The sequence below is a fragment of the Pyrus communis genome, chromosome 7, assembly GCF_963583255.1.
Source record: "Pyrus communis chromosome 7, drPyrComm1.1, whole genome shotgun sequence".
NCBI lineage: Eukaryota > Viridiplantae > Streptophyta > Magnoliopsida > Rosales > Rosaceae > Pyrus > Pyrus communis.
Window position 1 is genome coordinate 3387350 of NC_084809.1, and position 60948 is coordinate 3448297.

At 37.6% G+C, this 60948-nt stretch overlaps 11 protein-coding genes across 19 annotated transcripts; 4 read left to right on the top strand and 7 right to left on the bottom strand.

Annotated features, from left to right (window-relative positions):
- Positions 1-259: 259 nt before the first annotated feature.
- Positions 260-5305, bottom strand: LOC137739809 (ribosome biogenesis protein WDR12 homolog). Its single transcript, XM_068479523.1, has 14 exons — positions 5042-5305; positions 4800-4900; positions 3959-4065; positions 3501-3536; positions 3298-3383; positions 2903-2961; positions 2714-2824; positions 2482-2607; positions 1813-1956; positions 1552-1660; positions 1302-1438; positions 1159-1194; positions 963-1058; positions 260-642 (listed from the first exon to the last, which is right to left on the bottom strand). The coding sequence occupies exons 1-13, from the start codon at positions 5202-5204 to the stop codon at positions 966-968; spliced, it is 1308 nt and encodes a 435-aa protein (XP_068335624.1). The 5' UTR covers positions 5205-5305; the 3' UTR covers positions 260-642; positions 963-965.
- Positions 5306-5877: 572 nt separating this feature from the next.
- On the bottom strand, positions 5878-9404 carry LOC137738631 (alpha/beta hydrolase domain-containing protein VTE7-like). Its single transcript, XM_068478110.1, has 10 exons — positions 9126-9404; positions 8015-8109; positions 7832-7929; positions 7662-7711; positions 7443-7538; positions 7255-7344; positions 7075-7167; positions 6851-6946; positions 6636-6701; positions 5878-6268 (listed from the first exon to the last, which is right to left on the bottom strand). The coding sequence occupies exons 1-10, from the start codon at positions 9342-9344 to the stop codon at positions 6140-6142; spliced, it is 1032 nt and encodes a 343-aa protein (XP_068334211.1). The 5' UTR covers positions 9345-9404; the 3' UTR covers positions 5878-6139.
- A 327-nt stretch (positions 9405-9731) lies between these two features.
- Positions 9732-16592, top strand: LOC137739160 (protein RIK). Of its 4 annotated transcripts, none has more exons than XM_068478671.1 (12): positions 9732-9872; positions 10521-10761; positions 11032-11133; positions 11245-11279; positions 11375-11450; positions 11773-11877; positions 11958-12035; positions 12498-12591; positions 12696-12813; positions 13188-13716; positions 15668-15866; positions 16036-16592. In XM_068478671.1, exons 1-12 carry the CDS (start codon positions 9805-9807, stop codon positions 16158-16160), a joined length of 1770 nt encoding a protein of 589 aa, XP_068334772.1. In that variant the 5' UTR covers positions 9732-9804; the 3' UTR covers positions 16161-16592. The 4 variants fall into 4 exon arrangements, with proteins under 4 accessions (XP_068334772.1, XP_068334773.1, XP_068334774.1 ...); XM_068478672.1 differs by having other exon boundaries at positions 10521-10710; XM_068478673.1 differs by lacking the exon at positions 16036-16592 and having other exon boundaries at positions 14737-15695.
- A 1272-nt stretch (positions 16593-17864) lies between these two features.
- LOC137739745 (exocyst complex component EXO70E2-like) lies at positions 17865-20862 on the bottom strand. 2 transcript variants are annotated; one of them, XM_068479435.1, is made up of 2 exons: positions 20561-20862; positions 17865-20120 (listed from the first exon to the last, which is right to left on the bottom strand). In XM_068479435.1, exon 2 carries the CDS (start codon positions 20009-20011, stop codon positions 18044-18046), a length of 1968 nt encoding a protein of 655 aa, XP_068335536.1. In that variant the 5' UTR covers positions 20012-20120; positions 20561-20862; the 3' UTR covers positions 17865-18043. The 2 variants fall into 2 exon arrangements, with proteins under 2 accessions (XP_068335536.1, XP_068335535.1); XM_068479434.1 differs by having other exon boundaries at positions 17865-20353.
- Positions 20863-25315: 4453 nt separating this feature from the next.
- Positions 25316-30269, bottom strand: LOC137740918 (serine carboxypeptidase-like 25). Its single transcript, XM_068480723.1, has 8 exons — positions 29920-30269; positions 28393-28596; positions 27207-27382; positions 26637-26921; positions 26407-26537; positions 26190-26285; positions 25960-26065; positions 25316-25863 (listed from the first exon to the last, which is right to left on the bottom strand). Exons 1-8 carry the CDS (start codon positions 30200-30202, stop codon positions 25717-25719), a joined length of 1428 nt encoding a protein of 475 aa, XP_068336824.1. The 5' UTR covers positions 30203-30269; the 3' UTR covers positions 25316-25716.
- Positions 30270-37500: 7231 nt separating this feature from the next.
- Positions 37501-38384, top strand: LOC137738667 (uncharacterized). 2 transcript variants are annotated; one of them, XM_068478140.1, is made up of 3 exons: positions 37501-37758; positions 37918-38033; positions 38145-38384. In XM_068478140.1, exons 1-3 carry the CDS (start codon positions 37571-37573, stop codon positions 38210-38212), a joined length of 372 nt encoding a protein of 123 aa, XP_068334241.1. In that variant the 5' UTR covers positions 37501-37570; the 3' UTR covers positions 38213-38384. The 2 variants fall into 2 exon arrangements, with proteins under 2 accessions (XP_068334241.1, XP_068334243.1); XM_068478142.1 differs by having other exon boundaries at positions 38148-38384.
- A 280-nt stretch (positions 38385-38664) lies between these two features.
- LOC137741074 (protein CHLORORESPIRATORY REDUCTION 7, chloroplastic) lies at positions 38665-39920 on the bottom strand. The gene is made up of 3 exons (XM_068480879.1): positions 39819-39920; positions 39427-39569; positions 38665-39189 (listed from the first exon to the last, which is right to left on the bottom strand). The coding sequence occupies exons 1-3, from the start codon at positions 39880-39882 to the stop codon at positions 38917-38919; spliced, it is 480 nt and encodes a 159-aa protein (XP_068336980.1). The 5' UTR covers positions 39883-39920; the 3' UTR covers positions 38665-38916.
- A 1059-nt stretch (positions 39921-40979) lies between these two features.
- LOC137738831 (uncharacterized) lies at positions 40980-42686 on the top strand. The gene is made up of 2 exons (XM_068478304.1): positions 40980-41907; positions 42217-42686. Exons 1-2 carry the CDS (start codon positions 41030-41032, stop codon positions 42404-42406), a joined length of 1068 nt encoding a protein of 355 aa, XP_068334405.1. The 5' UTR covers positions 40980-41029; the 3' UTR covers positions 42407-42686.
- Positions 42687-45162: 2476 nt separating this feature from the next.
- Positions 45163-50467, top strand: LOC137739499 (LRR receptor-like serine/threonine-protein kinase RPK2). 4 transcript variants are annotated; one of them, XM_068479089.1, is made up of 3 exons: positions 45163-45498; positions 45619-45759; positions 45862-50467. In XM_068479089.1, exon 3 carries the CDS (start codon positions 45893-45895, stop codon positions 49322-49324), a length of 3432 nt encoding a protein of 1143 aa, XP_068335190.1. In that variant the 5' UTR covers positions 45163-45498; positions 45619-45759; positions 45862-45892; the 3' UTR covers positions 49325-50467. The 4 variants fall into 4 exon arrangements, with proteins under 4 accessions (XP_068335190.1, XP_068335187.1, XP_068335189.1 ...); XM_068479086.1 differs by having other exon boundaries at positions 45619-45750; XM_068479088.1 differs by having other exon boundaries at positions 45661-45759.
- A 570-nt stretch (positions 50468-51037) lies between these two features.
- LOC137739641 (ninja-family protein AFP3-like) lies at positions 51038-54113 on the bottom strand. Its single transcript, XM_068479285.1, has 2 exons — positions 52933-54113; positions 51038-51687 (listed from the first exon to the last, which is right to left on the bottom strand). Exons 1-2 carry the CDS (start codon positions 53597-53599, stop codon positions 51275-51277), a joined length of 1080 nt encoding a protein of 359 aa, XP_068335386.1. The 5' UTR covers positions 53600-54113; the 3' UTR covers positions 51038-51274.
- Positions 54114-56147: 2034 nt separating this feature from the next.
- On the bottom strand, positions 56148-60281 carry LOC137740213 (nuclear transport factor 2-like). The gene is made up of 9 exons (XM_068480050.1): positions 60072-60281; positions 59019-59205; positions 58345-58639; positions 58019-58251; positions 57759-57939; positions 57471-57592; positions 57306-57371; positions 56795-56858; positions 56148-56690 (listed from the first exon to the last, which is right to left on the bottom strand). The coding sequence occupies exons 2-9, from the start codon at positions 59202-59204 to the stop codon at positions 56449-56451; spliced, it is 1389 nt and encodes a 462-aa protein (XP_068336151.1). The 5' UTR covers position 59205; positions 60072-60281; the 3' UTR covers positions 56148-56448.
- Positions 60282-60948: the final 667 nt, after the last annotated feature.

Consider the following 60948-nt stretch of genomic DNA (forward strand, 5'->3'; position numbering starts at 1 on the left):
AAATAGTATCGGAAGCTTTTCGTTAAAGTTCTTAAAAATTTATTCTCCTCTCCCGTCCACTTGGATTCTCAGCTTACACAGTTGCAATCCTCAAGTCCTCCAACGCACAGAAACCTTTCAACATTTTAATGTGCTCGGAACACAGAGCAAATTGCTATACAAGTAGAGTGGAAGGATTTTTTTTCTTTCAAACATCCCTCCACTTGTATAATGAAATATAGCGTACATGTTCGGGCAAACGCACGCCAAAGAACAACGCTAAATTTTAAGACTGATAAAATTAATGATAGGACGGACCAACGATTGCAGAATTCAAGCAAACCTCCAAAAGTACAAAGTTACCAAAAAAATTATAAGATATAATCAAGCAATCGTACAACGAGAGCGCGTCTAAAGAAGTCAGTCTATTGCTACTGCTTAAGCCAGAGTCTGCCTTGGACCAAAAAATAGCTCCGAGACTATATATTCTCCGGCCATGTGAGGCACCAAAAGCCACGGTCAAACATCCCCCGTAGACACAATACTCAGATTACCTCCATTCTCGCAACCAATTTCCAGACGATCATGAAACACGTAGAGATTCAAGCATGCGGTAAGCCATGCAAAAGTCCTTCCATCTTCAAATCACTCTTCTGCTTATGGCTGAAAGCAATGGCAGAAATACTGAAATTATCATCACGCAACAGAACAAACTAAAGCAAAACGTTTCGAGACAGAATCTTTGAGCTTTTAATGCCACATATGAAGTACAGCAGAAAGCAGGAATATCAAATCAACACGAACTTTCAAGGCAAAACTCATCCATGTAGATATGCACCCAGACGAACAAACAAAGGTTTAAAACTGATAGATACGTTGTCTTGTTCCTCTAATGTGTGTAGGTATACAACAAGTTTCTGTGCTTTGATAGTTGGGAGGGACATTAAATTTTCCAAATAACCTATAAAAGTTGGAACTTTTACCTCTCATAGCACAGAAACCCCGGAAGTCATGCAAAGCTTGAAATCTGCACCACCACTAAGCACAGTATCACCTTTCCACCAGTCAGCACATAGCGCCTGAGTTACAGCAAAGTTCACAGTTAAGAAATAGATTGAATTTTAGAACACTAACGAAAAAAGGACATTAAAATGATAGAAAGAGAGAATAATGTTGTACCTTGTCCTTGTGTGAATCAAAGACAAACAAGGGCCACTGCAAGAGAAAACACTATTATTGAGTAACAAATTCATCTAAAGGTCACGCTGGGCAGAAGTCGTGAACCATTGTAAGAAAACAAAAACAAGGAGGAGGAGGCATACAGCAGTTCTCGTATCCCACAGCATAACTTTTCCATCATAAGATGCAGAGACTAAATGAAATGGAGACTTCTGATGCCACTTGCATGCCGTAACCCAAGAAGTGTGGGATGAGAAAGTTTTGATAGAAGCAGAAGTTCCTAGGAAATAAATAAAACCTCCATGTCAGATGTTTGTGTTCTTTAGTTTGTTTGTGTGTGTCTGCGCTGAGAGAGAGAGAGAGAGAGCAGAACACTTGAAACGTCTAACGGACCTGGTTTACGAGGATCCCATACCCTAACAATGGGGTCAGAACCACCAGCAGCAATCAAAGCAGAACCTTCACCTCCAATATCAATGCAGTTGAGTACTTTATCATGGTACTGTCACGAGGAGAATGTTACCACATACACATTTAATAACTCTGAGAGAGCAAATGCCAGGATGTTGTGTGATTTGATGCCACAGAAAGTACATAAGCATGGTTGTGAAAAAAGACTTCAGACAACAGAATGCTAAGGCTATTTGCACTTACTATTGTTGACGTGGCTGTGCCTCTCTCGACATTCCACTCTTTAATGGAATGGTCCCACGATGCGGAATAAATTGTTTTAGGTTCCGGCCACTTTACAGTAGATACGCATTGTGTATGGCCTACTAGAGAAGAAACAGCCTCCCCCTGTGACGTATAATTTATCATAACTATCAATTACCAGGGAAAACAATCTGGCTCATTACTACAACCATAACTATCAATTACCACGATCATTGATGCAATAATCTTTTAAATCTAAAAAAAGTAAACACGTCATTGATTTCTAGCTGAACAACTCTTTAATAAATCAAAAACCAGTTAGGCATCCCCTTCAAAGAAATAATTGATCTATTTTTCTTACATAGACATTTCCTTTAAATGAATTAATCTTTCCATTACTTCTACATTAGATCGAAAAATATTGTTTTGCATAACATTATGAAATTTAATTCATAGGCAGAACCAAAGAAACCATCAAGAATTCTCTAGTGCAAAAATTTCAACCGATAACAAAGTGATGAGCCATTTGTTAGGGCTAGGAAGTTGTACATACCGTGTGCACCCTGAGTTCAATATTTATAAGCCTGTCCCCACTTAGTCAATTGAATGTCACCCCAAAAATTATTAAACCCCTCTATATAAAATTTAATATATAAGCATATCACATACCTCCCACTGCGATTCCTTTTCTTGACCAGTCTTTTTTCTCTTCTTCGTTGACACAGTATCACCTTCTGAATCAGGCTCATTTGTCTGCCATAAATTGATAGTAGAATCCCAAGAGCCTGAACAGACCTAATCATATGTAAGAAGACAAAAGAAAAGGTAAGTTATAGACAAAGCCCAATCTCATATACACTACTTATCAAATTACATATTGGAAATCAGAAGTGGACAAGACCATGTTTCCAGAGGTCTGAGCAGCAACACTTTGAACAGCTGCTGTATGTCCACGTAAAATTTTGAAAGCTCTTATCTTCAAAGGATTTTTTCGGGTCTCTTCTGCATTGAACTTCCCCAAAAAACAAATAATAAATATTAGTATACACATCATACTACCCTTGTGATATCAGTATGGTCATCCAATTACCTTCCACAGCCTCAGTGTCCGATCTTTTGAAGCAGTAGCCACGGTAACACTTTCTCCACCTGCATAAGAAAATGAATAACAGCTTAAGCACTTCTGACAAGATAATATAGATATTGGGAACTGCACTACCTAATCCGCTACCAGGTAAAAAACCACCTCCTAACACACAAAAATTCATGCACAGAAGTATCCCATTAGACATTAAAAAAATTTCGAATCCAAAAGCAAAAACAATGAGGATGCCATAATAAATTGGTCCTCGAAAACCCAGAACTGAAAAAATGCAAGTAGTTGGCAGCACCAATTGACGTTTGCTAAAGAACTGATTAAAACAGTATTGTGGCCACATTCAACAAGGAATAAGCCAATTATCAACAGTTAGATCTTATAGCTACCTTTTGGATTGATTATACTAACTGAAGTAACAGGTTCACTGTGTCCTTCCAGAATATGTGTACATGCTCCAGCAGCTTTCCATACCCTAAAAGAAGACCAAATTCAACAAAAGTAAATATCAAGCTTCCTTATTTTGGGTGTATCCACATGAGAAATCATAAGGTACACAAGAAAAGAAATCAAAACTTTTTAGAGCAATTACCTTCCCAAACCATCGTAGCAGCCTGTCAAAAAGAACCTGCCATAGAATATAAATTACAGGAGTTTCAAACTACTTTAGGGCCAAAACAAGAATATCAAATTTAGGATAATGTTTCAGAAATAACTTCATATTGCACCACAATGCAAGCTAACATATTCCGAGAAATGACAATTGAAGGTTTCCTCTGAAGAGACCTGGAGTAGAACTGAAAATAATACTTTTCAAACTAGCTATTCCATGCCACCTTACTTAATAAGAGGACCTAACTACAACTCCTCAGCTCAAAAAATTTACTCTAACTTCACACTTTATTAGCGATAGATATATCCTTATTGTTTACATACTGCACCCAAGCTATGCAGGATAAGAGTTTATCGCTACACACTTTAGGAGCAACCAAGTATTTACAGACTTCCGTGAAGATATGTAGTACACATTACAAATTGTGGTGGGTATACCTGGGACTAGAACCATCAACTGCACTGACCCAGTCATTATGTAAAGAAGGTTCTTCTTCTTTGCGTGGGACCACAGCCCGTATATATTCGATTTCCAATATCCTCTCCTGTAATAATCAAAAACCTATCGTTAGATATCAAATAAAAAAGGTGGAAAAAATGACAACGATGATATAAACTTACCTAAAATCAACTCGTTAAAGCAACATATTCAACACTAGACCCATTCCACTCTAATTTAGAATGGACCAAAAATAAATCTGATTCCTAACTCAACGAGTATATTAAAGCGCAATTAAATAATCGATAAACTATATTTTTTCCTAGTTGTGAAACCAGAAACATAATTGCAAAACTCATATTATGGGGCTAACTGAAGTAATTTACCCAATTAGATTAACTCTTGTTGGTTTCTTAAGTATCCAGTTTGGAGACTCTGAAACAGACTTTACAAAATTCCGAGGAACTTAACAATGGAACTTGAAGCAATTAAATCCTATGTCCAAAGCTACACCTAACGAAGTGTAACTTAGAAATCCCGTCCAATGAACCAAAAACCCAAAAACTATGTTTCGTTTTTCAACTTCAACTTCACTTTATCTCGTTTTAAGATGGAACAAGTAAATTACAAATCCCGCGGTGAAGCCTATCATTAACCAAGCTGATAACTTTCTAAATTCCGCTGTTCCAATCCCGTCACTTTTGACCATTCTCTCAGCATTCCTCTCTATTTCCATGTTGCTTGCAATTACATAAAGGTTACAGCATTTCATCAGAAAACTTATGCACACAATTCACGCAACAAATTGCAAATTGAATCCGAAAAGTCGGAGATACGCACCGCGGAAATGTTCTTGGCAAGAAGGAACTTTTCGAGCGACATTCGAACCAGCTCATTCTTGATAAGAAAATCGAAAGGCTCCGATTCCCAATCGGGGTTTCCTGATCACAATCACCAATCATAGCTTCAGAACACCAAAAAGCAAAATCCTTTTTTCTTTTTCTTTTTTTTTTTCACAGGCAGCAGCCAATCAGATAAACAATGGCGGAGGGAAAAACATGTGTGGGAATATGAAAGGTTACCTGATTTGATGAGGTTGTTGACAACGGTCGAGAGGCCGAAGCGGGTGAGATTGGCGGGGATGGAAATGGAGGATTCTGGAACTTTGTAGGGGTGGCCGAGGTCCGTTTTGAAGCGGACGAGGACCAGACGCGACGTCTCTTCGGAATTTCCGTCGGCGTCCATCTCTCTGCTTCTCTGGTGGAAGAGATTATAGAGAGAGAAAGAGGAGGGGAGAGAGAGTTGTGAGCAGGCTAGCAGCAGGGTTTAAGACGGAAGGGATGAAAGGAATCTAGGGTTTAGTAACCGAAGGAAACTAGAGCCGTGCGAAACGCACCGTTACGTTTCGTTTTAGAGACAAATTAAATTTTTTTTCGTAAGTTGCTTTATTTGAGTATCAGGTTCAAATATTTCCAGATTTATATCGTTGATTTTTTATATTTAATGATCTTCCCTGGATCTTTTTGGTGAGGATGAGAATCCGTGAATCGTGAGGTGTTCGTTCATTATATATCGTGCGGTCAATTTTTTTCAAGTACTATTTATATTTATTTTTAAATAAAAATATTTAAAATGATTTCTAACAGCATAATATATGATGAACGAACACGATTTAATTTTTTTCAAGTACTGTTTATATTTATTTTTAAATAAAAATATTTAAAATGATTTCTAACAACACAATATATGATAAACGAACACGATTCATGAATCCCCAAGATTTGGACTCATAATTTATCACATTTTTTAATTATTTAAAATCATCTTATATACATCGCAACGTCTATGCCTATAGTCCAAAATATGATGTCTACGTATAGCTAGTAAATATTTTGGGTTAGATCTTAGTTTAGTGGTATTTTTCTTTCAAATGTGGAAAAGATATCCGAATTCTCCTCCCTTATTTTTCAATACAAGGGATATTAGAGAAGCGGAATTCCAAACATTTTAATCATAACTATATCTCGTCTCTAATATTCGTAAATTTCTTTGCTAACTGTTCCGGAACTATGAATTAGAACTATTAAAAGAAGTGTTTAAAGAAAAACATTGGTATTGCCAAGAAGAACAACAGGCCTCTTAGCGGGGAATAAGTCCCATAAGTTCTGCCGCAGTCCCCTTCAGCAACGATCGTTCCGAGCAAACTCTGCAATTAGCTTTGCAACGGAGGCGGGATTCTCGACGTGAGGGAGATGACCGGTATCTGGTATTAGCCGCATGATTGCAAACGGAAGCTCACAGCGTAACCTCTGCAGATCATTTACAAGGAACAAGACTGAATTAAGTAGTGCATGAATGTTGACGTTTTAGGATGTCTTCCAGTTTCTACTTTCTACTTGCTAGAACGCGGTAAAGTCAGCGGTCACACACACACACACTACATTTAGCCTCGAGTTCTCCAAAATGCTTCAAACAGGCCTATCGATTTTGAAGTTGGGTTTGCGAAATGCTGCAAACAGGCCTATCGAGTATTTTGGAACGATTTCAACAATCTCTCGTGCGCTTTATGAGATTCAGAGAATAATTTTAAGTCCTCCGTCTTAAAATGATTGTGAAACATGCACAGTTTAAGTATGGCAGCAAAAGTTAAGTAGCAGGTAGCGGCTTAAAACTTACCAATATTTGTTTGTAGCTGATAATATTATCTTGCTCGCTGCAAATCACAAGCACTTTCTGCTTCACCTGTAAAATACGGTTTCATAATGTTATTGCACAAATGCTTATTTGCCCCTGTACATTAACAGGGTTTTAAGATTAGTATTGCCCGCCCTGACTTTCGGAATTCTGTTTACCACTCATGTACCGTATTCATTAAGATGGCGAGAGTTTACCTGTTTTATTTGAGAAATAACATTATAGCCCCCACTAGTCATAAAACTGACGGTTGCATCTTTCCACCAAGGCTGCAGACAGTGTAAGCGGCCGACCTGAATATAACACAATCTCTGTTAGCTCGTAGGACAAATATGCCAAGATAAAAGTTTCGGCAGTATACTTTCTGTTCCAATTGGAGTATGAACAAAGAAGTATTATTGATACAAACAGAAAATCTTACATTAGTCCAATCGAAGGTTGTAGCTAATGAAATGCCGTTGAAGGCCAGCATATTTGCGTAGAAGCGTAGAGGGGTGCTCTTCAATAAAGAAACCTGGTGAATAAAAAGATCAGACGATAGGCAAGCGCATTAAAAGAGAAATCATGTAGGATTGAAATACCACTGTAAGTGGACACCCACCCCAGCGTAGGCTACAGCTTTAGGTAACTTTGCCATTTCTCCGGTGCCTTCTGCATAGACGCTTGCATTGATTAAAACCAGCTTTTCGACCTGTAAATAAAAGATAAAATCAATCCATCAGATGCACACCGTATAATTTCTTAAACAACGCATCTAGAGCTATGGATCTGAATATGACAAACACTCACAGCTACTGGATAGTGGTATGCAAAGTCAATTGCAACAGAACCACCGAGGCTTGGTCCAACTAATATCATCGGTCTTCTGATGTACGACTTCCAAAACTGTAATTGAAATGTGAAATCCAGTTAACATAACAAAATGTCTACACCATTGTAGAGAGGCCGAAACAACGTTTAGTGGACCAAAGAAAGAATAAGGAAAAGGAAATCACATTGCATAGACACCTGATAGAGGTGATCACGCTTGGATGCCGCACTGCATGGTGGACGCCTTTCTAGTACAGATAACAAATGATTAAGCGGAATTAAATTAATCACTTGTGGCAAGAAAAGAGACGGGAAGTATACAACTCAATCAAGTCGAAAAACAAAGAGGAAAAGACAGGTAAATGAACCTAAATCGGAGAAGCCCCAACCAAGAACATCAACAGCCCAAGCCTCCAACCCAGCCTCTTCAAGCAGGGGATACACACACCTCCATTCTAAACAAGAACTAAAAAAGATACAAACATGACAAAACATGTTCAACACGACTTCACATTGTGTCGGTCAATCAGTAATTGGCAAGCATTACAAACCTGTCAAAGCAATGGAGTAGAACCACCGGATTGATCTCACTTTGTTTTAAAGGCCTTACACAACTACTCATAATACAACTTTCCGACGACCCTATCTGCAATCACAACCGGCTTCCGCCATTAGTCAATGAATAACTTCAAAGTGGATGAGAAAATTGTGAATCATTTCATCACAAGCCAGATACCAGATACAATTCCAGTGAATATTTCAACTCAACCACATACTAAAAATCCTGGAACTGCCATTGATCGCACCTAAAGTTAACCAAATTTACTACATTTTAAAATTTGAACTGAAAATATTAAAGTTTCATCTTAAATAAAAACTTGGAAAATTTAGTACCTTTGGCTTTGGTTATTTTGTGAGTTTTTTTTTTTTTTTTTTTTTTACTGTAACTAGAAATAATTTAGTAAATAAATATTCAGAAACCATATTTTATGACATAGAATATTCCCACCTTATTGAATTGACTATTATACCCCTAGTATCCAGTGAGTTCCACCCTCACAAAAATGGCAAAAGGACTCGTTCCTTTCGTTGAATGACATCGAATAATCCTCCAAATTTTTTAAATATTTTTTTTTTACTTTCGAGACAAAGATGGCAAAAATTAAAGAATCCCTTTAATCCGAAAGAACGTGATTTTCGTTCCTCTTCTCCTCACGACGTGCAAGAGAAAATAAAGAAAATAGTGTACGAAAATCATTTATCTCAATCTATCTCATGATAAAATATCATAATTAGTGATACTAAACATACATTTTAGACGTGGATTAGACCAGTTTCCTCTTTCCGCATCAAACTCTCTCCTCGTAAATCTTTTTTCCATTAAAAAGATGACAACCAATAGCAAGCCACAGTTATCTATTCATTATGAGGGCCAGAAGACTCGTAGAGCTATTTTAACCTTTCCGAAGTCTAGCTTCTACGCCAGCAATGGTTTCGAACTTGAGACTTCTAATTTTTAATTTTAAGAAAGCCTCGTGATCCGCTTTTTATCGCTAGACAGCCGGATCGTGATTTCTCTCCACGTAAATTAGAGTATCGTCTTTGTAAAGAAAAGAAATGAGGGACATTAACCAAAAAATGAGAAAGCGACTAGTGGGTTACCGGCACAGGGAGCCTCTCCATCCTCCGAGCCAACGTTCTGGCGTACGGGTCCTTAATTTTTTCAACCTCCTTTGGAAGAAACAATGGGAACCCATTATTTGTACCTGCACCCCGCACACTACGCACCACACCCCTGCTGATCAGACCCCGCAAGCTTCCACCCTTCTTACCCAGCGGCGGCGGCGACGGTGGCTCAGCTCCCCACATTAGTAGTACCATTCTGATTCTTCCGGTGATCTTGCAGCAGCAAAGAGAGGTGCGGATTTTGCAGCTGGTTTTTGCTTTCCACTGGAAGTGAAGAGAGAGAGAGAGAGAGAGAGAGAGAGAGCGAGCTGTTAAATAAACGAAACTGCAAGCGGTGGGATTGCTGGGATGCTCGACAGCACGGCACGGTGCGGTGGTCAGAAAATTGTCAATTTTTTTTAGCCGCACGATTCTATGAACGGCTTGGATCAGTTTGAGGATCTGGACCCTGATTGTGTGTGGGCTTCTTTATATTTATTTGGACTTATTATCTACTTTATTGGGCCATCCTCCCAAAGTGGACAAATAAAAGGGAGGAAATTAAACCAAAAAAAATAAAAATAAAAATAAAGGAAAGGGAAAAGGAAAAAGAAAGAACCAGACATTTATAGCGGATTATCTCTCCGCCGGAGGCTGTAACCGAAAATCGGCAGCAATGACGGAGGAGAGTGGCGCTAGGGTTTCCTCTGACGTGCCCAGCGATGATTCACAAACAAGGCAAAGGTGCCGTCTTTCTTGTCCCGCTAAAACCCTAATTCCTTTGTCTAATTTAAATTTCGTATTTTTATTAAACCCCAAGGATTTTTCTCTCGATTTTGTTCCTCCGCTTCAAAATTTTATTATTTTAGGGTTTTTTTCATGGATTGTAGATTTTTTTGCCCTTGTTCTGGTTGCATGGAGGGGTGTTTTAGGGTTTTTATTATCTTGGGAGCTTTCTCATGTTTGCAATTTTGGTGTTGCTGCTTGTGAAATTTGACTATCAATTTATTTATATTTGTAAAATATTGGGGAAAAATAATTTTAGAATATTTGACTTGAGCTACATTTTTGCTTAATTTTTTTTAACTGGTATTGGAATTGGAATTTTAAGGATGGAAGGATAAAATTTAAAGTTCATTACTTGAAATAGTTTGGGCATGATGTCTTGGCTTACTGATAAAGTTGCGCGGCCAGTAGCATTGTCGAAACCATGATCTCTATTGCCCAAAGTTGCTAAAGATAATTGAATTTCATTGTGTAGTTCAAGATGTCTAATTGCGGGAATTATGTTTGGGCGAGCTTGAGCTTGATCTTGTGCGTGTGTGATTGTCTATTTGTGTTTTAAATCATGTGGTTCACGAAAATATGTTAAACCTTTAGCACTTGGTACAGGAAGAAAAGAAAGTGGGATCAACCTGCAGCATCCTTGGTTTCAGCCGGTTTAGCAGTGCCTGGGGCTCTCCCAATGGGAAATGTGGGATTTCTTGGTGGGATTACAATTCCTGGCACAACTCCGGTTACTGGTGCTCTTTCGATGAATGCAATTGCGGCCAGCTATGCTACCATACCTCAGGCATATCAGGTACCTCTGATCCCGCCACAGACTGCCACGGTCATTCAGAAATTAATTCAAGTGAGTTCACTTTTGGGCATTTTCATTTTGCTTGAATTGTGCTGCATTTAGTTGGTATATGTGCATGAGGATTGGGAGAAACTTTCGCCATCCACTCATGATTTCTTAATTCTGGGGTATATGTTTTGTAAGCTGCCCCTGCCCCAGATGTTTTGGTTTTTTAATCTAATCCACTTATGATTTTATTGTTCTTTTCTTGCTCATAATTCAGTATTCCGATTGATTAGTTTCAAATTTCATTTTTGTTTTGTTCAATGACTTGCAATCTAGCCGAAGATTCAAGATGAGTTAATAATAGCACGAGAAATTGTTATTAACGATGCAGAGTCTTCAGTTCGCTACAAGTTGACAAAACGCCAAACACAGGAGGAGGTGTTTTTTGTTTTTCTTTTTCAAAATTTGTGTTTCCTAAGATATTTTATTTATTTTTGTTTGAAATGGATGGTTCTTTTCTTTGAGATTGATGGTGTATATTACTCGCAGATCCAAAAATGCACGGGAGCTGTGGTGATAACAAGGTTGGTTTGCTTTCAATGTCAGTTCAGTGCATTTATATTTGTTCGTTTTTCTTGCTCATAGTCATAGATACACATATAATGAATTGCCTTTACAGGGGAAAGTATCGTCCACCAAATTCATCAACTGATGGTGAAAAGCCACTATATCTTCATATATCTTCAGGGGCTCATGTAAGTCAATTAGCTTCATGATTTGGTTATAAAAGTGTACAATAGATTTGGCTGTTCTGAGAATTTCTTTTTGTCCATCCATGATTGGATTGTTTTTCTTAAATTATGTGGCATCATCATACACAAGTTATTTAAAATTTTTCTCATTTGTGTCAACTGTCAAGATTAGATAGTTAAACAAAGATCTCTATAATCGTAAACTTTAAGTCATATCCCCTTTTGAAAAACCTCCTATCTTAGCTATCTGTTAAAGTGTCCATCTTTAATAGAAATTTTCATGGACGAATTTTGATTTGGTTTCATCATAATCATGGCTTGCCAGTTAAAAGAGACAGCAGAACGTATTTTGGCAGTTGACCATGCTGCTGCCATGGTTGAAGAAATGCTGAAACAGGGTCAGAATCCGACTTTGAGCAATGGAGTGATGGTATTATTGCATTAAATGTCAGCTTTTATGTGGTATTTAAATTGATGGCATAAGTTCTCTAATGGAATTTGATTACTCAGGCACAAGGTACTTGTGTATATTTGGGCTTTGACGCAGATCCATCATTGAACATTGCAGCTCGTATACGTGGTCCAAATGTAAGTTACATTGTTCCTCCCTTTTTCACGTCTTATCAGTAACCTTAAAATTCTCTGGGTTCAGTGTGTTCTTCGTGGTTGATACTTTTCAACTCTCTTTCCATCTTTTCTCTTCCTTCCCATCATGCCTTCTCTTTTTCTCCATAGTGCTTGAATTTTGTTAGAACTGGATTTCAGTTTAGATTCTATAACCCTATGTTAGTTAGTGTAGCTCATTTAATTTGTGTCATTCTGGATATCATGTTGAAATTGCTTGTTTAATTGTGTGTTGTGCACATTTATTAATTATAACCTTCATGCTTGTAAGGATGGTTGATTTAATTCTTTCGAGCAATTTATTTAAAGTTTATTTTGCACATGATGGAGATACGTGATTCTAATGTTTGAAGCTTTCTCTGACATCTCCATACAATTGGGAGAAATTGTTTTTGTGTTGGTGGTGGTCCGATTTTGTATGTGCAGGACCAGTATATAAATCACATTATGAATGAAACAGGAGCAACTGTCTCACTCAGAGGGCGTGGTTCAGGAAATATTGAGAATATACATGGCGAAGGTTTCACCTTCTTTATGCATTATAATCTTATTACAAGCCTGTTGTTCCAGCACCGGGTTATTTTGTTGGTTATTGTTACGTATTTTCTCTTATTTTGCTTGCAGAAGGACAGCTACCGTTGCATTTATTCTTGTCAAGTAATAATTCAAAAAGTCTTGAAGATGCTAAGCTTTTGGCTGAAAATCTTTTAGATACAATCAGTGTAGAGTGTGGTGTCTCCAGGTAATTATTTTAATTGGTGGGCATTGCATGGTTAGAAGTGTTCAAGTGTTCTGACTTCTTACCTAATATGACAAAAGGCATGCTCTCTCCCTGTTTTCGTGATCTGTTACATTCATTTTGGGAAATGTATAGTGTGGTTTACCTGTATTCACAAACCTTTCATTATTTATCAATTAGACATATTCATCGTTTCTGCGTCTTATAAAAACATATTTGTTTCACCCAATACGTATAACTTAAATTTGTTATGGTAACAACTTTGAGTGTATGATTCTGCTCATTGCATGAATATCCGGTTTCCATTAGTTAGTTTGTTTTCTGCAGTAGCTTGTTCTTGGGTATTGTACATAACGTTTTGCCATTTTCTGTCATAGGGTTTCATCATCTAAGGTTTATAGTGCTGTTGCACCCCCACAGCAGGTATATAGTGCTGTTCCACCACCGCATCAGTTGGCCGGGGTTCAAAGTTCTGGAATTGAGGTAAAAGCAATTACAAGTTTGGTGTCTCCAACTGTGGGTGCTACACCAGCTCTGGCAGTTTCCTCTGCTGGAACTCCTGGTGTCGCTATTGTCTTTTCTCAAGGGACAGTATCTCAACCTGGAGGATTGTTGAACTGTGCGCAACCTCAGGCGAACATTGGTGGTTATCCCCAACCTCTATTATCTAGTGGAACAAGCTACAATGGATATGCAGGGATATATCCTAAAGTCACACCTTTGCAACAGGTTGCTCTGGCCCTTAGACAGTCATCTTCCCCTATCACTTCTACAGTTGCTCCCACAACATCAGCCCCAAGCACTGAACCAAAGGTGAATGTTACCTCTGGTTCTGAGAAGGAGAAACAGCCTCCACAAAGGCGGAAATTTCAGGAGTTACCAGTTGGTCCTGCAAAAGTCCATCAGGTACGAGTGCAAGCTCCTTGGTTGTTTGTCTTATTTGAGGGACACCCTTGTAGGGCTCATTCTGCATTGTATTTGATCCGAACTTTCTAGGCTTTGGGTCTTCCATCAATGACCATCATTGCAAAATCTCACTAAAATCCTCATCATGTGGCCACTCAGTTAAATGGTTATCATTTTAGTGTTTCTTGAAATATTGTGTTCGTGTATTTCTTTTGGTTAAACTATGTCATAATGGTTTTGGTTTGTCTAATTTTTTGCAAAGATGATCTTTGAGGGAATACCTAAAAAATAGACAGTTTGGATCATTGAAATAAAATTTGGAGCATGCCCCATAATGTGTCCTCTAAATAAGGTTATGTAAGGGATCCCCCAATAGAAAGGGACCTTAAAAGTAAATATGTAATTATACATGTACATGTAATTTACTAAACTTGGTCGAGTCCAAGTTTGTAGAATATAATTGCAGATAAATAAGTCAGAACAGGAAGTATTTCTTTAGGAATTTTCGTGAGTCGGGAAACAAGGGGCCTCTTTTCTTTATTTAGTTTTCTTAAGTTGGCTGCTATGAGGGGAGTCGTATTTCATGTTGATTGCATAATTTTTTGTTGAAAGCTTCTTCAGCCTTCATTAGTTAAGAAAACAAAGACCATTTGTGCTCACAGAAACACTGCTAACTCTAGGTTGAACGTGTTAATGCTAGGTCAATGTAAGGTCTCTTGCTCAGCCAGTTAACTGTACATATAATATATCTATATCTTAGCTTGGATACAGGAGAGACTAATTTGCCTAACATGACAGTGGTCATTGGGTGGCCTTCCCATCAATTTGACTAAAGATACCAAAAATGACCATGCTATTTTTTCCCCATGCATATATATACTTTTTAGTCATGTTGTGTTTTCTTCAGCAACAGCTTGATCATTTGGATAGATGGACGCTGATAAATGTTGCTTTTAGTTAATATTTTGTCATTGTAATGGAGTTGAATCTTGTACTGACTTGCAATGCTCGCTATTCCAGGTATTTTCTCTGACTTTCTATGAGGCCGATACTGAACCTCTCTATTGGGCCACTGGTCTGTATTTTTCACAGGGTTTTCATTTCGGTGGTGCCATTGGGGTTCACTTGTGGTTGGAGCTTTATTCTGCGGACTACTTAGACTTCTTGCTGTTTAGTTTAATGTCATATACTTAGGTTCAAGTTACAAGAATATATTTTGTTTTCTATTTGTCATAAGTCAATCCAGTGTTGGATTTCTTCATTACTTGACGAGCATCCTAGTGTTTCCTTCTTGTGCTGTCACCAGCAGCATGCACAGCCAAACTCCTCGAGAAGAGGTACCCCATCACAACCATTGCCAGCTTCACTTGGATTTCATGAGAACTCCATGGTTTCGATGATTCAAGAGTTTGAAATGCAAATTCTGAGCTACTGATACTTCCAGTTGCATTGGCTTAAAAGCGGCATTGGTGTTGATGGTTGAAAATTGGCTGTGGATGCTGGTGGGTGCCACTCATGGAATGTTTTTTCTGAAAGCAAAAGGTACTTGTACAGATCAAATTCCGTGGAGCCATTATTGATCTGTACTTGCTCATGGAATCTGTGGAGCAAGTATAGCTCTAGACTTGCTCATGAATATCCTTTTCCTTTGGTACTCTTCCAAGATGTAGTTCACAACTAACCTTCAATTACTACCTTTATGAACTTAGCCATTTAGAAATGTTAATATTACTGTGCCTTAAGAGAAACGTGATACGCATGTGGTTAAGCTATAGAACTGTTTGTAAACTTGTTCAATGATATGAAATCATTTTTTGGATTAATTTTCTTAGTTGCAACTATTAATCTTTAGATTATTGCACCTTTTTTTTTCACATAAACATTCACTTTTTTCTGGTTATTGAGCTGTTAGTTTTTGTTTTTGGTTTCTTTTCTCCCTAACTGACTGCAGGATTTGGGTGTGAGAAATGTATCCACGATGCCAGCTCCAAAGAAATTGGTCCAGCCGGCATCAAATGGAATGCCACCTCCCCCACCTAGAACCATGCCTCCTCCTCCACCTCCACCAAAATTTACATCATCAACACAGGCTGTTAAAGTGCTTGACAAGAACATTGCTCTGAAGAAACCAAAACCTGATAATGTTCCGGGTAAGCATGAGCTATGAGTTGATGGGATTAGAAAGGTTATTCGTGTGTGTCCATGGGCGGGGGTGGGAATTAGAAAAATGGTGGAATTGTTTGTTGTCTGCTCATTTCTTGAATTATGTTTTGATTAACTAATGATGTATGGAGATCTGAAATGTTTTGGGTTTTTCAGATACTCTGGTCAAGCTAATGGAATATGGTGACGATGAAGATGATGACGATGAGGAAACTAATGAAGAATTACCTAATAACAACTCCGTTCCAGTGACAGCTCGAAAGCCTTTCTGGGCCTTATGAGTTACCAATTAGCATAAACTGGTCAGTTCTCGGCAACAAACTAATGTCTCCTGCTCAGAATTTCTGAAAATACATGCCAATGAATAGACTATCCACCAGTGCGGTGGGCTAACATCGACATTAGAAAGTTAAAAGGCAATGGGTTTTTAATGTTTTGTGTTTTTGCAAATTCAAGATGTGCTGCTCTCGGCGTCATTAGAGTGAATGGTAATAGTTTTTATGTGTTGTAGTTTACTGGGTAGTTTTGATTAGATAGATAGCTTGTGAGTATAACATTCGCTGCCAACGGTTACATAAAGAATCATTAAGATCGAAGATGTGTGTCGATATGATATGAATTCACGATGAATTTTCCGCGGTTTTGTATTTGCCTTTCAACATAATTCATGTTCTGTTCGAAACAATGCAGTTGAAGAATAAATACCCTTTTAATTACGCATTTGCATATTTGAAACCTTGGATAGAACAAACTGAATCTGTCCAGTTGAAGTGGCTTTTTCCAGGATTTGACTATTTTCGACTAATCGAGACCATAATCCCTTTTACGAAAAGGGATTTCTGAGCTTTCTTTTATCTTTTCGTGCATACCAATGTTTATTTCTGGTCGTCTGAATGAATAAAATAAATAAGGACGTGCAAAAACAGAGAGACAAATAAAACCTAAATTGTCGGCAAGGAGAAATTTTTAGCTTCGGCTTTTGACCGAACCATGTCACTGGTCACCCATCCAATCATTGATACAACGGTCCAGTCCCTCTTGTCTGACGGGTGCAACCGATCTCATGCGGGTTCTACCACCTCGTCATGTGTTAGTACACAGCTGGCGGATACAAGAACTTCTCCATGACACGAGACAAATAAAGGTTAGATCAAGCAGTTTGTATGGGGTCTTGGGAGGCTTGACTCAGACCTTAGAGCCCCATAGGGCTTCTTCTCAGCCACAAAAATAAGAGAAATGGCAGCTCTCCATCAATGTCCCTAACCACCGCTAGGGACTACCATTACCTTGAATTGATGGCATTTCCTAACAAAAGCAAACTTTTCCGGGGACCTACATGTAATAAAAGTTAGCAGCCCGGTCCTGTCAAATGTCAGTTGGCAAATTATGTCAACCTGGACTGGACGAAAAAATGAAATACATTGCGACCAGAAGCTTGCGACTCCATTTTGACAAGTCTTGCTGAACAATCTTACCACGACTTGGACCTCGACTTCGAGAGGAAAACGGGAAATGCAGTCGGAAATATGTTCACGTAACTCTGTCTCACTCGTCATGCAACTTCCTTTACCTTGTCTATGATATCTTGTTTGTGAGTAAAACGCTTGCTCAATTGATGAGTGAGATAGAGACAAGGGTGTGTATCTTGGTTAAATGGAAAGTAGCTCCCCAACTTCAAATACATTAAACGTTCAGGCCTTTCTAGAGAAATTTTTTGTGCAACCTGTGATTTATCACTATATGTCTATCTCACGCATCATGTGATCTGACGATGAATCGCTAATTACACGAGAATTTCTTCTTTCTATCACTTTCTGAAACTTTAACCTTGGTATTGTAGTTTTGAGTTTGCAGCAGCAGCTGAAGCAGAGAGGACTAATCACAGAGTCACCACCCAAATTTGACAAACTTCAAAAAAAAAAAAGAAGAGAAACAGATTCACCAAAAGCACATAAAATTTCGAATGAAATTCTACTTCATTCATTCAATCTTATATCAGTTATGACATCCAATGCAGAGGTCACAAAAGTGAACCGGATTCATCAAATAACAACGTTACACACACGAAAACATACATGAGCAGCAGAGGGGAACGTAAAATCAAAATATGTCGTCTGCTGTAAATAATAACAAGACAATGGTGACTACACCATCTACTTTGCTGTCACCTCCTGCTGGAATTTTGTAATGATTTCGGGGATCCCTCTAAGAGATCCAAGAGGTAATTCTGCAAATCGTCCGCACTGTACTTGATGAGCTTGTCACTTATGTCATTCGAATGTCTTCCCACGAATGTCCTATAAGCTTGGATTACATTCAGGGACGCTGCGACTTGCACATCTTCTCGAAGCTGAGGATCCGGAATGAGCCACGTTGTTTGGCTCTTGTAGATCTCCTCGAACGCAAGATAAAAGCTGCGGAGCCTTTCCTTGAGGAGGGTTTTTGAGACAGAATTTGAACCGGGATTTTGAATGCCCTCCTCTTTGAGTAAATTAAGGATGGAACTCCAACTAGATCTCTGGTAGTTCATAGCGTGCTGTTGAACTTTCCCGTTGCACTTTCTAAGCCAGCTGTCTCCAAAAATGAGCCTCAGTTCATCCCCCTTAACCTTCTGAGCCATGTAACGTAGATTGTTCATCAAAAATACGTGTTGCAAGGAAGGATCCTTATATAACCTGGACTTCTCATCAAGGTTGCCTTCCAGAGTTGAAGTAAGTGATCGGAACTGGCGAACCATTAGGGAAATTCTGCCTGGAGAATCAGTGGCTTTGTTTTCCTCTTCTGAGGTAGGACTCGTGTCAGGAGACAGCAAAACGGAATCAGCATCATCGCTCTCCTCGAAGAGAAAATGAAAAGTCTCTCCATAGTCTGTGAGAGTCCTCAAGTAATTCATCACATATCTGGTGAGAGGATGTACTCCTCCTCCAGCAACAGGGTAAGTTGAGGGGTTTGATGCAATGGCGCTCTCGAATTCACTAAATGTCGACTTCACAGACTCACCCAATTTCATCAGAACCTCATGACACTCAATTCTTATAGAAGAACCAGCCTCGTCCGCATATAAAGCATCTATATCGGGAAGAACATCTGCAAGCACCTCATACATGTCAAGAATGCGGAACAACTTTTCTGGTTGGTGGGGGCCAATAGACATGGCTTCACCAAAATTTAGAAGCTGCAGCATTGAAGCCTTTGATGCCTCAACAAAACAATCCAAATAAATCGGTCCCAGCTCCCCAAAAATCTGATCGCTGAGCGATTTCTCGCTAGGTAGATAAACTCGCACGAAGATCTTCATACCCCAGACCCATCTTCTGATTTTGGAATTCAAGCAGCCCCACTCCATCTTCAGCACATCCTCAATACTCAGCTTCTGGATTTCGAGAATGGAGAGGCACTCATCCAATGCCTCCTTTCGGATGATGCTATAAGCTTGCGTACATTCCTGAACATAATTGCAATTGAACATCAAATTTGCAATGCCGCTGAGCTCAGGAACTACATCGGGATGAACCAAATCAATGATGACTTCCTCAGACGCTCTGCTAACACTATCCCTTCGAAGTGAGTCCTCAATCGAATCATCCCCAAAAGAGATTATCGAGCTTCCATCCATAATATCCTCTTCACAAGAACGAAAAGACATGTGCTCGGGTTCAAAGGGTTGCCTGTTCTGAACAAGCATGTGCTTGAACTCTTCCTCTAGCCTAGCCATTGCTGTCTGAAGAACATCATGAGCTCTATGCAACACCTCGCACTCTTCATCATTTTTATCCAAACACGACGCTTCCAATCTTTCGATCAACCTCCGAGCCTCCTCCACAGCCTTGACATACTCCAGAGACTCATTCGGACTCGAATCCCATATCATACACTGATCAGCCTCCCACCTCATGATCCTCTCCTGAATCGAATTAAGGCGATCTGCCACCTCAGTTACCTTCTCATCAGTTCTCTCACCGCGTCTGAACATGCTGGACAATTGGCTGCCAAGATTAGCCAGAACCTCCCTTTCACCATCTGTAAAGTTCTTCTTCGACCCCAATGCCCTCGCTATTTTCTTCGCCGAAGCAATCAAATCGCATTCTCCTTCCATTTCCGGGTTCACAGATTTACAATCCCCCAAAACCATACAATAAACACACCCAGAAATGAACCAACAAATCCAACTCAAATCTTTCCGGTTTTCGGATCAAGAACAAGAGTTGAACTTCAGGCCCTTCCTAGTTCAAAATCCACCACTGTATAAGAAACAACTTCAGCAATTGAACCAAAACCCTCCAATTTCTTCCAAAATTCAGAAAAGTAAAAGATACCCCTTTGGTGAAACAACTCCAAAATCAATACTTTTGAATCCACTCAAGTAGTCTATGTTGAAAACTGGCAAAAACCCAACGAACAACACTCCAAAAACCAAGTAGGAATCCAAAAGGCGGCTGAGGATGAGAAAAGCACGGCAAACAGAAGGACCAATCTTTTTGTTGTCAAATTAGAAAAAAAATAATATTTTATTATTAAATTAGGAAAAAAACCAATATTTTATTGTTAAATTAGGAAAAAGGACCCATCTTTTCAAAAAGTTGGTCATCAGTTGCAAATGGAAACCACCATAAACAATAAGGTGCAGAAAATCCCAAAGTTGAACAGAAAAAAGCAAATTAACAGCGGAAAAAATGCTTACCTATTTCTCTTCGCAGGATTCAAACTTTTTGCAGGTTGCAGATTTGCAATACGTACAAAAAGGGAGAACAAAGAGACCCCAAAATTCAGCTTTAAAAATGGTTGAAGCAAAAGATCTGGCAGCCAGTAACAGCAGTCAAGAAACTGTGCGGATATAACGGCGTAATTTTCTTTCAGGAAAATACAAAGAAGCCCAACTTTCTCGGATAATTTTGGGTTCTATACTTTTCTCCAATTGAAATCTTTGGACTTTATTGTTTTTATTTTAATACCACCACTTGGGGCTTGGATGCTTTGACCTTCTCGGTTTGAGTCTACCGTCTAACTTGTATGCAGACTACAATGCTTAACAAAGAATATTATCAACGACCTATTTGAAAACTGAATATTGAATATGTGACCTATTATTTTATGTATTATTTAGAAGATATGGATTTACTCTTAATTTCTATGTTCGTGTTTTTGAATTGAGAGATTTAAACCACTTAATCTTAATCGTAAGACTTTTATTAGTCATTACACTGATGTATTTCACAAAAATTCAAAAAATTTGAACAGTTCGGATCTTTTTCTCTTTTAAACAATCTAAATTTCTCAATCCGCGACTCCGAATGTAGAGATCTGGATTACAAGTATAATACTAGTCTTTTAATTTTTCCATAAAGATAAAAATATAGTATAAAGTTACTCAGTTGCCATGGTGGTGTCTCCACTTCCCATGTGGACAATATTTATTAAAGCCGTCCATTTCACATATTTCGATTTATTTTGATAAATCACACCTACCAACTTCTTGTGCTTGAAGAAAATTTCCACAAACCAAAAACCTCTGCTTTACTATATTTTTGAAAACTTATATAACTAGTTTTCGTTTACATAATTCATGCCAAATTAATTTTTAAAAATAATACTAGAGTCATCAAAATTAGTTATTAAATTTGTTCATTAATTGGTTTGTTAATATTAATGTGTATATTAATATTCTAATTAATGTACTCGAGATTGGTAGTTTCCACTGCATGTTTAGAATTGAGCCCTGAGATTTAACGGCGGACTTAAAAAACAAACTACAAAGGCTTTAATAATTAGATTTCTCGTAATAGATTCAAATTAATTAAATAATGACATCATTTTGCAAACAAAATTCAATGAAATTTCTTTGTTAGTTTAAATTTGCGTACATACTACATTCATATTTGCGTAGTTTTTTTTTATTTTTTTATTTTTTTATTTTTAAATGCTTATGTTTTCTGCTACATTTGAATAATTCATTAAAATACTAATTTTTAAAATCAAACATAACGCATATTAACACTTGCGAGTGTACATACTTTTCACACATGAATGTTTCACATATTTTTCAAGAAAGCTATATCATCATACTTTTAACATACTATAACTATCTCGTATTACCAAAACTAGTGGTACTCAATTTTATAGCGTAAGGTACTTGTATTTCTTTCTAAAACAAAGTGGTATTCATTTTTATTTGTAAGTGAGAGGTTTTAGGTTCGATTCTCGCCAAAAGATAAATTTGAACTATATTATTGAAATTTCATCTTGACAATTAAGTATGCAAATAGTTTCGGATTGAATTGAATCTTTGTAGAGATGATCTATAAGGTACAATTTTAAAAAATAGACAGTTCAGATTGTTGAAGTTAACTGTAGAGTAAGTCCTGCAACTAGTCCTCATTTTTTAAAAATAATGTGGTTCCCATCCCTTATATATATTTTTTCTTTTCTGTTTTGTTCGTTTTGTCAAACAAAGTATCTTCTTTCCTTCCAGAAGACAACCTTTTGAATAACTTTTGAATGAGAAAAGGAGAAGTCATTCTTGTCCTCTAAAAATGTTTTGCTTCCAACCAAACTCAAAAAGTCCCAGTCAACCTCCAAATTCATGAATTTGTAATGTCACACCAAAGACATTTCTAAGATGCAAGTGTATGAAATCCAAATGAAGTTCCAACCGAATAGTACATATTGAAAGAGAAGTGCTGTTTTTTTTTTTCACCTAGTTTTATATCTGCACTATTTTTTAATAATTTTTATTTATTACAAGTTCACTTATCTATAAAATGACCGATAATGACTTTAAAAGATATATAATACAAATAGATTGGATATGGAAAGGTAACAGGTTTTCTAGACCTACACTAAATTTTGAAAGAAATGGACAATAAGTAAGCCGAATTTGCAAAAAAGGCATAAAGCATGAGGATATAAGGAATTCTAAAATGAAAAAGTGTGTATGCCCTTTCCAATTATAGGGTAAGAAAAAAGGCATAAAGCATGAGGATATAAGGAATTCTAAAATGAAAAAGTGTGTATGCCCTTTCCAATTATAGGGTAAGAAACTAAAAATCGATGATGATTTGATATTTATGGTAGTTATTGGAGTGCATAATCACACATCAACAGAGCATTTTAAAGGTTATTCATTTACTAGTAGATTATTGTCGAAGGATATTTTGTTGTTGGGGAAATAACATTTCAATTTTTTTAGAAATAATAGTGGGGGGAGAAATAGCATATTAAATATTATTTTAGGAATAATAGTGGGTTTAAAACTAACCTTTTAATTTTTTTTTTTTTTTTACTTTTATATGGTTGGTTGGATTATAATGTGAATGGCACACTGAGTGAGTCTAGCAGCTCTATAGTTCACCACAACATCCCATGAAATATTGGTTGTGATAATGTGCTGCAGATGCAAGATATGTTACTTAATTTAATTAGCATACAGCTAATTGGACAAGGGCCAAGTTTTTAGAATCCCCTTCTCCCCAAAGAAAACCCAAAATTTTAACTAGAAAACCAACTATTTAATTAAACCTATAGATAATTACAATTAACCACAGTAAATGGTCCAGTAATAAGGGCACAGACTATGGTTCCCCAATAAACAAAAAAATGTGCGAGGTTCCAAATTCAATGCTCCGAGCTGGTGAGTCTGTTTGACTGTAGCCACGGGTACTTAGTGAAATTCCCCATAGCCTATTTGGGCCCGGAAATGATGGATAATCGTGACTTACCACCAGTTGTCCCTCTTTTTTAAAAATAAAAGAAAAAAAATAGATAATTACAATTATAACACTATCTAGGTTAATTTATATGAGAATCTTTCAGTAATTAATTTCCATCACTAATGGTTTGACTATAACTTATTCAGATTAATATAAAAGGTAATGCTAGGGAGATCGAATTTTTAACCAAATTTTGTAAACTTAATGATGTAGTTGTTGATGATTGAATTATTATTTAAGTGTTAATTAACGTACTTATTTCTTATTAGTGACACATAATTTGATTTTCAAATTTGGTTTAAAAATTTGATCTCCCTGACATTATCCTAATATAAATGTAGCAAACGAACTTTGTTTCGTTTCCACACTTAAGGATTGGATTCAATCAACACCACGACATAGTCAAGGAGTGGCGCTTTAGTTACCAGCGAATGCTTCCCCCTCGAGTTTCCGGTCCAATTTTACATGCAAATGGGAATCGGCAGTCGCTTCAATTTAAAGAATTTTCATTACTTAAGCTTTATAAGGTTACTTATAATGTAATGGAAAAAAGCATCCAAGAACAACACAACAACGGGGTTTGTCTCAATTCTCAATTTTAATGTAATGGAAAAAATTGGTTATAAACAATTTGGAAAGTTAAGAAGTGCTTTATTGGCTTAACTCATTTGTTTATGCAATATATGCCTATATATGGGTATTCATGGTTATAGAAACTATATATTGGTGCTAATCTTTGAAAAGGTTGCAGAAGATCTTGTCAAGCTTCAAGATTTACAGTGTGAAATGCACGATTCGATGGGGCCGAAGAAAAGAAAATATATTTACAAAAGCTTTTGCTCCTCCAAACCCCTTGAGTAATATTACTTCATCAATGACGAAACCCTACTTTATGTTGAACAAATAGGTTGGGCTAATTATAATTGTAGTTATGAGAAGAAGACCTATAAGAAAATTGTTAAAATATCTTCAATTGGAGGTGAAAAATGCATTAAGTTAAGGTATGTTGTATTTTTGGTTTGCTGAAAAATTCTTTAATAGACGAGATATAAAAAACTATTTTGGTCGAAAAATGTAAATAAAGATGTAACTTTACATCCTTTGAAGGTCGGTGTCGTCAGTCAAAGAGAAAAATGTAAATAGAATACATCTCTCCTATTGAAGATGATATTCATAAGCCTCACAATAGGATAACAATAATATGGTTTAAATTCGTCTTTAACGAAAATTGAACATAAGACCTCATTACAAGTGAAGAAGAATATCACTAGACCATAGTACTAAGTGACATCGACAAAGAGGTTATTTGAGGGAGATTGTTAAGAGTTGTATGATTTAATGTTCCGGAAGCGTCTACTGTTGTCAATAACGGGATTACATGTTATGGTACAAACGGGTCAAAATAACCCATTAAAGTACTGGCAATAACGCGAATGACGCATCGAATATTAACATCATCAATAACATGCACCTCATCCATTGAAACTCACTTGTGTACCAAGTTCGGGCGACCCGAAACTATGGATCCACTTCTGCAGAGCTTTGCATGTTTGCCAAATGGGCCTCCTCATCTGAAAATCACTTGCGTACATAGCAACAAAGCTCTTTTGGATAAGTTGAGCCCAAAACTTGTGAAGGAGACAAGAGTCCTTACACATTCCCTTACAACATAACCCACTAAATCGTTCGTCTCAATTCTCAATTTACATTTTGTTTAGCCCAGCAACACGGTTCAAGCATTGTAGATTTAGACTCCGAGGTCGGATTTTGAACAAAGCATATTGTTGTTCGAATATTTGAATCATCACTTGACACTTTGAATAAGAATCAAACACCCCCATCAATGGAGTTTTACAGTTGGGTCTACCAAAAGTTGCACTAGATGCTGGAAAGCAAACAACCACAAATTACAAACTACACCTTTTTCATATTTCACCCCATATGCCTATCCTAAAACATAATCATACTCTCATTTCTCTCTACTTGTTTCTCGACACTTGCGGAACATTTTCTTGTCAAGCTGGGAGGACAATAAAAATTCAGAAGACCAATTGGTATTAGAATTGACAAGGAATAATTTTTTTCCTTTTCTCGTCTTTATATTTATCTTTTATTTTTTATTTTTCAATTTTCATGAGGATTTGGGAAGAGGCCTCCCTTGAATAAATGATCTGAAAAGCTCAAGAGCTGCTCTTGGCTTGAAAAGTGGAACTTCATGACCTGCTCCTCTCACTGTTGCAAATGTCAGCCCTTCGTAAACCTCTGTCCACCCTCCGACCTTCACAGCATATACACCATAAATTATATATATATATATATATATAGTTATCTATCGTTACTCAATTTTACAATACCAGATTAATATTTTACTGACCTGCTTCTTAGTATACCAGGGGTACCATGGAATTTTGGTGGCCAATTTGAGTTGTGCAAGGGAATATCTAGTGGCTGTGACTGGCACCACTGAGTCCACATCTCCACTATATATATATATATATATGCATATATGCATCAATTCAGTAAGTTATAATCATGAATGAATATCATACGAGGAAAGAGTTTGATAATAAATAAAACAGTAATTATAGAGGTTAAATAATATACCTGAAAACCCAAATCCTTAAACCAGCAGTTATCATATCCCTGTAAATAGGAAGAACCGATACATCTGTGTCGTTCCAGTTTCGATTTAAAACCTCACTGCAATTTATATCATCAAATAATTACACAAATTAATCAGCTGTTAACTAAGATAAACGTAAGCACTCCCTCCACCTGGAAAAGAAATGAAAAATAAAAAAGTTGGAGTTGTATTGATCACCTGCAAGCAGTCCACTTATAAGGAATTTTGGTTATGTTGGCATGGAGTGCTTTCTGTACATCTGGCCTGTTGTAATAAAGTTCAGCATATTTCTCCGTACAAGGATCATAGCCGGATATTTGCCGGAACATCTTGAGATCAAAAGTAAAAAACGGAATGATTTGTAAGTACATTCTTATTAATGTGCAAATAATCGAAGATACTTGACGAAATATTTGTATTATATATACCGGTCGATGAGGCAAATGCATAGCAGTCTGCCTTGTAGAAGTTCTTGTGCTTCCATCGGAGTTGTTGCACGGTGGTGCGTAAATGTTATACTGGTCTATGTTTCCAAACTCTTTATCCATGGCGTAGCTATACAACGACTCACATTGATCTGAGTTCTTCTGCCTCCTAAAATCGCATGTGTTGATCAGCTGTTTATAGGTTTTATCGGAGATCATTGCATGGCTCCACCAGTATGTCACCGTTCCTAGGTTATCGTAGTAGTTGTCTGTCACTGCATTACCCACCTGCATTTTGCGTTAACTAATTAATCTGAGGTAGATTGACCAGTAAGTTCGACAGTACACATCTACAACATGGAAAATTCTATGGTACAACCGCGAATGATCGATCACAGAAAACTTTTTTTAACTCATGGATCTCAAAGGGTTCTCATATATTTCATACTGTATAGTTTTATGAACTGTTAATTAATGTGTTCACACGTTCGTATAATAGAGTAACGTTAGTCAAATATATAAGCTATAAGTGAATGTTAAATGGATTAGAGGTGAATTAAATTTGATGTATACCATTATTCCTTTAAGATTGATTGGGTGTTTGGACTGTGAATTGTATGTCAAAATTGCTTTGGCTAGCTGAGGAACATAATGTCCTGCATAGCTCTCGCCTGTGAGATATACTTCTCTGCCCTTGTATCGTGGGAATCGATCCAGCCATCGGATTATGAATTGCAATGAGTCCTTTGCTGAAATATAATTAACACCCCATTAAATCAGTTTCGCATACCCTTATTCCAATCCAAACACAAATGAAAATAAATAAGGGTAATGCTATGCAAACCAAATGATGTGTCACCGATAGGAAATAAACATGTTAATCAACACTTAAGTAATAATTCAATCATCAACAACCACATAATTTGTTTTACAAAATTTGATTTAAAAGTTTGGACGTCTCTGATTAGCCAGTAAGTAAACCACGTTGAATGAAATATATATGTATATATTAATTGTGTAGAGATGATCAATGGGAGTTGCTATTAACTAGTCGGGAATATTTTTGCTCACCATCCTCAAGTGGTAATCCTCACCATCTTATTTATCATCATTGGATGTATTTAAATTTCGAGATCTGTGTATTAGATAGACAAAAATCTCAAAATTTAACTTATTCAAAAATGATAAATAGAATGATGAGCATTACTACTACTTAAGGGTGGTGAGCAAAAATAAACCGTAACTAGCTAGCACTAAAAAAAAACAATCATATGCACTCACTTATTTTGTACTGTTTTTACTAGAAATGAATGATTGAGACTCGAATGGTTTCTTGGAGTGTCTATAGCAGCCCCACCAAATTAGTATGCCGCATATATAGACAACAATGCTGAAAGGGGGCATGCAAAATTAAAGATCATCAAACTCGTCGCAACTAGGAAAAATTGGTTCTCATCTTAATTCATCAAGGCAATTTATATGAAAAAAGAAGAAGCAATAATTGAACAGAATTCCACGTGTTAATTATGGAGCAGTAGTTGTTGACTCTTTCCATAAATCATTTACTATAATTAATAAGTTGGTTAGCTAGTCGTGATCGACATAGGTATGGCCCTAGTACCTCCTACTCAAAGAACAATCATAAGCACTCGGTGCTTAAAAGTTAATCACACACTGATGCACTTGCAGATGTGCATAAATCATTAAGTGTGGTGCTAATTAATCAACTAATGATGCAAATTAGGTTAACGATAATTACCAGTGCGGCGATCACCGGTGTCAAAGAGATCAGAGGAGCGGTTGCTGTAGGAGAAGCCGACCCCGGCTGGAGTTTCCAAGAACAAGAGATTGGCAACTGTGTTCCATGAGAACTTGTTCAAGTTTAGTCCTGAAGCACTCTTGTTTATTCTAAATGGTCCTATCTCTTCCGATGCACCATATGCCACAGAAGAGCAGCCGGGACCTAATTTATGCAATCATGAAAATATTCACAGTTGTTAGAAAATAGTGAAGGAACTATATATATCTTATTGATTAAGAACTGTGAGACATAAAAAATATCGCATCATTTAACTGCGGTTTACATCCTATGATTTTAAGGAAGAGTGCAGAATGATGACTTTATTTTACTAAAAACTTCCAAACCTTATTCCAAAATGGGACTTTCTTGAGTGCTTTGAATTTCCTGGTATTCTGGGTATTTTAACCGTTAGATCATCGTTTAAAATACAAAAATTAAGATAATGGTTAAAACACTCGGACCACCCAAGAATTTTGTTCCAAAATCATATGACAGACTTTGTCCTTTGGTGGATCTAATTAAGCTGGGTAAGCTTAATTAGCTACTCATGTGTGTGCAAGGATATATTAATGATGCCCCAGTAGATACTGAAAAGGTAGCAAACACAACTGCAACTGGCTATGGCTTAATAATTGAAGTTTGTTTTTGGTTGCTCTCATAGCATTAAAGACTCGTTGTCAACACTATCCATGCAATTCAAGTCTAGAATTTTAACTTCGGCAAAATTTTGGATGTAACTGGAATATATTTTATTTCTGATTTATTTCTTTTATCACGTGACGATAGGATCTCTCCAATGTGTCTATTAGAGCTTGAAATGGTAAAAGGTTGTGTATGAGTATGTCTCTGATATATGCAGTGGTAGTTGGGCCATCATTCTTGGCCATGGGTAGGTCATGATATATGCAGTGGTAGTTCTGGGTTCCTATATTTTTATCCCATATTTTACTAATTTTCTTTTCTTTTTGTTCCTCATGTGTATAAAAAAATTGAAGCTAACTAAAAAAAAAAAAAGGAAACTAAATAAAAAAGAAGTTCATGGCCGATTAATGCATATAAAAACCAAGCAAAATATTTACTTGCAATCTAAGCATGTTCATAAATTTTTTTACATAGCCATATAATTACATGTCGGCAACCAAATTTCCCTGTCCAATTAAAGCGTAAATAAGTTAACCAACTAGCTATTGGTTTATTGATATTTCTCATTCACAATGCTAGAAAAGATCCCAAGTTTAAATCCAGCTCCAATAATAAATGAAGAAAAATATGGATAAGTTAACCTACCAACAGTACAAATGTGGCAAAATATGAACCACATATATTAATTGAGCAATATAACAGTCAGTAGATATTGAAAAGATTTCCAGGCAGCCAACTGTCACTGCTAATCAACGTTGATATTGTCTCGAACTTTAGAATTAATTACCCTAACTATAGATGTAAACCCTAAACATATATTGAAGATAAGTGGTTTAGAATTACCTCCATTGAGCCAAACAACAAGCGGCTTTGACAAGGGATTGTGGGCAGCCTCAGTGAGCCAGTAAAAGAGGGATCTCCCAACATGTTGATTTACTGTCACGTATCCTGAAAACTGCTGAAACGAAACCTTGGGTTGTCCGGGAAGTCCCACAATCCTGTCGGCTTCTTCTTCTTTGTTTACAACTCTTCCTCCTCCACTTCCATGGCTGCTGCACTTTGCAGAACTAAACAGCCCAAGAATCAAAACGGAGATTAGGATCTGCGTTTTGCCCATGATAACCATGGCCAGAAGGAGGAGGAGGAGCTGCTAAGCTAAACTAGCAGAGAAAAAAAAAATATATTGTAGTATATAGCACTCCTCCTAGTTGTGTGTATATGATGGGAAGTAAGACTCTGCTATTCAGTAAGGATTAAATAGGAGAGTAAAATAATGAACATGGCACCTAATAGAATGGGAGTATTATCTAGGGCAAGCACTCTTACGAAAAGACATTTATACCCTTATAAAAACCTATATTTTGATGTAGTTTTTAGATGTACAAAGAAACATTGTCACATGATGGTATTGTTTCACTTCAAACTATAGCTCTCCTGTATTTGTTTCTTATTAATGTACATTATATAATATAAACACATAACCATATCGTCTGCCTATATTATATCATATGAAATAATAATACGATGTGATAGTGTTCCGAGTATACACAAAAAGTTTCTCCAAATTCTGGTCAAAAACCAGATGTCCTTGGCAAGTAATTATTGATTAGCAGAGGATTATGGGGAATGAGAGGGGGTGCCCTTAAACTGGACCCAACATAAATTCTTTGTTTTTTCTATTGCTAAATGCTAACGGTTGGTGTCTTAATCTTGTCTTAATTATTATAGGGAGGAATGCTTGGGATCACATGGTTTTCGCATGCCCATGAAACAGTCCCTTTAATCCTCCATTAATTCCTCTTGTATTCATATACCACACGAGAGACGACTTTGACTAGCCTACACCTAAGCTTACTTCTTCTTCTTTTTTTCATTTTTTAAAGTTTTTTAATTGATTTCTCCATTTTCTTTTTCTTTTTAGTGTTTTGTAGTTTGGATAACATTTAATATGAGTTCATTCTGATCAGATTTTCTTTTAATTCAATTAAAAATATAAGAGAAGTGTTAAGGAGACATCTTAAAAGTTGTACGGGAATTAATGTTAAGCTATGGGATAACGAATAATCATAAAGAGTCCCATTTAAGAAAAGTTTCTTCAACATTTCTTATATAATAATACGTCGAATTATAAGGCGGTTGGGGAATATTTAATGTGATAGCAAGATTATTAGTTTGGCACTTCATGTTGCGGCCTCCGGCAATTATTGTTCATTGGAATTTGGAGGTTAGCTTGAGTAGAGCACACCATAAAAATGGCAGTTAAACTGCTAGGGTTATTTAGTGAGTATGCACTGTGATTTTTAGTTGTTGAATTATTAGTTATTTGGATTTTTGGCCATATATTCAGCATTTCATACACGTGAATTATGTTAAAAAACTACTTAGAAATAAATTGACTTCGTTGAAGCATAGGCATACTACTTATTCGATCTTCAAACCAAAGTTGAATATTACTACTAGAGAATCGAACCAGTCCATTCTACAACTTTTGAAACTGCTAGTTAACTTAGTATTATGAATTTCAAGACAATTTTATGAATATGCTTCGAAAATGAAACTACTTTCTAATACTTGTTGGCAAGTCCCACTTCTATTGTCATTGACACATAAACATCAACGATTAACAATTCTTCACTATGTAAAAGTTACACACACAGTATGAAAGGGCTCTTGTCTAATATTAGACCTATATAGTAACAAACTATAATTTCTAGGTTTTTTAGCCAAAATAGTCTCTAAGATTAGTATAACTTCTTACTTCTGTTTCTAAGATTTAAAATCAATAGAAGTGGCCTATGAGATTGTTCACCGTAAATCATTTTGGTCCTTTTTTGAAAAAAAATTCGGTTAAATTGAAGAAACCACCAGTTAAAGTACGAAGGAGTTGATTTGACAAAATACCCTCAATTTAATGGAGATTTTCACAGAATGGCTAAAATGATTTACGGTGGACAATCTCAATGACCACTTCTATCAATTTTAAATCTCAAAAACAAAGTAAAGAGTTATGCCAATTTCAAAAACTATTTTTACTAAAAAAAACTAATATCTACATCATATATTATGTGACGAATAAAAAACTTCCTTTTCCGGAAAATCTTCAGAAAGTAAGTATATTATATGGTGGGGAAACATGGGGGCCTAAGCTTTTTCCCATAAGCTCTCTTTACGTGCACGCGAGGGAGGGTTTCATTGACATCTAAAAAATAAAAATAGCATGGTGTGTGTGGCCATGAGGATGATGATAGCAGCTGTTTTGGCTTGGCATTGCCTTCCAAAGCTTGAGAATATAACACGACCTTCAACCCCCTCCACTATTTTGTACTTAGCCAAATTTAGCACTGTCGTTCATAACCATCATAACCTCCTCCAATATCTCTATCTCCACAATCATTATATTTATGCCCCTAGCTTTCATCAAATATTTCTTTTTCCATATCTTAATATTCACTGTATTTATGTGCTTAATTTTGTTTGTACTTGTATATATTGTGCAGATCCCTTTTGGGAAGGTTGACAAAGACTTCTTATTAAAACAACCCTTCTAAAATTTCTTTTTTTTGAATATATATAGGGTTTAGAATCCGGGACATGCGCTTTTGACACTCGTTTTGTAGGATCAACTTCGTAATGTGTTTCAACGATCCGAATTGTATATATTTGAATGCATCATTCATTTATCATCTTTGCCAAATATTAGACAAATCCAAAATCATTAAGACATTCATTTGGAGTGAAGAAAATGAACGAATACAGTTTTACAAAGAAACACTAAATTAATTCTGTCCAACAGTCATATAGTTTCGAATTTTGGTGATTTTTGGTAAACATAATCCTTGAAATAAGACATAAAAGATAAACAATTGGATTGTTAAAATACATTATTGTACATGCATAGTTTGTTATATAGAGCCATAGCAAACTAGCTAGCTGGTATAGTAGTACTAGTACTAGTATATATAGTTGTATACATTATATAATATACGTGCATGTTAGATAGTAAATATATGTATGTCAGTAAATCGATAGTAGAGTAGAGTAGGCGTAGATGACCGAGGAGAAGGTGAGAATAATGATGGTATTTATGACATTTAGTAGAGAGCAGAGTGCAAATCAGAAAGTAGTTGGAACTTGGAAGTGGGAGATATTGAAGGTCCCTTCAAACGAGCAGAGATGAAGCAAACTCATAGAGTTGAGTCACTTTCAGCGGTAGTCAATGCTACCGTCTCTCTCTCTCTCTCAATACTCAACCTGCAGAAACCTTGAAATGCTCGTATTAGGGTTTTTGGGATACCCTCTCGATTTTATTTAGTTTCCTTCGAATAAAAACTAGGGTAATTACTAATTAGGGTTTTGGGAAACCCTAGATCGTTTTCCTCCAATATTTGTTGCAGTAACTTTTCATTTTCCTAGCCTATGAAAACAGTGCAGTTAAAATCATAACATGCAATCTATTGCTTCTCACATTCATCCACTCAGAAGGTTCGTATCTCTTTGAGTCTGTGTGAGGGGATCTGATCATCTGAAGGAGTGGGATTAAAGGCACCAGATTCAGTTTGGAGGGGTCCCACTGATACCTATATATGTGTGTGTCACTGTGTGTCTATGTATGTGTGTGTGTGTATATATATTATAGATGCGTGGTTCTGAATGGTGGTTGCGAGCCTGCAACTGCATGATCAGTATACGTACTCTGTGTAATCCAAAAGCTTGCATCACTAGTCTCCATTAATCGATGCTGCAGCTAGCGAGTGCTGGCTTATCTGCAGCTATCTTTGAACCGTAACATAACTTTGATGTCCAGAAAACTGAAAACAAAAAACAAATGCATGTTGCATCATATCACTCATCAGCTATAGCAGCTCATATTTCGTTCCATCCACGGAGTTCTGATCCAGTTTGACTGCTGAGGACAATTGGGTTTATGGCTAATATATACGGTTAATTAAAATAACAAATATATACTTTATCCATTTAGCCATTCCTCCTCTAACAATGTATATGTTATTATATTAAACTGGACAAAGCACAATAATTGTTTTCAGTTTGTTTTTATGAACTTCATGAGATTTCCAGGACCACCCTCGAGAGTAGCCGGAGTAGGCAGACTGCACAGGCCCCCACCTAGGAGGGGTTTATTATACACATATGTGTGTGTATATATATATATATATATATTTATTTAAGAGGTGTAATATTCACACACTATTTGATACTTTTCACATACCTTTTTAATTTTTGGCAGTCAACTCGGATAAAATGAAGAAGATCAAATGACAAAAATTAACAAGAGATGTGTAAAAAGTAAAAATGAATGTTAGGATAGCATATCCCTATATATAACTAATGTTATAAAATGAAAAGATTACAGTCATTGAATTTTTGTTTAATACAATATTTCACTGGGATGAGCGGCTGGGCCCAATGTTTGTAAAATTTAATTATATTATACAATTAATTGAATAAACTACAATAAACTTGTCTTACACGTGAAATGTCAAGCGATTCAAACATGTTACGTTGTCTTGAATAACAAACCTGTTTACTTCTTTTGTCTCACTCCCCAGAGAGCCAAACACCAAACCCTAAATGGCCAAACCCTTTGGCCTTTGTCGCCTTCCCCAAACAAACACCAAATTCTGAACACCCTTGTTTTTTTTAGGTTCCACTTGAAAGGTTCGCTTATGTCACCCAAATTGTTAGGGTCGATCCTGTTGAGGTTTGAAACTCAAAAAGCTTCCAAATATAAATCATTTTGCACGGACGTTATCTTGAACTTGAAATCTCCAATAGAAGGCTCATCATCGTTAATGCGAAATGGATTTTGCTTTACATAACGTCATAATATTTTAAGGTGTACTTTATAATATCATATTATAATCATGCTTTGCAATTAAGTTTTGACTGAACCATCATATTTCAATTTTTTGACTACATCATATTTCTTTGATCTAAATTTCTATGGGGTTCTCGAGCTAGCATAGGAGAATTTAATTTTTAGGTCTTATTTTTTATATTTTAATTAAAAATTTAACGGTTAGGAAATTTGCAGTTAAGAAATTTAACAGTTAAGAAATTTGAAAATCTCTTCTTTCAATTAAGTAGTGTTCATGGTAGCTCTCTTAAGTGACTTATGTGGGTTTGACTTCTTAATTATTAAACTCAAAATTTTGTGCTGAAACTTGATTGCATCTTACTTCTGTCTGATCTGTAGACAAACAGCCAGCTAGGTTTAGATCGATCGATCGCTTTTTTTTTTTCTTTTCCAATGATGATATAGATGGTTTTGCAGGATTAGTGCATGGTCCGCGTAGGGTTCGAAGGCTGGGTTAGTCAAATTAAGTAATCTTTTCAACTCTACTCCGCAAGGAACTTTCCTATCATGACTCAAAAACTGCGGAGGCTAGCTATGTGATGGATGATGTGCAACAAACTATGATATACAGTACAGATAGGTCAAATGGTGCCACAGGAAAATTTTTGACTCAAAATACATATAGGATATATATATATATATATGTATGTATTTAAATGCTACAGTACAATAAAATTATTTAATACGCAATCTAATGGAGGTGGATTCTATCTGTATAAGAAAATGTGTTTATTTTACGTGTTCAAATATATATATATATATAGCATTGTTACGTTCTATAGGATCTTATTATAAATTCATTGACATATCCAAATCTCATGACCTTTAAACCCTAATTCAACTCGGCTCACAAATTGGAGGAGGACTTATTATAGGAACATATATTTCTCGTCCCGTGGTATTTTAGTACAATAATACAATGTTACGTATAAATTTCTCTCCACATAACATTGTGTTATTGAATTGAAATGTGGTAGTGAACACGTTTGATACAAGTTGTTTTTCACGAATTGACTCATAATGAGTTGTGCAATTAGATTTGGAGGCATAATTAATTATCCAGGATTGTGGGCATGGTATCCGGGTTTAGGTCAATTGAGCTTGTGGTCAAGCTCAAACTTCATTAATTAAGAGATGAAATAACATATCAATCTGCCAAGTGTGAGAAGAATATAACAATATTTACGTATAAAAATCAGGCAAACGTGTATGTTTCGTTGAAAAGAATCATCCCACTAAAAAACTATATGATTTTGCAGTTGGTCACAGGTCAAATGAGGGCATGCAAATTGCAGCGAGATAGTGGGCTTGACTTGATTAGTAGCTTTGCTTCTAGTTGAAGATGTATAATGATTATTGACCAAAAAAAACAAAAAAAAAAGAAGATGTATAATGATTAATGAATTAGGATGATTTAATTTGGGTCCCCTGCTGCTTTGGTAATGTGCTAAAAGCCTAAAATACCAACTCGATTCACGGATCCAGGGATCATGTAGAAAAGATGCCGTCAGTTGCCGAGCTATGTAGTTGTATTAATTGTATTAATATGACATTAAAATAAGTTGATGTTTCATCGTAAAATTAATTGGAAATTTGGAAAGTAGCACTAACTCAATTTACGTATAAGCACATACAAGATCTTTTTTCCTATCAATGTATGATTCATTGTTAACACTTATTGAATCATGTTCAAGCTTGCTACAGTGTACATGCATGCTTTTGTATGACATTAGGGGTGGCAAATCAACTTGTTGGGTGATTAATGAGCACCCATTAAGATCCATTTAGTTTGATTTCACCTTACATCATCATCATCATCATCAATACCAATCTCACCTCTATATTATAGTGATATCAAATTAAACGGGTATTAATAGGTAACAACCTAATAGGTCGGTTTGCCACCTCTACATGACATGTTTTTCTAACTTGCTGATTTACTGTATCAAAGTCTTAACAGTCAGTTAATACTATGCTAATTATTCATTTGAGTACAATACTCTACGGATATAATGTTGTCGATAAACAATGAAATATTCACGATAATAATCTCAATTTGGATGAACTTTTGCAATCATTATTTTTGAACGAACAAATGAACGGTTCATTATCATCGATATATTTTATTCTTTACAAAAAGTTCTTTTTTCATCTATTATTATTTTTTTAAATACAATTAAACCTCAGAGTTAGTACATGTCCTTAGTAAGAATCCACGATTACCATAATACGTAGAGAGCTATTATCCGTATTCCAAAATACTCATTTTGTACTTATAAAAATGCATTTTTTTTTTTTCCCTTCCTTACATGGTATGAAAGATGATTTGTTTGTAGTTATATTCTGAATGGGTAGAACTATATCAATTTGGGTATTAATTGGACCTTTAGATGTTGGGCCTCCATCCCAAATACTAATTTCCTACTAACTTTATTTTGAATCTCAAATTCGACCAAAACCTAATCTGACAAAGCCAAAATTCGACCGTTAAAATTTTTTATATTCCTCATTCCAAACGGTAACCTCTCACATCAAATTTGCACACTTCCTCTCGGTGTTTAAAATCCTTCTGAATTTATTAAAGTTTTCAGTTCAATCTTCTCTCTCACGAATCACACTATGGAGAACCTACCAGAAGTGCCTCCTATGAGCCCAACTCAGCCAGAGAAGACATTTTCCGAGTGCATAACGCCACCACCTCCGCTTCAACACAAGGATGAAAATTCTCAAAACTCCGGCAACGATTTACGCAAAACCACCATGCCGGATCGCCTTAAGGTCCCCAAGGCATTTAAATTCCCAGAAAGGTATTAAATCTTCTATTCATATTGACATATAAAATTATAGCACATGCACACATATATATTATCGATAATATGTCGATATTGATGCGGTTTGTTCTTGATTAGACATCCTATACATGAGATTTATGATTTATGTATGATGTACTTTTTAAAATTTTGTAGGTATACTAGCCCAACCGATATGATAATGTCCCCTGTAACACAAGGCCTTCTTGCCAGAAACAGAAGGGGTGGTGCCCTCTTGCCCCCTAGCATAAATCTACTCAAAACTCCTCAAGGTACATACATACATACATACATACATACATATTATATCACTGCATGAACATTATTAATAATCGTGATGCAGAAAATTCAATTGGGCTTTGTTTTTTTTGGGGTCACTGTAGCAGATTCAGGAATTGAAGGTGTGGGATGTGGTCCAACTTCTGAATTAAAGTTTGGGTGCGATAATTGAAGGCTATAAGGAAAAGCACTTTTGGGACTTTTTCCAACAGCTTTTTTTCTCTGTTTGTTTCAACTTCCACTGTTTCAGGCTCGGTGGAAGTTGATGGTTGTATGTGATTTTATCAGCGTGCATTTTGGAAACAGTAGTGTTTCTGGTGAATGAATGATAAGATTTTTCAACATATCCTCCTCATGCTCATTCACACTCACTCGTGTTCGATTGTACCAAAAAACTTGTGTCAATGATTTTGTACTTGCCCTTGTTCTAGTTGAAACCATGCCTTATTTCTGTTAGAATTTGAGCTTTCGACTCAAAACCAATTGACATTGTGTATCTAGACACAAGATCGTTTATGCACTTTATGTAAGACTTTTATCTCGAATGTGGGATACTCTCAACATGTCTCTTTAGCCTAACACGTGTTCAATTTTTGTTGGGTGGCATGAGAACTCGTATGGCCTAACACGTGTATTCATGTGAAAATAGTCTCAACATGTCTTCTTAATCTCTCGAGCCTAACACGTGTTCTAGATGACGTGAGAACACGTATATGCTCTTGTAGGATGTTACAAAACAAAACTATCCCCGAGGGTGTAGCTATTACAATTTGTGATTATGCTTTACTAACTACTAATCTCAGTAAATATAATCATACTCTTAATTCCTTGAGCCAAAAGAAAAACTTTTAATCTTCAAAGGCTTGAATGATTTTCTCACTCCATTCGAACTTCGTACCACTGGACTGAACCTACATCTCCATGAATTTCAAGTTCACAAACAGACCTCACTAGATAAGAAACGGCGTCGTCGATGCTTTCGAATCTTGCAAGGTCAGGAGGAAGGTTCTTGGCTGGCCAGTTCTCCAGCCAACCTTTTAACTTGTCCCTCAGCTCATCCTCTGAAACAAACTTCTCATCCTCTCCTGGCTCCAGTAACACATAAGTTTCACTATTATGGTATATCCTTCTCCTCCTCACTGCACAAACCTGTCCAAAAATTGCAACGCAAATTTTCAAACTAGGATTTCATGCCGAAGTAAAAACTTGTCCTCGTTGATTCAAGCGGTATTCTACTTTAATTGAATCTTAACTACGGGGAAGGAGTATCCACTCTAGCCAACATGACTACGCCTAAGTTTGCTGACAAAGTAAAGGTTTTGATTCCGAATTTCATGTATACATGAATACACTATTCTTTTAAAGGTACATGAATACTAATATTACCTTGACTGCATCTCTTTGCACACTCCTTGTTTTAAACAGATTAAGATGAACTGAAGAACTCATGTACTCAGACTCATCATTTTTTCCTGTTGCCATTAACTGCATCAACGGAGCTCGAATCCGGCGCTTTGTACCTTCTTTACCTGCAAGTATAATGCTGTTAGTGATGTTAGAATATGCTAAGTGCTCAAGAACATAAAGTAGTAAATGCAAATTGTATAATCGACTGAATTTTTCGAAAAGATTGTTGGGTCACTGGTTATATACAATTATGCGTCTGTCTCTCTTATCACATATACATTAATAACGTCGTTGGTGATAGGGCATTATTTTCTAAAATATATATACATTTAGTTTCAAAATGTCTAGATATAAAAAAGAGCAGAGCTTACAGTTAAAGGCCTGAAATCCACCATGGAACAACTGCTTCTTCAAAGCTCCTTCCATTGAAACCATTTTTCCTGCAAATTTCAGCTTCTTGGTTCTAAAATTCCAAATCCAAAAGCATGTTGAATCAAAACAAGATTTTGCAGATAACATGTTAAAACTCAGCCTCTGGTAGTCTAAACTTGTCACCCTCATATTCCATTGTATTTTCAATTCTACCCCTCCCTTCCTCAGACAATTTTTACTTGGGCTTCAAAATCGGCCAAGCCAATTAAGCCCATGATATCAAATGGGCCTACTCCACAAGTGGGGCCAACTTCTAGACCCTCTTCTTATCTTTCCCGCGTGAACCGGTTGGTTTGTCACTTTTATCTTTTTGGTTCACAAGAGTTCCTGTCAGTTAGTCAGTTAGTAAAAATGGCAACAGAAGAAGACCTTCCATCTGATCAGTTTGTTACTTTTGTTTCACAATAACAAAGTAAGGAACCCTCCGAGGTTGTCTCCTTTGGCACCCCATTTTATCTCCTTTGTGTCCAAGCCCCAAATTGTACCATCTTTTGAATCACGATAACTGTGATTTTCGAGGGTATTCGGCTTTTATCTCGAAGATCGTCTGGGTTTGATTTGAGTTACAGGTTCGATATCGAAACGGGTTTTCGAAGATTCAAGTAATGACCTTTTATTTACATGTGTTGATTATTTTGGGTTTCCATTTCGTGGTAAGTTTGTTGCTCAAAACCCAGTTTCCGGAATCAAAGATATGCATCTCTTAGGGTTTGCTTTGTGATTAATCTTTATGCATGATTCAGATTAGGGTTTTGCTTGAAATTTTGAAAGATTTTTGTATAAGTATAAGATTGTGATGTTTATTCTTCTTCTATAATTTACTTTTATTTACGGGGAGAAGGGTTCAAACTTGGTTGCACAAGGCATGCATACTACCCTGACAACTGACTTAGCCTACATCTGGATATGATTAGGATGTTTAAAGTGCTACCATATGTGAAAGTATGCTTGTGATGATTATTGAAATGCTGCATTTAGCCCTCAACGTGTTTGCTTAAAAACCAGCAATTAACCAGATTTTTGTTCTTTCATTTTTGTTGTCATATTGTGTATAAATAGTTCATTATTGTTGATATTGTTCATACCATGCAGTTAAATATCAATTAGAGACAGGCTTTGAAGATAATCAACTGTTGCAAATTATAAACTCATGGATGATGCGTATAGGGATGAATGTGGTAATAAGCATCTAAGGGTGAATTTTGAAAGCAATGCGGTTAATTACCGCCGAAATTCAAGCTGCCCATCATCCTCGTCATCATCACCATCATCGTCATCTCCACGTTCATCGCTGGAATCATTTGTCAATGACAAAAAAGATGGCAACAATCCATGCGTAACAACGACACGACCAGACGAGGAGTCTCAGGGGGCTCTATCATTACCAGAGGGTTATTCTTCTCCGAATCTGCCTGGGAGCATGCAAAGCGGATCATCTGCGCAATCTTCTCCGTTTCAGATGATGGGAAGGCCTGCAGGATATGACCCGAGTCGAATCCCATCGAATATTTTCGCCAGTAAACCGCCAGCAGGCATGGATTGGAGTGTTGCTTCAAATGAATCATTGTTTAGTCTTCATGTGGGGAACAACAGCTTCTCGAGAGATCAATTCGCTTTGCTGAATAAATCCGGAGAGCTTTACAAATCCGGAGAGCTTTATAAATCCGGTGAACTGACGAGGCATGATGAATACATCTACATTCCAACTCCACTTCCCACAGTTACTGAGGTAGAAACTATTGAAATAAAGATTCACAATGTGGAGAAAGAGAAGGTTGAAAACAAGGCTCCGAACGTGGGGGCGAAAATCGAAGAAAATGAGAGTGCAAATGTGGAATATAAGGTTGAAAGCATGAGGGAAAATGTGGAAACGGAATCAGTAGAAGAAACAGAAGGACCAGATGAATCTGCAAAGACAGAAGCCGTCAAAAAGGAAAAGGTGCCTCTTATCGGAGAAATTCAGAATCCTGCTGCTTCATACCAATCTGATGGGAGCAATAACAGCACCAAGTCATTCCAGTTTCCAGTGTAAGCATTGTTAATTTCATTTCCATGCAGATAGGATTATCTGGTATTTATTCACTCTACAATGCAGGAATAGAATACTCGAAATCTTGCAAATTGAGCCTTCTGAAGGGAAGGCAGTCCCTCTCAAATTTAATCAAAACATATCATCCAAAATTTCAGGAAAATTACTGCATATGATTCTTGCACAATATTAATTCTTAGTGCAAGACGTCCCTTCTTTATTAAATGACAGATTTGTATCAATGTTGTTGATAATGTATCAATAACTTGTCAATACGCTTTGAACTGATAACAGTAAGTATTTTTCAGGTTGGCAAGTCATGATGTTGAAAGCAATATCCCTGCAGAAATGAACTCAGGAAAGCTACAGTCAGCGCACGCACAGCAGGAGATGCATAAGCAAGTAGGGACTGAAGCCCCCGAAACACCCCTAAAGGCAGCCACAACTCAAACAACTAGTTGGTTTTCGTGCTTCTGTTGTTGCACCGCCTGCCGTTGATCTAAATAGCCTTCATAGGTAATCTGATGCTTTGGATTTCAAAGTTGCTTCCTGCCCAAGTTTCAAAGAATCTCATGGCTTGTCCAAGTGGTGGAGTTCCCCTAGGGTTAGATTTGTAACTCCAACTAGGGTTTGGGTTGAAGAGAAGCCACAGAAAAAGAAGAAACCAAGAGAGTGATGAAAAAGTGAAAGTTGATGTACATAGAGATCTATACTCTATGACGTTTAACTGTAGATTGAAAAATGTTGTAGATAGATCTATATCATGTACATAGAGCAGTTGGTTTTTCACTTGACACTACCATTGATATATACTTCTGCTTAAAATGCATCTAATTTTTCGGTTTGGTGTGTATATGGTGAAATTTTAATTGAACTCTCCAAATTTTTCTCGTGCACACAATCACTTATAGAGAAAAAATAGTCATTTTAAGCCTAGTTCAAGGGCCAATTAAGTTTCAGTTCCCTTAAAACGACATTTCACCAATGCACATGGGCAAATGTAGAAAAATTTGACTAGATTGGAGTAAGATTGATAACAAACATAACCACATTGGTATTATCAAGTGTTTTTTCGGCACATGACCAGCATTTACATATACCTCGTAAGAATGCAATTCGGTCAGGTCCATGAAATATTACCATTGTTGTACAACTATGTTATAGCACATGCTCTAATAACAATACGTGACGGTATGTGATACTACTAGGTGTTTAGTGTGCAAGTTAAAGAACGTCATTCCTACGTCAGGATTGTGTAATCTACATGTTCAAATTTCAACATCTAAGTTGGCTTTTTCTTATGAGGTGGAGGTGTGAACTTTCTGTTTAGGAACTTTAGGTACGTGACAAAACATCTAAAAAGCAACCCATCTGGATGCTGAGAAAAGCCTACAATTTTTATATATGCAGTTGCTTTTTCAATAGAGTATGTTTATACGTGCATCCTTTGCCCACCATATATATGATAATTTATGTAGAACTTTAAACAAAGAATTTGAAAAGCAACACTCTTAATTTGAAAAACAACACTCACGGAGAACTAACTGGATTGTTGGCAGCTGAACGAACGGGTCCAAGTTTCATATTGGGAACGAATTTTCAAAACTTCTCGAGTTTTGGCAAAACCGCTTTCGGGGGTTATATCGTCTAGTTGAAATGTATGAAAGAGAACGTTATTTTAGAAGGATGATACCAAATTTTATTGCAATGATCGTATAACTCAATTAGTTAAGAGCGTTTACTTTCGTATGTAAAACTCTGAGTTTGAATCCGCAATTGTATATATCAAATAAACAAGTTCCGTTCTATTGATAAAGACTTGAAAACCAAGCAATTAAGGTGGCTTTGCTGGTGCATAAGATATAGGATCTTCTCAATCAACTAAACCCTTATTATATAACTCACGCTAGAAGGAAAACAAGATGATAGAACTTCCGCAACTCTTTGAAAATAGGATTTTATCAGGATTGAGTATCTTATTTATTTTGTAATAAATAAGCAGTATCAATCTTGTTTAGAATCGAGAAACCAATCATACATGCATTAATATTTTTAGTTATCTAAACAAAAAAAGTCTTCAAAAACAACATAAGGACATAGACACTGAGAGCATCATGATCCTTCACCAACATTTATAAGATCCGTGATCTTGTAATCATCTTTATAACACTGTTCTCTGATGCGGAAGCAGTAATTTTTAATCACTTACGCCATAAATCCGTTGTTGTGTAGAATCAATCTTAACCACGAAATAAGGGATAACAATCTTTATTTGGTGGAAGGAACACATGCACTTCTCTACCCGGGATTTTTCTCTTGTTTTGGGTAAAAGTAGTATGTACACATCAAATACCTATCAATCGCATTCCAAGCTCGTAACTTTCCAAAAAATTAAAGCACAATCAATCGCATTCCTTTGCCTATCTGGACCTCATCAACAGTAGAGTAGACCCCAACACCCTATTAAAAAGAGAGGGTTTTTAGTGTGATAGAAACACGATCGAATGCATCATGTATAATAATATAATTAGTTAAAAATTTAAGGCAAAAATTTTTAACAAAATTTATTATGATATTTGGTGTACTGAAACGGATTTTCGGTACACTAAAAATATGCGGCCACGTGTGCAGAGGTTTTGAGCCGTGAGGAATTCTTTAACCTCTTCTCACTCACATAAATCTCCAAAGAGCCCCAGAGCTTCGAATGTATTAACTTTAAATTTCAAAATTTTAAATTTTAAATAAGGATTTTACAGTTAAAACAGAAGTATCGGATACTTCAAAGCACATAACAAAGTCGCGCGTCACTAAGTAGAATAACTTTATCATGAACGCGTTGGTGACGGTATTTTAAAGCTAATCAACTTATATTTACAGGGTAATAGCAATATAGCAAATTGCGCACTTCATTCACACGCATAAATTTGAAACATATGACATTTCGTTATCTGTTAACGAAGCCGCCACGTTGACGGACCGGCTTAAGTACGCCATTTTTGAGTGCATTTATTGACCGGCGGTGGACCCCGTCCTCTTTATGCATGTCTAGTGGGCCCCAGCACCCACCAAATGCGACACGACCGCGAAAATGTGAAGAATTTACCCTTTTTTTAATTGAAAACAAAAATAAAAAACAAAGATGAAAAGGAAGAAACATGAAATAGAAAGAAAAAAAAATGGGAGACAAAGAAGAACGCGTTTTCTTCCCGTAAGAAACACAGCTGAATGACTTGACTCTCTCTCTCCTCCTCAATCTCTCTCTCTCTCTCTCTCTCTCTCTCTCTCATCAGGGACCAACTAATTTAGGGTTAGGGTTTCCATGAACCCCTTACTCTTTCTGTGCAAGGAAAGGGTGTGCAAGTCCAAGGAAAGGGTTTTTGGGGTTTTGATCTCTTGGGTTCCGAAGACTCTTTTCTCCGCCGCAGGATCGACATGAATTCCCCAATTTTCAAGAGGAATACGCAGTCTCTGAGCAAAATCCGATTAGCAACACCGCGCTGGTAGCTTACATCGATTGGATTTGAGTTCCAGGACAAGAAAAAGCAGATTTCAAAGGAAAAGCAAAGGATTTTACTCCTACTGCTGCGAAGGTACCTATAGTGTGATGTTAAATTTACCCAAGTTTTCGATTTGGATTTGGTTCCGAGTTTTTGGGTTTTTCACTGGTCAGTAGAGCATTAGTTAAAGTAGTGATCTTTGTGTCCGTACAGTTGGTAGTGGGAAATGAAAATTTCCATGTTAATTTGTTGCAGCCGCCATGGCCTCCGAAAGACGGCATTCATGTAAGAGCAAGAAGGGTTCGAGCAACTGAAGAGTTATGGTCATAATTCTAAGCTGAAATTGTAAGAATTGTGAGTTAAATTTCAATGCTTTTGAATTGTTATAGTGTTTAAGTCATTTCCTTAATTTCAAGATTTATGCTGAATTTGTGTGTGATTTTGTAATTTTCGCAGCGAACCGCTTAGCAGAAAAGGGTTTTGAGAGATGGGTTTTTCTCCGTCTTCCTCTTCGGTCATCAAAGGACATTTTTTTCGCAGACCCTCTTGTCCAGTGTTTGTTCTGAAGCTTGTTTTGCTCTTGTGGGTGTTCTGTAGTTCCCAGAACTGTGCTGTTCTCGCTGATACTGACGCATCGGTGCTTCTGGAGCTAAAAAACTCTGTCTTGGATCCTTCAGGCTTGCTTTCTGGCTGGAACGGTCGGCTCAGTTCTGGTCATTGCTCATGGACCGGTGTCTTCTGCAACTCAAATTCTCGAGTGGTTTCGCTCAACGTTACTGGGAATGGCGGAGAAACCGAAGGTAGATCGAAAACTATTGCGTGCTCAGATTTTTCTCAGTTGCCGCTTTATGGATTCGGAATCAGAAGGAGCTGTGAGGGTAGTAGAGGAAGATTGGCTGGGAAGCTCCCCTCTGTAATTGGTAAGCTCACTGAGCTTAGGGTCTTGTCCCTCCCCTTCAATGGTTTTGATGGTGAAATTCCTAGTGAAATTTTGGGCTTGGAAAACTTGGAGGTTCTTGATCTTGAGGGAAACTGGGTAACTGGGTTGCTGCCCTTTCAGCTTAATCCAAATTTGAGGGTTCTTAATCTAGGGTTTAATATGATTAAAGGTGAGATACCTACCTCATGGTCAAATTATATGAGCCTAGAGATCTTGAGTTTAGCTGGGAATCTCATAAACGGAACAGTTCCAGGTTTCATTGGTAGGTTAAAGGCGGTGTACTTGTCATACAATTCACTTAGTGGAGATGTTCCCAGCAAGATTGGAGCAAATTGTGGGAAGCTTGAGCATCTTGATTTGTCGGGTAATTTCTTGATTCATAACATTCCAAGCAGTTTGGGAAATTGCAGCCAGTTGAGGACGTTGTTGCTGTATTCAAATATGTTTGAACAGGGTATTCCAGCTGAACTCGGACGGCTTCAAGCTCTGGAAGTGTTGGATGTGTCGAGGAATACCCTGAGTAGTTCATTGCCACGTGAGCTGGGGAATTGTTCTCAGTTGTCTGTCCTTGTGCTGTCATCTATGTTTAATCCACTTCCACGAGGTAACCATACCGTAGTGGACTCTTTGCTGGAGCAGTCGAATGCTATGAATGACGACTTCAATTACTTTCAAGGTACAATGCCTGTAGAAATTACAACCCTTCCAAAGCTAAGGATCTTGTGGGCACCAAGGGCAAGTATTGAGGGCACTTTCCCAAGCAATTGGGGTGGTTGTGAGTACTTAGAGATGATCAATTTGGCTCAGAACTTTTTGACTGGGGAATTTACTAGTGGACTTAGTCGCTGCAGGAAGCTTCAGTTTCTTGACGTGAGCTCTAACATGCTTAGTGGGGTTCTTGTTCAGGATCTTCATGTTCCTTGTATGGTTATGTTTGATGTCAGCGGAAACATCTTGTCAGGTTCAATACCTGAATATGTCAACAGAACTTGTGCTTCTCCTTTTGGAGATTTTTCTTTCAAGCCTGAGGATCCATCCTCAACCTATGTTGCATTTTTCACTTCTAAATCCCAAGTTGGAAATCCATTGCAAATGCACGGGGAGGGTGACAGTCTTATGGTAGTACACAACTTCGCGCACAATAATTTTACCGGCGCTTTGCAGACGCTGCCTATTGCACCTGAAAGACTAGGGAAACAAACTTTTTATGCATTGTTTGCTGGAGAAAACAAGATTTCTGGAGAATTTCCAGGTAAATTATTTGGCAAGTGTGAGGGATTGGAGTGGCTGATTGTTAATGTAAGCCACAACAAGTTAGAAGGTCAGATTCCTGCTGAAGTTGGCACTATGTGCAAATCTCTTAAAGGTTTAGATGCATCTCGGAATCAGATTATTGGTCCAATTCCCTCTACCATCGGGAAACTGTCTCTTGTCGCCCTTAATTTGAGTTGGAACATGTTGAGGGGTGAAATCCCGACCAGTCTTGGCCAGATAAGTAATCTGACGTATCTTTCCTTATCTGGCAATCTCCTTACAGGTGTCATTCCGTCTAGTTTGGGGCAGCTGACCTCTTTAGAAGTGCTTGAACTTTCTTCAAACTATCTGACTGGTGAGATACCGAAAGATCTTGTGAATCTGCGAAACCTGACTGTTCTTCTGCTCGACAAGAATAATATTTCTGGTCAGATTCCATCTGGATTGGCAAATGTGACCACACTGTCATCTTTCAATGTGTCTTTCAATAACATCACAGGTTCACTGCCTGCGAATAATAACCTGATGAAATGCAATGCTGCTATTGGAAACCCAAATCTAGACTCTTGCCCCATGTTTTCTCTGGCACAGCCAGCTCCGGATTCTCAAGGACGAGTTGGTGATTCACAACCTTTTGCTGCTTCACCAGTGGGAGGTCCAGCTCAGAAGACTGGGAACGGTTTCAATTCAATTGAAATAGCATCCATTACATCTGCATCGGCCATAGTTTCGGTGCTTATTGCTCTTGTTATTCTGTTCTTGTATACACGGAAATGGAATCCAAAGTCTGGAACTCAAGGTTCTACCAGGAAGGAAGTTACAATTTTCACGAACATTGGGGTTCCATTGACCTTTGAGAATGTTGTGGGAGCCACAGGAGGTTTCAATGCTAGTAACTGTATTGGGAATGGAGGTTTTGGAGCTACCTACAAGGCAGAGATATCACCTGGAATCGTGGTGGCAATTAAACGGCTTTCAGTTGGAAGGTTCCAAGGAGTTCAACAATTTCATGCAGAAATCAAAACCCTTGGAAGGCTTCGCCATCCAAATCTTGTCACTTTGCTTGGTTATCATGCCAGTGATACAGAGATGTTTCTAATTTACAACTACTTGGCGGGTGGTAATTTGGAAAAGTTTATTCAGGAAAGGTCAACAAGGGCTGTGGATTGGAGGGTACTTCACAAGATTGCTTTGGACATAGCCCGTGCTCTTGCCTACCTACATGATCAGTGCGTACCACGTGTCCTTCATCGCGACGTCAAGCCGAGCAATATTTTGTTGGATGATGATTTTAATGCGTATCTCTCAGACTTTGGTTTGGCCAGACTTCTGGGAACTTCGGAGACCCATGCTACTACTGGCGTTGCTGGAACTTTTGGATATGTTGCCCCAGAATATGCAATGACTTGCCGTGTTTCAGATAAGGCTGATGTATATAGTTATGGCGTTGTGCTTCTGGAGTTACTCTCTGACAAGAAGGCACTGGATCCCTCTTTCTCTTCATATGGAAATGGATTCAACATCGTTCAATGGTCATGTATGCTTCTTCGGCAAGGCCGTGCAAAGGAATTCTTCACTGCTGGGTTATGGGATGCAGGCCCTCATGATGATTTAGTAGAAGTTCTGCACTTGGCAGTAGTGTGCACGGTTGACTCTCTCTCAACCAGGCCTACAATGAGGCAAGTTGTACGACGGCTTAAGCAACTTCAGCCTCCATCCTGTTAGCTGCTTTACAAGGTTTGTATTGGTTAACATTAGCAGTTTGTAGAAAGGAGCTCCAATTTTTATGTGCCTGCGCATTCAGTGCGCTTTTGGGGACACTGGCGTTAGGTTGATTTCTGAACCTTGTGATCCCACTTGTACATTGTATGATAGTTCTGCCCCCAATTTTTTCAATGTTGCTTCTCTGATTAGGGGCCTGGCCAATGAATCTGCAGAAGAATGCAGATATTCCATTTCCTCGTCTTATACGTGTATATTCAGCTTCATTTGTTCAATAACACAGAGAGTAGACATGTTTTCTGGAAATTATCGAAATTGTTTAGTGTGGTCGAGTTATTCATATCTGTTATATGATGCACCGAAATGATCAGTCGTGTATGATATCCAATTCCTTGATATCTTGTGCTGCTGCAATGACTCCGACCATCCTCTAGAAGTCTTCTGTGGAGGATTGTTACTATACACATGCGAGCGGTTTCAGTTGGAGAGGAAGCTATTGGAGGTGAAGTCCTTATTCTCTTTTATTGTCACCATGTTATCAGTAATGAGTTTAAGATACTGTGTTCGTACTTCCGAGTATGCTCATAATTTGTATTTCTCGACTTTCCAGGGACAAGATTTGGACACTTCTTATCCTCCCATTTCAGCCTTGCTTCCAGCCAGACAAACAACAGGCAGCTTTGTTCGCCAGAGGGATTAAAAGAGATTCGACATTGTTGCTGAGGCCCGAAGGACCAAGGGAGGTTCGACATTGTTGCATGGGCTCTACTGCTGGGTTATGGCATGCAGGTCCTCTTTTCTCAACGGTAGTGGCGGACTGAGTCGCGGTGTAAGCAACTTCGGCCCTCGTTAGCTGGCGAACGAGGCCTGTATCGTTATGACATATAGTAATCTGTATGGCCTTTGGCTAAGAGCCTCCATCGCTCATGCACTCGAGGTCCCGTGTTCCGTTCCTTGTTTTATACGCGTGTTATGGTACTTGGAAGTTAATTATTTTTCCACTTTCAAGTGCAATGATTGTCGGTGGGTCTGGCATCGTTTTCACTTTTAAAAAGGGAGGGTAGTTTAGAAGCAACCCCATGCGACGAGAGTCATTTGGGGACAACCTAACTGGTTGGTAGGAAGATAGAATAATTGGCAACCTAACTTTTTCTTTTCCTCCGTACGCATAACAGCAACGCGATCCCTATTTTTTCTCGTTACCTCTTTTTCTAATGGAGGTATATCACTTTCAACAAATTAATTTAAATAATCCCCTCAAAATGAGAAACTCTTAAGCGTCTTTGGAAACTTTATTTTATGGAAGTAAGAATTGCTCGATGGTGACTAGGAGAGGTTGAAATGCATCTGTGAGTCTTCTCAACCCAGGAATAGTGGACTGCCGTTGCAAACTCACCGGCTGGTCCCCTTTTTAAATGAATAGGACCTCCACATATAAATAATAAATGAATATCACAAAACTACAGAACTAGGGCGGTAAAGTGCCTGTTCCGTTTGTTTTAATGAAAAATTAATAAAAATGATTTGAAAATTTTGAGTTTTAACGATAAGAATAAAATAAAAGGTAAAGTGAATTGATTTTTTAATATAAAAATATAATTGTTCGTTAAAGTGAACAGTTCCGGAAGCTTTTAGTTAAAATTCCTTTGTTTTAATTGTCGAAGTGTTTATTTCTAACATTATTTAGACTAAAAGTTAATAAAGTAAAAATGAAAATACTAACAAAATAGAACTGAACGACCTATTTCGAGTCTGCCAAGTTTATAAACATCATAGCCTTCCAACAAGAAGCTTCATGTACCGAGTTCAATACAAGTGCCCACAAATCCATTGAAAGACCAAATTTAAATATACCAAAAAACAAAGGGTAAAAGCAACATTGATGCATCTTTCCCTACTTCCTCCCTCGTCCTCACATCTAGGTTTTGACATGGTCCAAAAGGGCACTAGCAACTACAATAACGGACTAGGATTCACCACTATATGCTTCAACGGGTGCTCCACGTCACCTCCGCCGGCATGCTTCACAAACTCCGCCGGTGAGAGAAAGCTGCCATGGCAAACGCATACTATCCTCACTTCCTCACCCTTCTTGTATCTGTAAAGAAACCCTTCTATTCTTTTCCCGTCAGGGCCATCTCCTGTCGTAGACACACAGGGCATGTTCTCCAACACATTCCTCACGATTTTGTTGGGGCCGGCTTCTGGAACTGGGGGTTTATTACAGTTGATTTCCATTTGGACTCCAATGAACTGACCTGACCTTTGAGCGGTTATCATCCTTGGTGTCGCTAGCAGTTCCTTCTCAGCCTTTGGCGAAGACTGAGCTTCGGCGTGGCTTCTTGCTTCGGTGCATTTGTGCACTCCTGCATTTGCATATCCAGAGGTAAAATGTGAGATAACACGCGGGCTATGACAACACAGTCCAGAAACAGATTTTAACAGATCCTATCCATCTGCAACATGAGGAAATCGGTTGATAAAACATCAACCGGAATCTATTACATCATTGACGATATAGAAACTCGGACCCTTTGTTTTTCAATGTGCTTCTAGTCCATATCACAGACTCAATGGCACATCATAATTTACTTGTGTTAATCTCTGCAACCACTTCTTTGTTTAAAGCTAGTTTCGTGAACTAGTTTGCCACTTCCCCTAGACGCTTTAAGAGACGAAGTTCTTACTCTAGGCCTTTAAGGTTTTACAGGAAGGTAAAGTGGATAAGTGATGAAATTGAGGTTCCCCCATAAAACCAATTGGCAATATTGGGAAGTAACCCAAGATCATATAAGCACATAGCAAACCTTGTCCCTCACCGATGTGGGACAACTCTCAACAATAAGGAGCTTTGGTGGTAAAGCACCACAGAGGGGATCTAAGGGAGCGCCGTTGAGCTGCCCCAAACGAATGTAAATAGCGCCTAAACAAAGTCAATCATGCGAAACTACTAATCTAGAATTTCACTCGAGACGATACTTATCACTAGGTCTCATAGAAAACTTAGGTTACATTGTAACAAGGTTAGACCCATTACACATAAACCCCTAAGAACATGGCTAGCAGCACCCTCAACCGGTTCATCGAGAAAGGCAATTCAGAATTACCAAAAACTATAGTCAAGTACACTGCCAAACATTACCATTATACGAATTGGGTGCACATTTAGTACCTAATTGGGAAGGGAAAGAGATCCTATGGATCTTTTCCTCTAAAGCCCAGGAATCAAGTAATCCGGACCTTTGAAATTTGATCCAAAATTTTTTTACTATCTTCTCTGGTTTTAGCTTGAATCAAATTTCAAAGGTCTGGATCACTTGATCCTGGGCTTTGGAGGAAAAGATCCGAAGATTATCTCTTTCCATTGGGAAGGGAAGCGGAGGCCTATTGCCATTTTTAAAAACAACTCGAAAATCTCAAAGCATGATGAACTTTGAATAAAATTCTTGTAAGAATTCAAGATCCTACACAATCACTCACTCACAACAATTGAAACCAACTGCAATTAAATTGAAACGACGTGGGCGTAGCTAAGTTGACTAGAACAGTGCAATTTAGATTAGAATTGAACATCGCTCGACTAGGAAAAAGAAGTTTAGAAATGAGGATACCTTGAGGTGTAGCAGCAGCTTGGCTCTCAGATTCCGAAATCCCAGTTGAGCCACTACCTCGAGATGCCGCCAGTAGCGGCGGAGCAGGACAATTGGGCATCCCCATTGCTCTAAACTCATCCACAACCTTCACAAACTGCTCTCTCCTATGAACCCCATTCGCCACTTCCGCCGCCTTCTCCTCCTCGCCGCCGTTCTCCCGGCTCCGATCCCTCGGCACCTTCAAGTTCCTCAGCTGCTTCTCCGACCTCTTCCTCTTCGCTTCCATTCTCCTCAAACTCTGCAGCTCCTTCCTCTTCCTCCACTCCTCCTCCGTCTCCGTCGGAAGAGAACAAGTCCTCATCAGAGGTACCGCGCGCGACGGCCCTGACACACGACATGTCGTCTCTTCTTCTCTTGCCGGGGTAAAACCGAAATCGGAGATTGACGACGAGCGTTTTAGAGCCACCATTTTGGCTCTCGCGGGGTCCACTCCGAACCGACCGTTCAGCGACAGGCCCAGGCTCAGCTCAATCTCCTCCGAATCCTCAGAGGTCGGCTCCCCGAATTTTCCCGGAAAACTGTTACCGGCAACCATTTGCCCATACAAATCGCCCGGAAAATTACTCCCTTGCATTGGGAACGCCTGCTGGGTTGCTACGTTCCCGCCTTCCTCTGTTTGCGCCATTGAAAAAAAATAAAAATTGCAGAAAATCGCCGGAACCCAAATCTAATAATCGAATCCAAAGCTACCCAGATCAATTTTTTTCACGAATTCAGAACAAAGAAGCAGAATTTCACCAGAAAAGTGTGAAAACTGAGAAATTGAAGAACCGCCGGAAACCCAAATCGAAATGGTCAAATTCAGAGCTACCGGGGTGAATTGTTTTAAATTTTCGAAATCGGGAAGTAGAAATTCAGCAGAAATTTTTTTAAAAATATATGAAAAATTGGGTAAATTTTAATTTATCTTATGGTTTACATCGAATGGTGATTCCAGCCATGTTTCCACGAGCACAGCAACACAAATCCCATACTTTCCCGCACTTTCTCGGTGCGAATTTTCGACGGAAACGGCGAGAAAATCCATCTCAGTTGCACCAGAGGACGAAGACCATGAAGCAGAGGAACATCTACAAGCATTTTCCCAAGAACATTGAAAACAAATAGACTTTTTACCAAAAGAAAACAAACAGAAATGTGAATACCGAAAAAGCCCCTGAGAGTCGTGGAGTGGCGACGCGTGGAGAACATGAAGAGCCCCGACAAGCACGTGGCTTGTGGAAACGGCAGATGTGAGGACACTGGCCCAACATGCGTCGCCAATCTTGGGCTAACTGGATTAGGTTGCTGGGACACGTGTCGTGACGTCAGAGGGATCCACGTGGCTTGGAAAAAATCCCGTCGTCGTCGAGTGCCATTTCGCTTTATCCGAAGCGTGAAAATCTATCCATCTATAAACAATCCGGATCCTCTTTGTGAAAATCACAGATATTTGTAAATCGTGTTAATTTACCGTATATTGTGCGTCAGAAATCATTTTAAATATTTTTATTTAAAATTAAACACATATATTGTCTGATAAAAACTGACTCGCAATATGTTCGATGATACTCTTGATCTATTTTATAGACCATCTCAAATTTTCGTATTTTGTAAAGTTAAAGTGATGATCGCGTCAAAGTCTATTTTATAGTTTACCATTTACATATTAACTTTGCACAAAAATCTACTAAATGTAAAATTATTTGATTTTTCTATTAATATTGTTCACCTTACTAACACAGATTGAATCTTTATTACAATGATCGTTGCATGACTAAACGATTTTGAATCTGGTTGATAATTTGCAAGACTGATATTTAAGGAGTGACTTAGGAAAATAAAGTTAAGAAATTAGACAAAATAATTCGACTGAACGTCTGAAAAGAGTCTCATAGTATGTTCAGAATTCAACGGTCAAATCTTATGGGCAAAAAATTAAATAAATCTTTATAACAGTTAAATAACCCTCCACAGTCCACACCCATTGATCATAAACTAAATGCTAAACAAATTAATTAATTAATTAATTAAAAAAATGTAATGATAAGGAAGACAAAGACAGAAGAATCCAACGGAGGAGGAGGTGAGGAGGTGAGGAGGTGAGAGTGACACGCAAAAGGGCGGTGTGAGGTGCTCAGGTGTGGACCCCAAAAGCCCCAAGAGGGCCAACTTGCTGCAATTGTTGTTTATTATCTCGATGTCTTGCAATCAGAGAACTGCCACGTGTCGACATTCAGTCAGGGGGCACGTGGAATGGATGGAGACAGCGAGCCCAAGTTGCAGACAAGGAAATATCACAGAGGATTCGCCCACGAGGAAAAGTGAACTTGTCCACTTCGCGTGTCCCACGCACGCGTCCTGTCAGACCAATTATCACGTAATTTGGGAAAATAAAATTAAAAATATCGGATGCTCATTTATTATTTTTCTCACGGGCAATGTTATCGAGAACATATTTTTAGATAATATTTTATGCATGTGATGTTGCGGTTGATAGTTAAATTTTGTATTTAAATTAGTAAAAATGAAATCCAATCGGACAATTACAAAGAAAAAAAAAAGATTTTCCTGGCATTTCCTGTCCTCACTATTCTTTAGTAATAATTTTGAGGAAATGATATGTTTATACACATTTATGTCTAATTATGTCGCTTATTAAATCTAATTATTGGAAAATTTGTGTATTTTGTAAGAGAAGAAAAAATTGTAATTATTATTTATCATATTTCTTGTCATCGGAGTATTACCTATTCACTCATGTTATAACACATCAAATTCAGCTACTACCATTTTACGACATTTGGGTTATTGGGTATATCCAAATTCATGAAAAATTATCTTGTTTATGGTTGCATCTTTACACAGTGGTGCCAATTTAATTATGTTATAATCCGTGAATTAGTAACATTACGTAGCAATCAAACTGTCATACAGAAATAGTTTCCCCAATTGCACATTGATTTAGGGCCCAAGACAACTTTGGGCTACTATTAAACATCAAAATCGTTAGGCACAAGGATATACTGAAGCAGGTGGCGGTGCTAATCTACTAACGTTATAGTACATGAATTAGTAACACCACGCAACAGTTTAACCTCTGACACTAAAAAGTTCCCTCTACGGAGGAGAAGAAAAACACCGAAAACTCAAAACCAAAAAATCACTGGTGAATCCATGAACAATTCAAAGCATACCCAAAAAAAATTCCCTTCTATTGAACTCTTTAGGGTCTTCTGATTACAGCCACTAGACACCAACTATGCCGGAAAAACAGAGGATGTCATCAAGTTTCTGGGAACAGTTGCATCACATTCCCAATTGAGACAAAATTCTCTAATGGTAAAAATTAATCCTACACCTACAGCAAAATGCCTCTTCATCTTATAAGATTATGATTATACTACTTACCGTCAACACTTCCGAGTGCACCAATCATGAAACCAATTTTGTTAAAACACTACCGCAAAAAAAACACGATGCACGTGTTAGCTTTTACGCAGAAACAGCATTCTGCTTCGGTCCACTTGAACGTCCACCCCTCCCTCGCACCTGATAAACATCTCCACTGCGCCCGCCTGGACCCCCTCTGCCTCGGCCTGAGAATTCGCCCCTGCTCACATACTCGCTTCTGCCAAAGCTCCGGCCACCGCCATAGTTCCCACGGCCTCTAAAGCTGTCATTCCGGAACCCTCCCCTTCCAGCTGGAGGAAATCTACCTCTTGCACTGCTACCAACTGGAAAAACAAGCATTCTACGTGCATGAGCTTTCAAATATCTTCCGATGACACATTCCATTGGATTAGTGAAGGATAACAGCATAAATTGTATGTCCACTTACCTCGAGTTGTAGTTCTCTTTATCTCGATGACAGCTTGACGGCCACCAATAGTGATTGGTGAAGCCTGAAACATTAGGTTCTCTTATTAGATACGGAAGAAACCCAATCAAACATCTGAAATAGTATAAGTGAACATGAATGAAGTTTTACAGGCACTCCTAAAAACTTAAAACAACAATGAAGTTTATTTGAAAGCCTAAAACTATGACAACTCAAACTACATGCACTTAGAGCTTAAATTAACATGCTATGAAGATTGTAATTCACATCGGCTACGGTGAAAGACCATCTAAACTTGATAGAACAGAGTACCAAAATACAAGCCCGACAAGAAGACAGTGGAAGAAAGAATTGCCATATCCTAATCATAATGTTCAAGTCTGACAGACTTAGTTTTCAGGAGAGAGAGAAATCAAGAGAGAATGATGGAAATTAATAATACAGCAGCATCCAGATCTTTTAGAAATCATATTTCAGAGAGCAGAAATTAATAATAAAAAATTAGACCTACCTGGATGGCACTATTCATGGAACTTGAAGACTCAAACTCAACAAATCCAAAACAGTGGCCCTGGAGCTGCACACACAAAATAGTATGGAAGGGGTGAGAAATGTGTCAGAAAATCTAGATCCGGGCAGAATATACTTTTGGGATGCAAGACATTTTAACACTAACTTTCTTATTCCGGACTTGGACGCCTCCTTGCTTTATTGGTCCAAATTTCTTGAATTCTTCCTCAAGCTGATCAGACGTCACGTTTAAAGGCAAATTCCTTATGTAAACAGAATAGCCCTCAACTATAACGAATGCAAATGTGTCATTATATAAACAAAATAAAACGATTAAATTTAGATACACGCAAAATATATTTTAGTTTTATTTAGATTTTCAAATAAAAAAACTAGCAAATATAAACAGAAGAAAAAAGGGGAAACGGGAAAAAGTCAGAAAAACCAAGCATACCTTCCTCATTAGTATCACCACTCTCTAGGGCACTAGTGCTAGTTGGGGCTGATGCTTCAGGCACCGAAGCAGGTGCAGTTGGCCCAGGCAAACTAGTTTCCGCTACCTTAGGAGCCGCTCTTACAGTATTAGTTGGCACATAAACCTTATTTGGCCCTGGACTCCCTTTGGGAACTCTAACCTACAATAACATTTGATAACTTTTGTAAGTCTTTAAGAAAAATTATGGCTAAAGGAAAAACTTGTGCCCCTTAACTCACAATTGATGCATACGACTTCTTTGGTGTATCCTCTTGTGCTGTCATAGAATCCGGCTCAACTGCCACAGGGACATTGTTTCCATTTGAATAAGATGGGGGTTCCACGTCAGATTCTTTAGCAGATTGTCTCTCATGGTCCGATGTGTCATAAGTTTTCTCAACAACAATTAAATTCTCTTCAACTTGAGTAGTTTCCAGATCAGGTGCAGGAGGATCAGGAACATGAGTTGGCTCTGCAAACAAATAATACGAAGTGTAAACAGGTTCCTGCTACAATACCAAAACTAGAGTAACAAAAAAGAACAGAAAATGTATGATAGGATTACCTGGATCCTGGCTTGAAAGGACTGTTGTGGCATCATTAACTTCATTAACTGAATGGTTTTCAAACAGTTGTCCATCTTCCACAAATCTAAAGACATCATTCAATACAAAGAACCCATTGTCTTGAGGGGCAAGAAAAAATGATTGGGCAAATTTCCTTTTCAAGTTATCCTTTCCCGTTAAACATCCAGTAACTAACACAGTCACCCCTTCTTTAAAAGACTTCTGAGCATCAGCAGTCATTATCTCAGCCTTATATTCGTTGTAATTTAATGAAAGGATCTTCTCATTGATTCCCTGCTCCAAGAAAAAATTGACAGAAAATAAGACTAATGACCTTGGGAATTTGAGAGCATGGCAGTGTCTGCAGGACTGGACATTCAAATAAGTATTAAACAGGACAAAAAAGCAACAGGTCAAAACTTAAAAGGGACCACGCGCAAATGATCAGGTAAACAATCAATGTGCTTCAATAGTTCAGCGGAGTATCCAAAACATCAAACATAAAAGAACTGCCTATATGAGTCGCCAACATGCATTTGTTTATAAATGTACTCTTTGATGGTTTTAGCACATTTTTCAACAAATGTTCCATACTTGCAAAGTGGTCTCTGATGTCATAGACCATTGGCAATGACACCCAGAAAAAATAAAAACTTGGCAACCAAAAACTTACTTCCATAGTGGTCACTGATGTCATCACACCAGTAGAATCAGGCCGGCTTAGTACACTTGAATCCTGATAAAACCGATGGACTAGGCCTGGGTTATTGTGAAGAATATGGTAATACTGCTCAATGAAAGCATTTCCAACAAGTTGGGCACTAGGAGTGGGTGGAGGAATTGCTGTCTGCAAGGCCATTCTGCGCAAAAAATCCAGAAATAAAATACCACTACACAATCGTTCATATCTCATCTAAACAATCACTAAAAGATAACTAACTCAAAAACCACAAGGGGTAATGGAACCTTAAAAAAATTCCATAAATTAAACATAACAATAGGCACTTAAAATGTATCAAAGGCACTAAAGAACTAATCTTTCTTTCGAAGAAAGAAAAGAAAATCCCAAAAGTAAAGTAATAACTGCAAATAGGTAGTAGGAACTAAGAACTTATGGAGCATTACGATTACATGCCTGGATATATAACACGAAGGAGCTAACGATACAAATACGACTTTCTTATAAAGAAAACTCAAGAGACAAGCGCAAAGAGAAGCCGAAACCACCACATTCTGAGAAAAGCCCTAGAACCACCATAAATTACAACCATTTTCCATAAAACCGAGAACAACATAATCTGCTCAGTGAGCACTGAAAATTAGGCAAATCCCAATATTTGAGAGAACAAACTGAAAAAACCTAAATCCTTTGAAGCAGCAGAACCACATTACCTGGATCCAAACGCAGTAAAGCTCAAGAACTAAACCCTATAACCAACCTCATACTCCAAAATACACAAAACCCACATCATAAAATCAGAGAAATTGACAACCAGCCCAACGTTCACACCCGCCGGGCACAAAATCATAAAATAAAATCCATTAATCCACCAATTAGGGCAATGCGTCATCACATAAATTAGTAAAAATCCGAGCAACAATACGATTCAAATAACAGAAAGAAAAAAAAAAATAGCTTCATGGAATCTAATATACAACCTAGAAAATTACACAGTAACTAAAGTTAAATGGAATAATCAGAGACATGAATGCGAATAAAAGTTACCCTTTTGTTGGAATGCTATATAGGTTTGGGAGTGACACAGATTTGGGGTCGATGGAGATGGTAGGGTACCTTCCGCCAAACAAGTGCGAGTGAGCGAGCGAGCGAGTGAGACTGAGAGCGAGCGAGAGAGAGAGGGAAAGACGAACAGTTAGCGGGCAAAAAGGAAGAGTCTTTGCGAGAGGGCAACACCGAACCCTGATGCAAAATTCACACTTTTGGTTGCGCAGATTGGTTCAAGACTTCAAGTAGAACTCTTTTACACTTTTCTCATTTTTTATTTTTATTTTTACTTTTTAGAAATAGGATTTTGGTCATCAAATTGGAAATCTTTTTACTACTACGAAAATGAAAGGTTGAGATTAAATTTAAAAACTCTAAACAGTATTGAAAATTGAATCTAACGGCTGAAACGCCTGTGATATTTAAGTTAAACCTCATCAAATTTTAAATTTCAAGGATAAATTATTGAAACTCTGAAGTAGCCACAATTATGAAGTGAAAAAAAAAAGATGCAGCATGACTAATTTTTAAGTGCTCGTAATAATTTTGAATGTTTTTAATTTTGTGGGTTGAATTGGATGTTTTGTTAACCTAATTTACTACTCCTATAAAATTTAGTACGGAAAACTAATGAAAAGGGTTTGAAAATCTTTAGTTTTAACAATAAAGACAAAATAAAGGGGAGAGTGAATAGTACTAATATTGACTTTTTAGTGTAAAAATATGATTTTTCGTTAAGGTGAACAATATTGAGAGCTTTTCGTTAAAGTTCCCTTTTTAATAAGCTCTTGAGTTTAGTTAAAAGAACAATATTTGGCTACTCAAATATGAGTAGGAACTCCTACTCAAAAATTCTCAAAATTGTTCGTTGTCTATT

What these genes read in the sequence shown, in the direction of transcription:
- LOC137739809 (XM_068479523.1), bottom strand. Translation starts at nt 5,204, where the DNA reads ATGGACGCCGACGGAAATTCCGAAGAGACGTCGCGTCTGGTCCTCGTC. An exon ending in TTGCCAAGAACATTTCCGCG is followed by an intron (nt 4,066 to 4,799) that starts GTGCGTATCTCC and finishes TGATTATTACAG; the next exon opens with GAGAGGATATTGGAAATCGA. An exon ending in TAGTATAATCAATCCAAAAG is followed by an intron (nt 2,962 to 3,297) that starts GTAGCTATAAGA and finishes TTTCTTATGCAG; the next exon opens with GTGGAGAAAGTGTTACCGTG.
- LOC137738631 (XM_068478110.1), bottom strand. Translation starts at nt 9,344, where the DNA reads ATGGTACTACTAATGTGGGGAGCTGAGCCACCGTCGCCGCCGCCGCTG. An exon ending in TGGAGAGGCTCCCTGTGCCG is followed by an intron (nt 8,110 to 9,125) that starts GTAACCCACTAG and finishes TTGTGATTGCAG; the next exon opens with ATAGGGTCGTCGGAAAGTTG. An exon ending in AAGCTGTAGCCTACGCTGGG is followed by an intron (nt 7,168 to 7,254) that starts GTGGGTGTCCAC and finishes TTTATTCACCAG; the next exon opens with GTTTCTTTATTGAAGAGCAC.
- LOC137739160 (XM_068478671.1), top strand. Translation starts at nt 9,805, where the DNA reads ATGACGGAGGAGAGTGGCGCTAGGGTTTCCTCTGACGTGCCCAGCGAT. An exon ending in ATATATCTTCAGGGGCTCAT is followed by an intron (nt 11,451 to 11,772) that starts GTAAGTCAATTA and finishes ATGGCTTGCCAG; the next exon opens with TTAAAAGAGACAGCAGAACG. An exon ending in AAAACCTGATAATGTTCCGG is followed by an intron (nt 15,867 to 16,035) that starts GTAAGCATGAGC and finishes TGGGTTTTTCAG; the next exon opens with ATACTCTGGTCAAGCTAATG.
- LOC137739745 (XM_068479435.1), bottom strand. Translation starts at nt 20,011, where the DNA reads ATGGTTTTGGGGGATTGTAAATCTGTGAACCCGGAAATGGAAGGAGAA.
- LOC137740918 (XM_068480723.1), bottom strand. Translation starts at nt 30,202, where the DNA reads ATGGTTATCATGGGCAAAACGCAGATCCTAATCTCCGTTTTGATTCTT. An exon ending in TCAATCTTAAAGGAATAATG is followed by an intron (nt 26,922 to 27,206) that starts GTATACATCAAA and finishes CGCAAAATGCAG; the next exon opens with GTGGGTAATGCAGTGACAGA. An exon ending in TGCATTTGCCTCATCGACCG is followed by an intron (nt 26,538 to 26,636) that starts GTATATATAATA and finishes TTTGATCTCAAG; the next exon opens with ATGTTCCGGCAAATATCCGG.
- LOC137738667 (XM_068478140.1), top strand. Translation starts at nt 37,571, where the DNA reads ATGGAGAACCTACCAGAAGTGCCTCCTATGAGCCCAACTCAGCCAGAG. An exon ending in GCATTTAAATTCCCAGAAAG is followed by an intron (nt 37,759 to 37,917) that starts GTATTAAATCTT and finishes AAAATTTTGTAG; the next exon opens with GTATACTAGCCCAACCGATA. An exon ending in TCTACTCAAAACTCCTCAAG is followed by an intron (nt 38,034 to 38,144) that starts GTACATACATAC and finishes GGGTCACTGTAG; the next exon opens with CAGATTCAGGAATTGAAGGT.
- LOC137741074 (XM_068480879.1), bottom strand. Translation starts at nt 39,882, where the DNA reads ATGGTTTCAATGGAAGGAGCTTTGAAGAAGCAGTTGTTCCATGGTGGA. An exon ending in TGGATTTCAGGCCTTTAACT is followed by an intron (nt 39,570 to 39,818) that starts GTAAGCTCTGCT and finishes TTATACTTGCAG; the next exon opens with GTAAAGAAGGTACAAAGCGC. An exon ending in TGCAAAGAGATGCAGTCAAG is followed by an intron (nt 39,190 to 39,426) that starts GTAATATTAGTA and finishes ATTTTTGGACAG; the next exon opens with GTTTGTGCAGTGAGGAGGAG.
- LOC137738831 (XM_068478304.1), top strand. Translation starts at nt 41,030, where the DNA reads ATGGATGATGCGTATAGGGATGAATGTGGTAATAAGCATCTAAGGGTG. An exon ending in AAGTCATTCCAGTTTCCAGT is followed by an intron (nt 41,908 to 42,216) that starts GTAAGCATTGTT and finishes AGTATTTTTCAG; the next exon opens with GTTGGCAAGTCATGATGTTG.
- LOC137739499 (XM_068479089.1), top strand. Translation starts at nt 45,893, where the DNA reads ATGGGTTTTTCTCCGTCTTCCTCTTCGGTCATCAAAGGACATTTTTTT.
- LOC137739641 (XM_068479285.1), bottom strand. Translation starts at nt 53,599, where the DNA reads ATGGCGCAAACAGAGGAAGGCGGGAACGTAGCAACCCAGCAGGCGTTC. An exon ending in AGCTGCTGCTACACCTCAAG is followed by an intron (nt 51,688 to 52,932) that starts GTATCCTCATTT and finishes ATGCAAATGCAG; the next exon opens with GAGTGCACAAATGCACCGAA.
- LOC137740213 (XM_068480050.1), bottom strand. Translation starts at nt 59,204, where the DNA reads ATGGCCTTGCAGACAGCAATTCCTCCACCCACTCCTAGTGCCCAACTT. An exon ending in CATCAGTGACCACTATGGAA is followed by an intron (nt 58,640 to 59,018) that starts GTAAGTTTTTGG and finishes TTCTTGGAGCAG; the next exon opens with GGAATCAATGAGAAGATCCT. An exon ending in TCCAAGTCCGGAATAAGAAA is followed by an intron (nt 57,372 to 57,470) that starts GTTAGTGTTAAA and finishes TTGTGTGTGCAG; the next exon opens with CTCCAGGGCCACTGTTTTGG.